At 45.5% G+C, this 60,948-nt stretch overlaps 5 protein-coding genes and 1 long non-coding RNA gene across 7 annotated transcripts; 1 reads left to right on the top strand and 5 right to left on the bottom strand.

Annotated features, from left to right (window-relative positions):
- Window positions 1-233: 233 nt before the first annotated feature.
- LOC144326877 (uncharacterized) lies at window positions 234-4,363 on the bottom strand. Its single transcript, XM_077923894.1, has 2 exons — window positions 3,659-4,363; window positions 234-1,674 (listed from the first exon to the last, which is right to left on the bottom strand). The coding sequence occupies exon 2, from the start codon at window positions 1,671-1,673 to the stop codon at window positions 417-419; it is 1,257 nt and encodes a 418-aa protein (XP_077780020.1). The 5' UTR covers window position 1,674; window positions 3,659-4,363; the 3' UTR covers window positions 234-416.
- Window positions 4,364-13,765: 9,402 nt separating this feature from the next.
- Window positions 13,766-22,114, bottom strand: LOC114590513 (uncharacterized). 2 transcript variants are annotated; one of them, XM_077923892.1, is made up of 3 exons: window positions 20,898-22,114; window positions 19,940-20,120; window positions 13,766-15,149 (listed from the first exon to the last, which is right to left on the bottom strand). In XM_077923892.1, the coding sequence occupies exon 3, from the start codon at window positions 15,146-15,148 to the stop codon at window positions 13,949-13,951; it is 1,200 nt and encodes a 399-aa protein (XP_077780018.1). In that variant the 5' UTR covers window position 15,149; window positions 19,940-20,120; window positions 20,898-22,114; the 3' UTR covers window positions 13,766-13,948. The 2 variants fall into 2 exon arrangements, with proteins under 2 accessions (XP_077780018.1, XP_077780019.1); XM_077923893.1 differs by lacking the exon at window positions 19,940-20,120.
- Window positions 22,115-26,148: 4,034 nt separating this feature from the next.
- LOC114586475 (uncharacterized) lies at window positions 26,149-28,916 on the bottom strand. Its single transcript, XR_013391760.1, has 2 exons — window positions 27,942-28,916; window positions 26,149-26,857 (listed from the first exon to the last, which is right to left on the bottom strand). It is a non-coding gene; the product is annotated as an uncharacterized LOC114586475 (long non-coding RNA).
- A 5,875-nt stretch (window positions 28,917-34,791) lies between these two features.
- On the bottom strand, window positions 34,792-39,023 carry LOC144326710 (uncharacterized). Its single transcript, XM_077923469.1, has 2 exons — window positions 38,237-39,023; window positions 34,792-36,232 (listed from the first exon to the last, which is right to left on the bottom strand). The coding sequence occupies exon 2, from the start codon at window positions 36,229-36,231 to the stop codon at window positions 34,975-34,977; it is 1,257 nt and encodes a 418-aa protein (XP_077779595.1). The 5' UTR covers window position 36,232; window positions 38,237-39,023; the 3' UTR covers window positions 34,792-34,974.
- A 3,879-nt stretch (window positions 39,024-42,902) lies between these two features.
- LOC114592812 (uncharacterized) lies at window positions 42,903-47,727 on the bottom strand. Its single transcript, XM_077923890.1, has 2 exons — window positions 46,614-47,727; window positions 42,903-44,295 (listed from the first exon to the last, which is right to left on the bottom strand). Exon 2 carries the CDS (start codon window positions 44,292-44,294, stop codon window positions 43,044-43,046), a length of 1,251 nt encoding a protein of 416 aa, XP_077780016.1. The 5' UTR covers window position 44,295; window positions 46,614-47,727; the 3' UTR covers window positions 42,903-43,043.
- A 3,123-nt stretch (window positions 47,728-50,850) lies between these two features.
- On the top strand, window positions 50,851-58,903 carry LOC114589848 (solute carrier family 2, facilitated glucose transporter member 5-like). The gene is made up of 5 exons (XM_028716272.2): window positions 50,851-51,263; window positions 52,938-53,039; window positions 55,419-55,494; window positions 56,754-56,881; window positions 58,092-58,903. The coding sequence occupies exons 1-5, from the start codon at window positions 51,165-51,167 to the stop codon at window positions 58,263-58,265; spliced, it is 579 nt and encodes a 192-aa protein (XP_028572105.2). The 5' UTR covers window positions 50,851-51,164; the 3' UTR covers window positions 58,266-58,903.
- The last annotated feature ends 2,045 nt before the right edge of the window (window positions 58,904-60,948 follow it).

Here is a 60,948-nt window from a genome sequence, read left to right as displayed (position 1 = left end):
AGCCGACTACAAAGGAATAACCACACCCTAGGCCACCCGACCCCACCCATCTTTCCCCCCCTCCACCTCTTTCCCCTTTCCTTCCTAATGTCTCAACAAAGTAAAATGATTTGTAAAAATGTTACATGGGGGGAAAAACATGAGAGAGAGACATTGCACACTTTTGTAAATCAACAAAATCTTTAATAAATAAATAAATAAATACTAAAAAAAAATCATAAGAAAGAGGCCTCCTCACCTGAAGGACATCAAAGCCCACCAGAAGTCCCAAAATCCCTGAAGTCCTGATCCACGCAGATCTAAGCGTGTATGGAGAGATCTGCGTGGATCTGCATCTGATAGTTTACGACTCCCTGTTGTAGGGAATCACATGTATAATCGTATGTTTGGGGACATCAGGTGGCCTTTTATGTCCTTCAGGTAACCTTTGGGTTATGGCTTTCCTCCATCTCCACTGCGCAGGATTCCTCTGGAATGACAAGATCACTCGAACAGCTTTCCTCCATTTCAACTGTGCAGGATTCCACTGGAATGACAAGACCACTTGCATAGCTTTCCTCCATCTCAACTATGCAGGATTCCACTGGAATGACAAGATCACTTGCATAGCTTTCCTCCATCTCAACTGTGCAGGATTCCACTGGAATGACAAGATCACTTGCATAGCTTTCCTCCATCTCAACTGTGCAGGATTCCACTGGAATGACAAGATCACTTGCACAGCTTTCCTCCATCTCAACTATGCAGGATTCCTCTGGAATGACAAGATCACTTGCACAGCCTTCCTCCATCTCAACTGCGCAGGATTTGACAAGATCTTCCGCATGGGTTTCCTCCATCTCCACTGCGGAGGATTTCTCTTGAATTACCAGGTCCAGCAGAGAACCACACTTTGAACAAGTAGTAAGACTCTCGCTTTTCACTGCACTTCCTGGCGTAACCACCACTACAGTTTCTATTTGAGATGTATCTGTTGCGGTGGTGCTGATGCAACATCTCTCCATCCCAACAAATGCTGCACTCAGCAGCTGGAAACCTGCAGCGATATAGCCTAGATAAATAGAAGGTCCAATATGCTGCTCGCTGGGAATTTGAGGCAATTCAAATGTTTCAGGGAAGTCAATTCCCCCATTTTGTAAGACAGCAGACATGTTCCATATCACGGAAATCAGGATGAGTATCCCTGCTGGTAAGTTCAGCAGAGCTCCAAGCCCAAAAAAGGTTGAGAGAAAATCCTTATGTTTTCTGGCCTCCAACACATTGCAGAGGGCAAATGACTGTATTCCAAGGGCCGCTGAATTCATAATGGCAGCTAAGGCCATTAGGTCCTGAGCAATAAAAATTTCCCTCGGGAGGTTTGGATGTTGTTCATGGAGCTCTTCACAATGGTAATAATAGTTTCCGTCGTTCGAAGGGTCTTTCAAAAAACAGACCTTCCAGATTCCGATCCAGATGTTTCCAGATCCAATTCCCTTTATGTTTTCTACACGCCACACTCGCCAGTTGACAATGGCTATTGAGGCAATGCACATCATCCAGGCCATAATATCCATCAGGAATGCACCCAACTGGAGACCGGACACTAATCTCAGCCACCTGACTACCAGGGAGCCTTCTTTCACCCGCAGGGGGGGTTTGGAGAGGAGGGGAGCAGGGGAGACCTTGGAAGACATCCTGGAAACAAAAGAGAAGACAAGATGCAGTGAGAGAGGGAATAACAAGCAGGTCTAGTCATTGAAGGACATCCTTCCATGCACAGAAAGAAGCAGCAAAAGAAAGAGTTCCCCTGCTCTCCCCTCCCCCCCCCCCCCGGTTAGGTATAGACATCTGATCCACGCATACTTTCTTCCAGCAAACTGCTACTGATTTAATATACTCTTGCACTGTTGCTGTGAAAATGGCCAGAACCTCAGCAACCTGTTGTGGATGGGAAGCTGCTCATGTTTCGCTGTCCTGCTATCTGCTACTGCAGCTATCCTGTTCCACCGAGCATAAACTCAGCTATGGCATAGTGAGGAATGTTTAATCCATAAACTTACGTGAAATGCCTTCCTCAGCTAGAGTCTAGCGTGCCAGGAACAGAGCAGGTATTTGCTAGGTGTCCCTGAGCCTCAAGAAGACTGAGCTGTTGGCCACTGAGCTGACGTTCGCCTGAGCAGCCGGCCAGCCACAGCAGCAACTGCTCTGCAGAATTCTCAGGTCAGTTACAGGCCAGTTAGAATCCTGACAACAACACAAATCATAACTCCAAGGTACTGGTCATCTGGAACATCAGGAAAGTGGAAAATGGGAGGGAACTCAGTTCCCTTCTTTCCCAATGCAGAGTGTCTATTCCAGGGCACTGTGCAGTTAAAACACGTTCTTCCTGAAGTCAGATTCAGAGCAGTTCCAGCAGTAAAAATGGTGATGTGTGTAGCTCAGTACAGATTTGTTTGATGGACCTGAATGCATTTCATAAAGGATCTCCATGTAGAAGAAAGGCTAATAGCATGAGGCCCTGAACAATAAGAATTGCCTTGGCAAAATTATTGAAGACTCCTTACAAACCTATCCTTCTTCCCCATCCCATCCTGTTTGGACATTATAGTAAGGGAGAAGATCTTAGCTCTTTTCCTTTGCACTGGGATTACATGAAATTTGTGCCATGGGACCCCATCACTCACACCAATACGGGCAACATCATTTTCAGAACCTAGGTGCCCATGATTTAAAATCGCTTTCCTAAGACACTTCAGTCAAAATATTTGTGTTGCTTCCTTCCTGTTCCTTTCTGTGTTGATGCTCCGAATGTGAGCTGCTCAGCTGCATGCAGTTTCCACTGAAGTGTGTGTGTGTGTGTGTGTGTGTGATTAACATTCGGCCAAGCAATGGGCCTAAATCCATCTGTTTCACCTGAAATAACTTTGGGAGCCAGCCTTTAAAAATCTAAAGTAGATATCAAATTCAGAGGAATTAAAAGCTGTCATCTTTTTGACTATTTGAAACATCTTAGAACATACACAAATGTTAATGTTTGAAGGAAGGCAGCAAATGGAGCATTGGAGCCATCCATTCATTTCAGGAGTTGTGACCATTGATAAGATGAAGCACTTTCACATCACATGGCAGTGTGCAGTGCTTTTAAAAAGGTAAAGGACCCCTGACAGTTAAGTCCAGTCACGGCTCTGGGGTTGCGCCACTCATTGGCTTTACTGGCCGAGGGAGCTGACGTTGGTCCACAGACAATTTTTCCGGGTCATGTGGCCAGCAAGACTAAGCCGCTTCTGGCGAAACCAGAGCAGCGCACAGAAACGCCATTTACCGTCCCGCCGGAGCGGTACCTATTTATCTACTTGCACTTTGACGTGGTTTGGAACTGCTAGGTTGGCAGGAGCAGGGACCGAGCAACGGGAGCTCACCCCGTCAAAGACGCAAGTCCAGTTCTGTATCTGCATGACATCCTCCACACCCAAATGCTCTCCCGTCTGTTTCCCCCACTTAATCCGGATACACCATCTCCATTGAAAACTCTGCTCAGTGACACCCATCCAACAGAAAAGTGCTGACCGTCTTCATGCAGATACACTTCCGCGCAGGGGTTTGGCCGACAAGTTCTTCCCGAGTGTGGGGATGTTTTCAGGGGCTCTTTGCTTTTCCCTGCCTCCCCTTTCATCCTCACCTGAGGAGATCTTGGCCATTCTCTTGACAGGGACCTCCCTTCTCAGGCCGGATTTCTGTTTTCCTTCATTCCTCCTTCTCCCCGCCTGGTTCCCTGAGCAAATAAGAGAGAGGAGGTTTCAGGCAAGTCAAGGTGTGCAATGGATCTTCAGGGCATTGGGAAGGAAGAAAAGGTTCAGGAACAAGCGACGCAGCAGCCCCCCAAGCGGAAAAACACATTTGAACATATCGCTCATGAGATTCGCCCCCCCCCCTTTTAGGATATATATGCAGAACATCCTGTGCTCCTATTAATATACAAAGTGGGGTATTTCATATGATAAGAACAGAGGAAGCTGCCTTAGACGGAGCCAGACCAATTTTGGGAAAGTGCTACATGGGCCAGTCCACCAATTGGCTACCAATGAGAACCTAGCAAAACACAAAATGGCTGCCATGGTGGATGGCAAAAAATGGCTGCCATATGGTGTGGTATGAAATAAAATTGCCTGGCTGTGGGGCGTGAAGGCCGCTCCCCACAAGGCCCTTTCCACCTGGCCTAGGAGGGCGAGGCCCACTCTCACCAGCCCTACTGAAGAGGCTCCTCATGAGGCTGGAGGAACATCACCCCACTGTGAGGCGTGAAGGCCGCTCCCTGCATGTAGGTTAATTCACAAGCAAGGGCAGTGAGCTCCTTCAAGGTGTTTTGTTTTTATGTAACAGTTCAGATTTTGCAGCACTTATTCTGATTGCTAATGCTTTTGCTTGGGAAATGTCAGTCATGAAAGAAATAAGAGTGAAGACAAGCTCCTGAAGTCATTGGCGTAAGCCAAAAGCAGGAGGGCAAAAGCGATAAGTTTTCAATCACGATTGGCAGGCCAAGTCTGAGAGGAAGGGACTGTGGTCAGTGTTTTGCAGGAGCGATTCAGTTGCATGTTTGCCCAATTAAAGCAGAATTAAAGCACTCTGGTGCAACAAATCCACTTTTTAAAGGACTTATTTGCAGTTAGGGGAGTGACAGGGCAATGCACTAAAAAGTATAGTGTAAATTACTGATGGTGGAACCCAGAAGCAAATCAGGATGAATGCTAAATAGAATTGGCATCATCTAAACTCCACATAAATTTTGTGCAAGCAAATCAGGTTGAGTGTTTAATTTATTTTATTTTTATTTTTTTAAGGATCTGCATGAGCCACTTTACTGACTTGTGAATTCTACCTTCACATACAATGGTCATTACGCTTTCACCCAGTTTCCAGTAGATGGCGCCATCTACTGGAAGATAGCAATAAAAAGCCTTTACAATGTTAACTGTATGAGCTGCTACTTAAAAGTAACTTTACAGTTCATTTCTTCGTACTTCAATTTTGTAAGTGATGATTTAAAAACACCTGGGATGTGCTTCAAAAGTCAGATCAGTTTTAGGGATGGAATGGGTTGTGCTCGTATACATGTCAGTGATAAATGACATGTTTAGAAAGGGGAATATGCTGGTTGGAAGTAATTTCTAACTCTGTCCCTATTGCTCAGGAATTGAAAAAGCTGCTAAATCCAACCTAATAACTGTATCTTGAGCGAAACTGACTTCACTGTTTTCTCCTAACGCATCTTGTTTACCTCCCCTCGATGTCCTGCTGTCACTCTTGTGCTCTGAAACGTACCATAGAGTTTGTTATGTCTCCTGGCAGTACGCAAGTTGCTGATCGCATTTTGTGTTTTGCTGTTCAATTGTGTTGACTGCACTAATAAATTGCCTTTTTCCTGACTCCTTTACAAGCTTCCTTCCGACTCAGGTGTGTTGCACCCTGCATGAAAACTTTGCAAAGCTGCTTGGTTCCTTAGTAACGTACTCAGGTACGACATGGGTGTAGAAAAATGCATGACTGCTGCCATGTCACAGCCAGCCAGCTCTTGTTTATCACCACTTCCTTCCTTCACCCACAAGGCACTGTAAGGGATGCAGAGCTATTTTAAACAGGGGTGAGAGATGGGCAGCCCGGGAGGTACCCCTTTATCACGGCAAATCCAGTTTTAACCCATGCATACTATTTTGTATGCACGGGACACGGGTGGCGCTGGGACACAGGTGGCGCTGTGGGTTAAACCACAGAGCCTAGGACTTGCCGATCAGAAGGTTGGCGGTTCGAATCCCCGCGACGGGGTGAGCTCCCATTGCTCAGTCCCTGCTCCCGCCAACCTAGCAGTTCGAAAGCACATCAAAGTGCAAGTAGATAAATAGGTATAGCTCCGGCGGGAACGTAAACGGCGTTTCCGTGTGCTGTTCTGGTTCGCCAGAAGTGGCTTTGTCATGCTGGCCACATGACCCGGAAGCTGTACGCCGGCTCCCTCAGCCAATAAAGCGAGATGAGCGCCGCAACCCCAGAGTCAGCCGCGACTGGTCTTAGTGGTCAGGGGCCCCTTTACCTTAGCATAAACTGACAGCTTGTAGCATAAGCTGACAACTTGGTTTGTGGGGAGAAATGTTACTTGGATTTTAATCGACAATCAACCCCAGGTAATTGCTGTTAAAAGCAAGGAAACCCTTATTTAAAGCAAAGGAACCTATGAAGCTGCCTTAAACTGAGGTTATTTTACCCAGTGTAGTCACCACTGACTGAAAGCATCTCTCCAGGATTGTAGAGTTGGAAGGGATCCCAAGGGTCATCTAGTCCAACCCCCTGCAATGCAGGATATCAGTAGTGTTTGCCAACCGTACCTGGAGATGCTGGAGAACCTGGGTCCTTTTGCACGAACCTTGTCCGGCCATTGAGCCACAGCCCAGAGGAATTATATGGGGAGAGAGCAAAAATAGCTAGTATAGATTTACTCTGTAAGCTAAGCAATTGTAAGAAGAAAAGTCGGGCAAGAAGCAGTCTTCACCCCGATGTTGACAAGACGACAGCTTCCATTTTGAACCCTGTGGAAGCAGAAGGAGGGGGTTGCTGGGAAAGTTGGATCCCCCAAATCGGGTATAAGGGGTTGGGAAGGATTTTTAACCCTTGCCGAGTTTTGACCATTGGGTTATATCGTGTTCACACAGGTGTGCCTGCAAACTCTGGGAAGAAGTGGACAAATGATCTTGTTTTGATATGAGCAGCTATGGGGTTTGTAGCAGGTGCTTGGAATGTGTTAGGTAGGTAGATGGAGAATGGTGAAACTAAGCCATCTGCCGAGGCTTAAAAAACTGGGAGGCCCTGGAAGAGACTTTCTTCCGCAGTAGGTTTGCCAGAACTGACCTCTACGGAAAGGGAACAACAGCTCCTGCCAAACTCAAGCCAACTTCTTCAACACAGTTTTAGTTATTAGCTGCCATGCCTGTTGACATGTTGCCCGGTTTGCGTTACTTTAGCACGTTAATGCCAAATGGATTCTAGCTAAACAAAACCATTGCTTTCTGCTATAAGGGTTTGATCTGTTTTTCTGCCACAGCTGCCTTTGGGTTCTGTCAATTAAACTGCTGACAAACACTAGCTGCGGTCAAGGTTAAAAAGAAGAAAGTGTCAGTGGGTACCTTGATCATTTGAAACAATGTGTGTGAAACAGGTTTTCTCTCTTCCCTTATGTATATATATTTCCCTTTATATCTGGTACAGCCTAAATTTGTTTTCTGCCATTTCAATGGAAAAGGTAATTTTCATTCTTTCTCTGCTTAGAAACTGGGTCTGTCTCTCCCTGGATGTGTGAAATAATAGTGGGTTAAGATGAATACATTCTTAGAAGATCCTTGCTGTAGCTCCTAACAGCTCTACTTTCCCATCTCTTAGCAAATGGATACCTTATCATGATTTCTCAAATTGAGGCCATATGCAGCCACCTGGGAGCTTAGTACAGGCATAAAAGCATGGAGACAGAATTGAGGACAGAGTAGAAAATAAGGCAGAGGTGAGGCCACAGGACCAATGGATGTAGCCACCCGGTGCCTTTTAGTTTCTCACGAGGAAGCTGGTGTGGAACTTGAGGCTTCTGAATGATGTCTTGGTAGTTCTGCCTTTTAACTTCATGCTTTTGGGTTTTCAGATGATCAGGAATTGGTATCTCGACTCCAGAAGTACATACAAATGATACCTCTCTTCTTTTGCATCCAGTACCTTCCAAGTGACGGCATGGGAATGGGGGAAGGCCCCCCCCCCAATAAAAAGGTCCTGCCTTATGACTCCTACAAATATCATTCAGTTGAAAGCTACAAGCTGATGTGCCTAAGTTTAGTGTTGCGATCAAGCACTGCAGAGAGACTGTGCCTGTTGCCTTCCTACAACTGCCATCACACTGAGCATTGGCCACGTGGGCTGGGTGGGGTTGGGAACACAGCAACATCTGCGCTGTTAGGTGCTCCCAACTATTTAAAGGGCACCCCTATAAATAAATAAATCGGTTTTTTCCCTCTTGGCCAACACATGAGAAGTGTCGTAGCAACAAGGCTGGAGATGCAGCTGTGTTTGGATTCTCTGATGCTGCTCTCAGTGCCATGGAGTTCACGAAACATTGCCTGGACCACCCAGTCCTGTCCTTGAGCCCTGCCTGATCATTGGAAGCAGCTATCCCAGAACTGGAAAAAAATCAAGTATTTCAATTGGGGGGGGGGGGGCTGATTGGAGAACACTTGTGATGTATCATGCAACTTAACACATCAGATTAGGCCTAATTCACAGTCTTTCAACCCTCCAGTAAGCATAGCATGAGGAAGGTTCATTGGTGCAATGTACGCTTTTGAAGACAAAAAAAAAAAAAAAAAAGCTTTAATAATCAGCGTTTGTGCAATGCTTTCTAAAAGGTTCCAAAATGTTTCAGGTGCGCCCTTGATAGTACCTGAGATTCACTCTAAACTCTTGTTGGCTATGAGTAAATCTTTAGTAGCATATCCATCCTTCTGAAAATGGCTCTACAGTGGTACCTCAGGTTCCATACGCTTCAGGTTACAGACTCTGCTAACCCAGAAATAATACCTCGGGTTAAGAACTTTGCTTCAGGATGAGAACAGAAATCGGCAGCAGCGGAAGGGCCCATTAGTTAAAGTGGTACCTCAGGTTAAGAATAGTTTCAGGTTAAGAACGGACCTCCGGAATGAATTAAGTACTTAACCCGAGGTACCACTGTACTTGTTTGTATATTCTTCATCATAAAAAACTTACATGAATAGGAAGGACTTATGAGGCCAGGGATGTGACAACTTCAGTTGTTATGTACTGCTGCCCTCTACTGGGAATACTGTTAAGTACACCTCAATTTTTATTTAAAACATTTCAAAGGCACTTGTTGATAAAAAGTCCCAAGGAGCAACTAACAAAACACCATATTTTTCAGTGATCAAATCTAAAGAGTGGATTACACAATAGCCTGAACCATTAGAAAGCATGAGAATCCTCCACAGGGGTGTAAGCAATAAGACATTATACATTAAACAACAACAACCAGAAAATTACACATAAAAATTCTTTTCCTTTCCATGGAAATAACACACTGTCAAACATATTCCAACATCCCTACATAAATAACACGTAATACACGACAAACTAATTAGACATCAGTTGCATATCTTGAGGCAATTGTGATCTTCTTGTCAATCCTGGAGCACAGTCTTGAGGTTCAAAAGTGACAAAAATGCCCTTACAATTCAACTCCTCCCCCCTTCGTTAGCCCCACTCCATCTCAGTCATTATCCTTTGAAAGGAAAGAGTTGTGGCCAGGCTCCTGTGTCTTTGTTGTTGCTGCTGCTGCTGCTGTAGGTAATAAATAGTCTCGTAGTCAGGAGGAGTTGGGCTTAGGGTTCTCCATCATTGCGTCTGCAACAACATCTATAGAAGTGTTATGCTGTAGGGGGCAGGGCCTTTTAGGGACTTAAAAGACAGAATTAGAAAAGAAGGAAGGGGTAAAAAGCCCCTCCCTAAAAAATCTCCTGGAGTTATCTTGGTTAGCTGCAAATAATAAAATTGTGGCATGTTAAGCATGCTATTCATTTTAACATTATTATCACATTTCCACATACCGTATTTTTCACCCTATAGGACGCACCTTTTCCCCCTCCAAAAATGAAGGGGAAATGTGTGTGCGTCCTATGGGGCGAATGCAGGCTTTCGCTGAAGCCTGGAGAGCGAGAGGCGTCGGTGCGCACCGACCCCTCTCACTCTCCAGGCTTCAGGAGAGCAGCAGCGCCAGCCCCACAATGTCGGGGGGCAGCGGGGAGGCGGAATGCCGCCATCCCGCTGTCCCCGGACCTGGTCTGCAGGCGGGCGGCGGGGAGGAGAGCGCTTCTCCCCGCTGCCGGCCCCACAAGCGCCTGGGGGGGAAATAATTTTTTTTTCTTTATTTCCCCCCCAAAAAACTTGGTGCGTCCTATGGGCCGGTGCGTCCTATGGCGCGAAAAATACTGTAATTACTGTAATTATCTTCTAATTTTGTTTGATTTCCTTCAGTTAGTTACTCCACATGTACAGGAAGACCAGGGTTATAATATAAACAACAAAAATAAAGAAATTAGATTTCCAGTTAAAAATTACATTTTCAGATGAAAACGGACTTGACACAAAGACATCATATTTTGAAAAGAATTATTATTAAAGAATACAAAAATATTATCAAAGCCACACATATTCCCAAAATGAAAGGAACTTGATCTATGAGGAACCAAACATAAATAAATGTTTAAAAACACAGTCTTTAAGTAACCTGAAGCTTCTCTGTTTTGGCATTCTAACAATAAACATCCTAAATGAAAATCAAAGAATGTTTCTTGATGTAATAGCAAAATATGGAAAAACGAATTCATACCAAGAAAAAAATGAATGACAATTCAAAGTTGTGGTGCAGGTACCTTGAACTAGGCACAATAACAAAATTAATAAGAAGTAAAGTAAAAAAGGTAAACAAATACCACTCCCCAAACAATGTTGGTTGTGCCGCAATCCATTTCATAAACAACATGGAAAAACTGATTAGTAAATGAAAACAGAATATTTATAACTTAGGATAAGTGTAAAAAAAACACACAAAAAACCCACCTGTGAAAAGAACTTGGTATGTTAGAAAAGAACTTGGCAATGAGCAAAGGATACATAAAGCTGATCTCCCTCAATGGTTTCGAATTGTACACAATCCCTGCAGTCCACTCTCTCCAAACCTCCTTTCTCCCCCCTTTTCTCTTTTTGTTTTTAAGCTGACATAGCCTCTGTGCATGTGCAGAGTTCACGTTTCTGCAGACATTTTATACCATTGAAAGTGATGCATATTTTGGCTAAGTTACCATTAGTGAAAGGAAGGGTAAGGAGTAGATTTGAAAAATAAGGTTAGATTCAAAACACAAAGAGAAACTCAGCAATTCAAATTCTCACCAACGCCAGTACACCCCTAATCCGCTGCCTTTCATCCTGGGAACTGTGTCTTCCAATCTCCCCGCCTTCCCCTTCCAAGCTATCCTCCCCTACTCCCAGCCAGCTTTGCCCTCGCTGGTGTGCTTCTGCCTGAAGTTCCCACCTACGGCATTTCCCCACTTCTCCCTTAGCCTCTCCACTCTGCCATCCTGCCAGTCTGGCTCCACAATATCATCCAGACACTTCCCCCTCAGTCTTTGATCCTCATGGTCTTGGAAATCCTCCTTCGTCATCCTGACATTCCAGCCTCGTGCTCTCCATAGCTGCCTCTGCTCATCTTGTGTAACCCTCCCCTTTTGTGACATGTTAGTAATGTGGCAATGATGTATTGATGATGCTGTGCAAACTATATTCTGACATATGGTGGGAAAGTTTTCAAAGTCAATGTGGCCCCATGCTCTGGGTTCACTGGCTGCTGTTGAACCTGTTGAACAATAAAGGCTCTGAGGCTACTGACTGCTGTTTTGCTCCAAATTGCTTGCTTGCTGGAATTTCCTTCTTTTACTGACCACATGGACCTATGGGGGGGGGGGACCTGTACCCCGACAAGCTGGGCTGTTGAGTAGTCTCTCAACCTCGAATTTTCCTTACCAGTGTGGAACCTCTAATGGAGCTACCTCCCCACTCCCCCCCCCCCAAATATTGTTCCTTTTAGACTGTCCCTGTGGCTGGCTTTTTGGTTTTTTAAGAAAAGCACATTTTACATCAAATGTAAGCTGCAGATTAAGCTGGAGGAAGGGAGGGGTCACTCTTTCTCTCCTAAACCTCTCCTGTCCACCACCACCCTTTTCTGGGCACAATTATTTTAGACAGCCCACCCCTGTTTCCTTCCTATGCAGAGTTAAGGTCCAATACGCTGTTATGACTGTTATTATTGTGAGCTTTGCAATGGTCATGGGGGATAATTTCCAGGAAATGTGTGGCTTACTGTGTTTCTTTTTTAAAAAAGATCTGTTTGCAAAAGGTATGTATAGAAAATCAATCAATTACTAATAGGTCCTCAAAACACCTGGGGAGGTACTGCTGCTAGAAACTATTCCCCCTCCCTGCCCATCCCACTTCTAATGCAAACCCCCTTCCTCAATTAGGATGGGATTTCAGCTAAAAGAGAGTTGGACAACTTGGGGGTTTCAGCAGGAAATTCAAGGCAGCCCCCTGCCTGAATGAGACTGGATTCCCCTGCTAAAACAAAAAAGGGGGACTGTTTAGGAGATAGATCCAGACAAACCCGCTTCTGAATCAGGAAGGGGTTTGCTTGGAATCCCGCCCAACTGAGCAGAATTTAAGCCTTGCTCATCGGCTGACGTTGAAAACCAGACATCGCCCGGCCCTGGGCAGGATGGTACACCGAGCCTCCTCACATCTGTTCAAAGGAGGCTGCAAAGCGGGGGTGTCTGTGTGTGCTTGTATCATTTCGTGGTCTTGTTTATTTCCACGCTCTTTTAGATGTGGCTTCATAGCCGAGTGGTTGATTTGAGCCCCGGTCCTAGTTTGGCAGCCTAACCACTAGGCCGCACTGCCTCTCTACCTTCCTGCTTGAAGCAGCCCTTAATTGGGGACCTATATTCCTGCTTAAACCAGCTTTCTTTTTAGGACTGTGAACTTTTAAGGCGCCCCCACCAAGAATCATGGGAACTGTAGTTTGTTAAAGGTGCTGGGAACTGCAGCTTTCTCAGGGTTCTGGAAACCATATTGAGCTCTTTGGAATTTTCAGAGATTGGGGGGGGGGGGGCTGTTAACAGATGCTGCGGAAATGAATTCTTCTTGTGGTTTTCCGTGTACGAGATCCATCCCAGTATATAAGCACTACGGTTTGGGAGGAGGCCAGTTGTTTGGAAAGCACAAGGTCGACAGAAAAAGACACCCAGAATTTTGTGGACTGTGGCAGATGAGGTCAGAGGGAGACTGCGATTTGGGGAGAATGTATCTTATTCTAAGGAAAGCTTAATTCCAAAGAAACAGAAAAGATGTTTGACTTTCTAGGATATGGCACTGCTGTTCAGATCGCAAGTTACCCAACCTCACAATTACTTAGGGTCATGCAAACAGGCCGATAGCCCATTCTAGTCCAATGCACTGATGTCCCCAAAAACCGGACGGATGATTCAAGGAAGCTTCCAGGCAGGGCATGAAGGCACTTAGCTCTTCCCCCCTCCCAGAACTGATATTCCAGGACAAACCTTTTTTATATCAGAACTTTAATGCGCTATTAGAATTAAAAGAGGGGAAAACCCAGCTGGATGGGCGGGGTCTAACTAAATTACTATTACGGTGTTTTTCACTCTATAGGGCGCACCTGACCATAGGGCGCACCTAGTTTTCAGAGGGGGAAATCAAGGGGAAAAATATGACCCCCCCCCCATCTCTGGGAGCAGCCAAGTTACGGGGAACCAGGCAGAGGCCTTCTCAGTGGTGGCGCCTTCTTCATGGTGATCCACTACTGCTTTAAGGGAGGTCTTGGAATAAGTAGATTTGTTGCTGATCCAAAACACCCACCCACCCCACTCACACATGAAAACAAAGACCACCACAGCCGACTACAAAGGAATAACCACACCCTAGGCCACCCGACCCCACCCATCTTTCCCCCCCTCCACCTCTTTCCCCTTTCCTTCCTAATGTCTCAACAAAGGAAAATGATTTGTAAAAATGTTACATGGGGGGAAAAACATGAGAGAGAGACATTGCACACTTTTGTAAATCAACAAAATCTTTAATAAATAAATAAATAAATACTAAAAAAAAATCATAAGAAAGAGGCCTCCTCATCTGAAGGACATCAAAGCCCACCAGAAGTCCCAAAATCCCTGAAGTCCTGATCCACGCAGATCTAAGCGTGTATGGAGAGATCTGCGTGGATCTGCATCTGATAGTTTACGACTCCCTGTTGTAGGGAATCACATGTATAATCGTATGTTTGGGGACATCAGGTGGCCTTTTATGTCCTTCAGGTAACCTTTGGGTTATGGCTTTCCTCCATCTCCACTGCGCAGGATTCCTCTGGAATGACAAGATCACTTGCACAGCTTTCCTCCATTTCAACTGTGCAGGATTCCACTGGAATGACAAGACCACTTGCATAGCTTTCCTCCATCTCAACTATGCAGGATTCCACTGGAATGACAAGATCACTTGCATAGCTTTCCTCCATCTCAACTGTGCAGGATTCCACTGGAATGACAAGATCACTTGCACAGCTTTCCTCCATCTCAACTATGCAGGATTCCTCTGGAATGACAAGATCACTTGCACAGCCTTCCTCCATCTCAACTGCGCAGGATTTGACAAGATCTTCCGCATGGGTTTCCTCCATCTCCACTGCGGAGGATTTCTCTTCAATTACCAGGTCCAGCAGAGAACCACACTTTGAACAAGTACTAAGACTCTTGCTTTTCACCGCACTTCCTGGCGTAACCACCACTACAGTTTCTATTTGAGATGTATCTGTTGCGGTGGTGCTGATGCAACATCTCTCCATCCCAACAAATGCTGCACTCAGCAGCTGGAAACCTGCAGCGATATAGCCTAGATAAATAGAAGGTCCAATATGCTGCTCGCTGGGAATTTGAGGCAATTCAAATGTTTCAGGGAAGTCAATTCCCCCATTTTGTAAGACAGCAGACATGTTCCATATCACGGAAATCAGGATGAGTATCCCTGCTGGTAAGTTCAGCAGAGCTCCAAGCCCAAAAAAGGTTGAGAGAAAATCCTTATGTTTTCTGGCCTCCAACACATTGCAGAGGGCAAATGACTGTATTCCAAGGGCCGCTGAATTCATAATGGCAGCTAAGGCCATTAGGTCCTGAGCAATAAAAATTTCCCTTGGGAGGTTTGGATGTTGTTCATGGAGCTCTTCACAATGGTAATAATAGTTTCCGTCGTTCGAAGGGTCTTTCAAAAAACAGACCTTCCAGATTCCGATCCAGATGTTTCCAGATCCAATTCCCTTTATGTTTTCTACACGCCACACTCGCCAGTTGACAATGGCTATTGAGGCAATGCACATCATCCAGGCCATAATATCCATCAGGAATGCACCCAACTGGAGACCGGACACTAATCTCAGCCATCTGACTACCAGGGAGCCTTCTTTCACCCGCAGGGGGGGTTTGGAGAGGAGGGGAGCAGGGGAGACCTTGGAAGACATCCTGGAAACAAAAGAGAAGACAAGATGCAGTGAGAGAGGGAATAACAAGCAGGTCTAGTCATTGAAGGACATCCTTCCATGCACAGAAAGAAGCAGCAAAAGAAAGAGTTCCCCTGCTCTCCCCCCCCCCCCGGTTAGGTATAGACATCTGATCCACACATACTTTCTTCCAGCAAACTGCTACTGATTTAATATACTCTTGCACTGTTGCTGTGAAAATGGTCAGAACCTCAGCAACCTGCTGTGGATGGGAAGCTGCTCATGTTTCGCTGTCCTGCTATCTGCTACTGCAGCTATCCTGCTCCACCGAGCATAAACTCAGCTATGGCATAGTGAGGAATGTTTAATCCATAAACTTACGTGAAATGCCTTCCTCAGCTAGAGTCTAGCGTGCCAGGAACAGAGCAGGTATTTGCTAGGTGTCCCTGAGCCTCAAAAAGACTGAGCTGTTGGCCACTGAGCTGACGTTCGCCTGAGCAGCCGGCCAGCCACAGCAGCAACTGCTCTGCAGAATTCTTAAGTCAGTTACAGGCCAGTTAGAATCCTGACAACACCACAAATCATAACTCCAAGGTACTGGTCATTTGGAACATCAGGAAAGTGGAAAATGGGAGGGAACTCAGTTCCCTTCTTTCCCAATGCAGAGTGTCTATTCCAGGACACTGTGCAGTTAAAACACGTTCTTCCTGAAGTCAGATTCAGAGCAGTTCCAGCAGTAAAAATGGTGATGTGTGTATCTCAGTACAGATTTGTTTGATGGTCCTGAATGCATTTCATAAAGGATCTCCATGTACAAGAAAGGCTAATAGCATGAGGCCCTGAACAATAAAAATCTCCTTGGCAAAATTATTGAAGACTCCTTACAAACCTATCCTTCTTCCCCATCCCATCCTGTTTGGACATTATAGTAAGGGAGAAGATCTTAGCTCTTTTCCTTTGCACTGGGATTACATGAAATTTGTGCCATGGGACCCCATCACTCACACCAATACGGGCAACATCATTTTCAGAACCTAGGTGCCCATGATTTAAAATCGCTTTCCTAAGACACTTCAGTCAAAATATTTGTGTTGCTTCCTTCCTGTTCCTTTCTGTGTTGATGCTCCGAATGTGAGCTGCTCAGCTGCATGCAGTTTCCACTGAAGTGTGTGTGTGTGTGTGATTAACATTCGGCCAAGCAATGGGCCTAAATCCATCTATTTCACCTGAAATAACTTTGGGAGCCAGCCTTTAAAAATCTAAAGTAGATATCAAATTCAGAGGAATTAAAAGCTGTCATCTTTTTGACTATTTGAAACATCTTAGAACATACACAAATGTTAATGTTTGAAGGAAGGCAGCAAATGGAGCATTGGAGCCATCCATTCATTTCAGGAGTTGTGACCATTGATAAGATGAAGCACTTTCACATCGCATGGCAGTGTGCAGTGCTTTTAAAAAGGTAAAGGACCCCTGACAGTTAAGTCCAGTCACGGCTCTGGGGTTGCGCCACTCATTGGCTTTACTGGCCGAGGGAGCTGACGTTGGTCCACAGACAATTTTTCCGGGTCAATCAATCAAACCTTTATTGCATTAGCATACAGCCATAGCAGGATAAGACAAAAATGCTAGAGACAAGCAACCAAACAAAATTCAAAGCGATAATACTGGCGTGATGACATTGAAAATTACCCTAAGACAATAATGTAAAAATTTAGTTGCCAACGCCAGGAGTCTAAAATGGAGCTGTATAAAAGCATATATTGGCCCAAAATAGGCTCGGCACATTAGGTTAAAAGGTTATAAAAGAATTAAAACAGGTCCAGGTCTAGAACACACTACCCAGTCAGAGAAGCCCTGAGTTTCCAAGCCTGCACTATAAAGATTGCCACCCCACGTGTAATTTGGGGATTTGCGTCCACAAGAAGCGATTTCAAACAGTCTTCCTTAGATGTGATGGTGGACGGGATCAAGAGGAGGAGCTTAGTTCTTATTAGCTCATATATAGGGCAGTAGAAAAAGAAATGTATGAAGTCCTCTACTTCATTCATTGTGCATGGGCATAGACGCTGAGTAATAGGGGTCTTAGTGTAAATCCCCTGCAAGAAGGCTGTGGGTATAGAATGGAAACGGGCCATGGTAAACGCTCTTCTCAAATTGGGCTCCGTCAGGTCTATCAAGTAGTTGGCAAGTGAGCATATCCGTCAGGTCGTGGCGGATATGCTCCTGGAGACACCTAGCTTGGTTGTCCTGGGGGATTTTAACATCCATGCCGACACGACCTTACAAGGGGCCGCTCGGGACTTCGTGGAAAGCATGGCCTCCATGGGGCTGTCCCTGAATAAGTTTGGCCCAACTCATAGCCATGGACATGCCTTAGACTTGGTGTTCACCTCTATGGATGTTGGTGATCTGACACTAACTAAAAGCGAAACAAAAGAAGTGCCATGGTCAGATCACTTCCTGGTGCAACTGGACTTCTCCGCAACCCTTCCCCTCTGTAGGGAGGTGGGACCGATTCGGATGGTCCGCCCCCGCCACTTAATGGATCCAATTGGCTTCCAGAGAGTGGTAGGGGATGCTTTATCCCAAGTTGATGGCCTTTCAGCTGATTCCCTGGTGGCACGCTGGAATGCGGAGTTAACCAGGGCTATTGACTGTCTGGCTCCGAAGCGCCCTCTCCGATTGCATGGAGCCCGGACAGCCCTGTGGTTTTCCCCGGAGCTGAGGGTGATGAAACAATCGTTGAGACGGCTAGAGCGCCGGTGGCGGAAAACTCATTCTGAATCAGACCGGACACGGGTTAGAGCTCAATGTCGAGCCTACCAAGTGGCAATGACGACGGCGAAGAGGGCCTTCTTCGCCGCCTCCATTGCATCTGCAGAAAACAGCAGCAGGAGACTTTTTCAGGTGGTTCGCAATCTATCGGAACCACCTGTACCACCGGGGCCTGGTAGGGACCCCAAGATCTCCTGCAATGCTTTTGCAAAGTTTTTTGCAGATAAAATCGCTCAGATTCAGAAGGAGGTAGACTCCACCATGGGAGCAGGGCCAGGGCGGGAGAGTGCTAGAGTTCTGTCTGGTCCTGTTACATGGGATCAATTCCAGTCTGTTACCTCCGAGGATGTGGACAGGCTGCTTGGAAAAGTGAAACCGACCACCTGTCTCCTTGATCCTTGCCCATCCTGGCTGATAAAAGCGAGCCGGGAAGGGCTGGGCGATGGGCTCTGCGGGGTGGTGAATGCTTCCCTCTGTGAGGGAGCCTTCCCAGACCCGCTGAAAGAGGCGGTCATTAAACCGCTTCTTAAAAAAACATCTTTAGACCCGGCCAATTTGGCCACCTATCGCCCAGTCTCAAATCTGCCATTCTTGGGCAAGGTGATTGAGCGGGTGGTTGCTGAACAACTCCAAGCACGCCTGGAGGAAACGGACCATTTTGATCCCTTCCAATCGGGATTCAGGTCTCACCATGGGATTGAAACTGCCTTGGTCGCGCTGGTTGATGATCTCCGGCGGGCTAGGGACAAAGGTGAGAGCTGTTTCCTAGTTCTGCTGGATCTCTCAGCGGCCTTTGACACCATCGACCATAACATCCTTCTGGACCGTCTAGAGGGGCTGGGAGCTGGGGGCACTGTCATACAGTGGTTCCGCTCCTTCCTCCTGGGCCGTGTCCAGAAAGTGGTGGTGGGGGGTGAGTGTTCAGACCCCTGGGCTCTCACTTGTGGGGTGCCTCAGGGTTCTGTCCTCTCCCCCATGCTTTTTAATATCTATATGAAGCCGCTGGGAGAGATCATCAGGGGGTTTGGACTGGGTGTTCATCAGTATGCAGATGACACCCAGCTCTACCTCTCCTTTAAATCAGAACCAGTGAAGGCGGTGAAGGTCCTGTGTGAGTGCCTGGAGGCGGTTGGAGGATGGATGGCGGCTAACAGACTGAGGTTGAATCCTGACAAGACAGAAGTACTGTTTTTGGGGGACAGTGAGCTGGTTGGTGTGGGGGATTCCCTGGTCTTGAATGGGGTAACTGTGCCCCTAAAGGACCAGGTGCGTAGCCTGGGAGTCATTTTGGACTCACAGCTGTCCATGGAGGCGCAGGTTAACTCTGTGTCCAGGGCAGCTGTCTACCAGCTCCACCTGGTACGCAGGCTAAGACCCTACCTGCCCGCGAACTGTCTCGCCAGAGTGGTGCATGCTCTAGTTATCTCACGCTTGGACTACTGCAACGCGCTCTACGTGGGGCTACCTTTGAAGGTGACCCGGAAACTGCAATTAATCCAGAATGCGGCAGCTAGACTGGTGACTGGGAGTGGCCGCCGGGACCATATAACACCAGTTCTGAGAGACCTGCATAGGCTCCCAGTACGTTTCCGAGCACGATTCAAAGTGTTGGTGCTGACCTTTAAAGCCCTAAACGGCCTCGGTCCTGTATACCTGAAGGAGCGTCTCCACCCCCATCATTCAGCCCGGACACTGAGATCCAGCGCCGAGGGCCTTCTGGCGGTTCCCTCATTGCGAGAAGTGAGGCTACAGGGAACCAGGCAGAGGGCCTTCTCGGTAGTGGCGCCCGCCCTGTGGAACGCCCTCCCATTAGATGTCAAAGAGATAAATAATTACCTGATATTCAGAAGACATCTTAAGGCAGCCCTGTTCAGGGAAGTTTTTAATATGTAACGCTGTACTGTTTTTAACACTGATTGGGAGCCGCCCAGAGTGGCTGGGGAAACTCAGCCAGATGGGCGGGGTATAAATAATAAATTATTATTATTATTATTATTATTATTATTATTATTATTATTATTATTATTATCTTACCACTTTCACTTTAGGGAGCCACGTGGAGAGGCGAGCTGAGGTGGACTGTGCCCGGTCCATGGCCTCGTCTCTTGTAAGAATCCAGGCCCGGATTTTATGTTGGTCCCAAGATGACAGCGTGTCAAGATCTGGGAGGAAGTAGCGTGCAGTAATAGTCTCCATGGCCTTGGACCATTTGTTGCTATAAGAACAAGTTAAAAAGGCTTGTCTGGCTAGTAGGGAACCTGGGGCTTTAATTAATTTACAATAAAAACTAATAATTCTAATGTGGGCTCTCGCAACAATGGAGGGGAGGCCCAGTTCTGTTCTTAACTGTGCAGCAACCGAGCCCTTGGGGAGACCCAGTGACTTTCGTGCAAAAAGTTTTGTAGGATCTCGAGCCGTTGTAGTGTTTTTAAATTCCACCCCCAGATTTCAACCCCATACAGTAACATCGGGAGGACTTTACTGATAAATGCTTTTCTGATTGGTGGAACCAACTGGCTGCCTTTTGCATAGAAGAATTTCTCCAGGGCAGCCAGGATTTTTTCCAGGTCTTGTGGCCAGCAAGACTAAGCCGCTTCTGGCGAAACCAGAGCAGCGCACAGAAACGCCATTTACCGTCCCGCTGGAGCGGTACCTATTTATCTACTTGCACTTTGATGTGGTTTGGAACTGCTAGGTTGGCAGGAGCAGGGACCGAGCAACCCGAGCTCACCCTGTCAAAGACGCAAGTCCAGTTCTGTATCTGCATGACATCCTCCACACCCAAATGCTCTCCCGCTCTGTTTCCCCCACTTAATCCGGATACACCATCTCCATTGAAAACTCTGCTCAGTGACACCCATCCAAGAGAAAAGTACTGACCGTCTTCCTGCAGATAGACTTCCGCGCAGGGGTTTGGCCGACAAGTTCTTCCCGAGTGGGGGGATGTTTTCAGGGGCTCTTTGCTTTTCCCTGCCTCCCCTTTCATCCTCACCTGAGGAGATCTTGGCCATTCTCTTGACAGGGACCTCCGTTCTCAGGCCGGATTTCTGTTTTCCTTCATTCCTCCTTCTCCCAGTCTGGTTCCCTGAGAAAATAAGAGAGAGGAGGTTTCATGCAAGTCAAGGTGTGCAATGGATCTTCAGGGCATTTGGAAGGAAGAAAAGGTTCAGGAACAAGCGACGCAGCCGCCCCCCAAGCGGAAAAACACATTTGAACATATCGCTCATGAGATTCGCCCCCCCCCCTTTTAGGATATATATGCAGAACATCCTGTGCTCCTATTAATATACAAAGTGGGGTATTTCATAGGATAAGAACAGAGGAAGCTGCCTTAGACGGAGCCAGACCAATTTTGGGAAAGTGCTACATGGGCCAGTCCACCAATTGGCTACCAATGAGAACCTAGCAAAACACAAAATGGCTGCCATGGTGGATGGCAAAAAATGGCTGCCATATGGTGTGGTATGAAATAAAATTGCCTGGCTGTGGGGCGTGAAGGCCGCTCCCCACAAGGCCCTTTCCACCTGGCCTAGGAGGGCGAGGCCCACTCTCACCAGCCCTACTGAAGAGGCTCCTCATGAGGCTGGAGGAACATCACCCCACTGTGAGGCGTGAAGGCCGCTCCCTGCATGTAGGTTACTTCACAAGCAAGGGCAGTGAGCTCCTTCAAGGTGTTTTGTTTTTATGTAACAGTTCAGATTTTGCAGCACTTATTCTGATTGCTAATGCTTTTGCTTGGGAAATCTCAGTCATGAAAGAAATAAGAGTGAAGACAAGCTCCTGAAGTCATTGGCGTAAGCCAAAAGCAGGAGGGCAAAAGCGATAAGTTTTCAATCACGATTGGCAGGCCAATTCTGAGAGGAAGGGACTGTGGTCAGTGTTTTGCAGGAGCGATTCAGTTGCATGCTGACCATGTCAGTTTGCCCAATTAAAGCAGAATTAAAGCACTCTGGTGCAACAAATCCACTTTTTAAAGGACTTATTTGCAGTTAGGGGAGTGACAGGGCAATGCACTAAAAAGTATAGTGTAAATTACTGATGGTGGAACCCAGAAGCAAATCAGGATGAATGCTAAATAGAATTGGCACCATCTAAACTCCACATAAATTTTGTGCAAGCAAATCAGGTTGAGTGTTTAATTTATTTTATTTTAATTTTTTTAAGGTTCTGCACGAGCCCCTTTACTGACTTGTGAATTCTACCTTCACATACAATGGTCATTACGCTTTCACCCAGTTTCCAGTAGATGGCGCCATCTACTGGAAGATAGCAATAAAAAGCCTTTACAATGTTAACTGTATGAGCTGCTACTTAAAAGTAACTTTACAGTTCATTTCTTCGTACTTCAATTTTGTAAGTGATGATTTAAAAACACCTGGAATGTGCTTCAAAAGTCAGATCAGTTTTAGGGATGGAATGGGTTGTGCTCGTATACATGTCAGTGATAAATGACATGTTTAGAAAGGGGAATATGCTGGTTGGAAGTAATTTCTAACTCTGTCCCTGTTGCTCAGGAATTGAAAAAGGTGCTAAATCCAACCTAATAACTGTATCTTGAGCGAAACTGACTTCACTGTTTTCTCCTAACACATCTTGTTTACCTCCCCTCGATGTCCTGCTGTCACTCTTGTGCTCTGAAACGTACCATAGAGTTTGTTATGTCTCCTGGCAGTACGCAAGTTGCTGATCGCATTTTGTGTTTTGCTGTTCAATTGTGTTGACTGCACTAATAAATTGCCTTTTTCCTGACTCCTTTACAAGCTTCCTTCCGACTCAGGTGTGTTGCACCCTGCATGAAAACTTTGCAAAGCTGCTTGGTTCCTTTTTTGCATTAACCTCTCAGAAAGCTGCTTGGTTCCTTAGTAACATACTCAGGTACGACATGGGCGTAGAAAAATGCATGACTGCTGCCATGTCACAGCCAGCCAGCTCTTGTTTATCACCACTTCCTTCCTTAACCCACAAGACACTGTAAGGGATTCAGGGCTATTTTAAACGGGGGTGAGAGGTGGGCAGGCCGGGAGGTACCCCTTTATCACGGCAAATCCAGTTTTAACCCATGCATACTATTTTGTATGCACGGGACACGGGTGGCGCTGGGACACAGGTGGCGCTGTGGGTTAAACCACAGAGCCTAGGACTTGCCGATCAGAAGGTTGGCGGTTCAAATCCCCGCAACGGGGTGAGCTGCCATTGCTCAGTCCCTGCTCCCGCCAACCTAGCTGTTCGAAAGCACATCAAAGTGCAAGTAGATAAATAGGTATACCTCCGGCGGGAAGGTAAACGCGTTTCCGTGCGCTGCTCTGGTTCGCCAGAAGCAGCTTAGTCATGCTGGCCACATAACCTGGAAGCTGTACGCTGGCTCCCTCGGTCAATAAAGTGAGATGAGCGCCGCAACCCCAGAGTCGGTCACAACTGGACCTAATGGTCAGGGGCCCCTTTACCTTTACCTTAGCATAAACTGACAGCTTGTAGCATAAGCTGACAACTTGGTTTGTGGGGAGAAATGTTACTTGGACTTTAATCGACAATCAACCCCAGGTAATTGCTGTTAAAAGCAAGGAAGCCCTATTTAAAGCAAAGGAACCTATGAAGCTGCCTTAAACTGAGTAAGACAGTACTGGGTTATTTTACCCAGTGTAGTCACCACTGACTGAAAGCATCTCTCCAGGATCATAGAATTGTAGAGTTGGAAGGGACCCCAAGGGTCACCTAGTCCAACGCCCTGCAATGCAGGATATCAGTAGTGTTTGCCAACCCTACCTGGAGATGCTGGAGAACCTGGGTCCTTTTGCACGAACCTTGTCCGGCCATTGAGCCACAGCCCAGAGGAATTAGATGGGGAGAGAGCAAAAATAGCTAGTATAGATTTACTCTGTAAGCTAAGCAATTGTAAGAAGAAAAGTCGGGCGAGAAGCAGTGGTCACCCCTGATGTTGACAAGGCGACAGCTTCCATTTTGAACCCTGTGGATGCAGAAGGAGGGGGTTGCTGGGAAAGTTGGATCCCCCAAATCTGGTATAAGGGGTTGGGAAGGATTTTTAACCCTTGCCGAGTTTTGACCATTGGGTTATATCGTGTTCACACAGGTGTGCCTGCAAACTCTGGGAAGAAGTGGACAAATGATCTTGTTTTGATATGAGCAGCTATGGGGTTTGTAGCAGGTGCTTGGAATGTGTTAGGTAGGTAGATGGAGAATGGTGAAACTAAGCCATCTGCCGAGGCTTAAAAAACTGGGAGGCCCTGGAAGAGACTTTCTTCCCCAGTAGGTTTGCCAGAACTGACCTCTACGGAAAGGGAACAACAGCTCCTGCCAAACTCAAGCCAACTTCTTCAACACAGTTTTAGTTATTAGCTGCCATGCCTGTTGACATGTTGCCCGGTTTGCGTTACTTTAGCACGTTAATGCCAAATGGATTCTAGCTAAACAAAACCATTGCTTTCTGCTATAAGGGTTTGATCTGTTTTTCTGCCACAGCTGCCTTTGGGTTCTGTCAATTAAACTGCTGACAAACACTAGCTGGGGTGAAGGTTAAAAAGAAGAAAGTGTCAGTGGGTACCTTGATCATTTGAAACAATGTGTGTGAAACAGGTTTTCTCTCTTCCCTTATGTAAATATATTTCCCTTTATATCTGGTACAGCCTAAATTTGTTTTCTGCCATTTCAATGGAAAAGGTAATTTTCATTCTTTCTCTGCTTAGAAACTGGGTCTGTCTCTCCCTGGATGTGTGAAATAATAGTGGGTTAAGATGAATACATTCTTAGAAGATCCTTGCTGTAGCTCCTAACAGCTCTACTTTCCCATCTCTTAGCAAATGGATACCTTATCATGATTTCTCAAATTGAGGCCATATGCAGCCACCTGGGAGCTTAGTACAGGCATAAAAGCATGGAGACAGAATTGAGGACAGAGTAGAAAATAAGGCAGAGGTGAGGCCACAGGACCAATGGATGTAGCCACCCGGTGCCTTTTAGTTTCTCACGAGGAAGCTGGTGTGGAACTTGAGGCTTCTGAACGATGTCTTGGCAGTTCTGCCTTTTAACTTCATGCTTTTGGGTTTTCAGATGATCAGGAATTGGTATCTCGACTCCAGAAGTACATACAAATGATACCTCTCTTCTTTTGCATCCAGTACCTTCCAAGTGACAGCATGGGAATGGGGGAAGGCCTCCCCCAAATAAAAAAGTCCTGCCTTATGACTCCTACAAATATTCAGTTGAAAGCTACAAGCTGCTGTGCCTGAGTTTAGTGTTGCGATCAAGCACTGCAGAGAGACTGTGCCTGTTGCCTTCCTACAACTGCCATCACCCTGACCATTGGCCACGTGGGCTGGGTGGGGTTGGGAACACAGCAACATCTGCGCTGTTAGGTGCTCCCAACTATTTAAAGGGCACCCCTATAAATAAATAAATCGGTTTTTTCCCTCTTGGCCAACACATGAGAAGTGTCGTAGCAACAAGGCTGGAGATGCGGCTGTGTTTGGATTCTCTGATGCTGCTCTCAGTGCCATGGAGTTCACGAAACATTGCCTGGACCACCCAGTCCTGTCCTTGAGCCCTGCCTGATCATTGGAAGCAGCTATCCCAGAACTGGAAAAAAATCAAGTATTTCAATGGGGGGGGGGGCTGATTGGAGAACACGTGTGATGTATCATGCAACTTAACACATCAGATTAGGCCTAATTCACAGTCTTTCAACCCTCCAGTAAGCATAGCATGAGGAAGGTTCATTGGTGCAATGTACGCTTTTGAAGACAAAAAAAAAAAAAAAAAGCTTTAATAATCAGCGTTTGTGCAATGCTTTCTAAAAGGTTCCAAAATGTTTCAGGTGCGCCCTTGATAGTACCTGAGATTCACTCTTAACTCTTGTTGGCTATGAGTAAATCTTTAGTAGCATATCCATCCTTCTGAAAATGGCTCTACAGTGGTACCTCGGGTTCCATACGCTTCAGGTTACAGACTCTGCTAACCCAGAAATAATACCTCGGGTTAAGAACTTTGCTTCAGGATGAGAACAGAAATCGGCAGCAGCGGAAGGCCCCATTAGTTAAAGTGGTACCTCAGGTTAAGAATAGTTTCAGGTTAAGAACGGACCTCCGGAATGAATTAAGTACTTAACCCGAGGTACCACTGTACTTGTTTGTATATTCTTCATCATAAAAAACTTACATGAATAGGAAGGACTCATGAGGCCAGGGATGTGACAACTTCAGTTGTTATGTACTGCTGCCCTCTACTGGGAATACTGTTAAGTACACCTCAATTTTTATTTAAAACATTTCAAAGGCACTTGTTGATAAAAAGTCCCAAGGAGCAACTAACAAAATACCATATTTTTCAGTGATCAAATCTAAAGAGTGGATTACACAATAGCCTGAACCATTAGAAAGCATGAGAATCCTCCACAGGGGTGTAAGCAATAAGACATTATACATTAAACAACAACAACCGGAAAATTACACATAAAAATTCTTTTCCTTTCCGTGGAAATAACACACTGTCAAACATATTCCAACATTCCTACATAAATAACACGTAATACACGACAAACTAATTAGACATCAGTTGCATATCTTGAGGCAATTGTGATCTTCTTGTCAATCCTGGAGCACAGTCTTGAGGTTCAAAAGTGACAAAAATGCCCTTACAATTCAACTCCTCCCCCCTTCGTTAGCCCCACTCCATCTCAGTCATTATCCTTTGAAAGGAAAGAGTTGTGGCCAGGCTCCTGTGTCTTTGTTGTTGTTGTTGCTGCTGCTGCAGGTAATAAATAGTCTTGTAGTCAGGAGGAGTTGGGCTTAGGGTTCCCCATCATTGCGTCTGCAACAACATCTATAGAAGTGATATGCTGTAGGGGGCAGGGCCTTTTAGGGACTTAAAAGACAGAATTAGAAAAGAAGGAAGGGGTAAAAAGCCCCTCCCTAAAAAATCTCCTGGAGTTATCTTGGTTAGCTGCAAATAATAAAATTGTAGCCTGTTAAGCATGCTAATCATTTTAACATTATTATCACATTTCCACATACCATATTTTTCACCCTATAGGACGCACCTTTTCCCCCTCCAAAAATGAAGGGGAAATGTGTGTGCGTCCTATGGGGCGAATGCAGGCTTTCGCTGAAGCCTGGAGAGCGAGAGGCGTCGGTGCGCACCGACCCCTCTCACTCTCCAGGCTTCAGGAGAGCAGCAGCGCCAGCCCCACAATGTCGGGGGGCAGCGGGGAGGCGGAACGGCGCCATCCCGCTGTCCCCGGACCTGGTCTGCAGGCCGGGCGGCGGGGAGGAGAGCGCTTCTCCCCGCTGCCGGCCCCACAAGCGCCTGGGGGGGAAATAATTTTTTTTTCTTTATTTCCCCCCCAAAAAACTTGGTGCGTCCTATGGGCCGGTGCGTCCTATGGGGCGAAAAATACTGTAATTATTGTAATTATCTTCTAATTTTGTTTGATTTCCTTCAGTTAGTTACTCCACATGTACAGGAAGACCAGGGTTATAATATAAACAACAAAAATAAAGAAATTAGATTTCCAGTTAAAAATTACATTTTCAGATGAAAGCGGACTTGACACAAAGACATCATATTTTGAAAAGAATTATTATTAAAGAATACAAAAATATTATCAAAGCCACACATATTCCCAAAATGAACGGAACTTGATCTATGAGGAACCAAACATAAATAAATGTTTAAAAACACAGTCTTTAAGTAACCTGAAGCTTCTCTGTTTTGGCATTCTAACAATAAACATCCTAAATGAAAATCAAAGAATGTTTCTTGATGTAATAGCAAAATATGGAAAAACGAATTCATACCAAGAAAAAAATGAATGACAATTCAAAGTTGTGGTGCAGGTACCTTGAACTAGGCACAATAACAAAATTAATAAGAAGTAAAGTAAAAAAGGTAAACAAATACCACTCCCCAAACAATGTTGGTTGTGCCGCGATCCATTTCATAAACATCATGGAAAAACTGATTAGTAAATGAAAACAGAATATTTATAACTTAGGATAAGTGTAAAAAAACCCCACAAAAAAACCACCTGTGAAAAGCACTTGGTATGTTAGAAAAGAACTTGGCAATGAGCAAAGGATACATAAAGGTGATCTCCCTCAATGGTTTCGAATTGTACACAATCCCTGCAGTCCACTCTCTCCAAACCTCCTTTCTCCCCCCTTTTCTCTTTTTGTTTTTAAGCTGACATAGCCTCTGTGCATGTGCAGAGTTCACGTTTCAGCACACATTTTATACCATTGAAAGTGCTGCATATTTTGGCTAAGTTACCGTTAGTGAAAGGAAGGGTAAGGAGTAGATTTGAAAAATAGGGTTAGATTCAAAACACAAAGAGAAACTCAGCAATTCAAATTCTCACCAACGCCAGTACACCCCCTAATCCGCTGCCTTTCATCCTGGGAACTCTGTCTTCCAATCTCCCCGCCTTCCCCTTCCAAGCTATCCTCCCCTACTCCCAGCCAGCTTTGCCCTCGCTGGTGTGCTTCTGCCTGAAGTTCCCACCTACGGCATTTCCCCATGTCTCCCTTAGCCTGTCCACTCTGTCATCCTGCCAGTCTGGCTCCACAATATCATCCAGACACTTCCCCCTCAGTCTTTGATCCTCATGGTCTTGGAAATCCTCCTTCGTCATCCTGACATTCCAGCCTCGTGCTCTCCATAGCTGCCTCTGCTCATCTTGTGTAACCCTCCCCTTTTGTGACATGTTAGTGATGTAGCAATGATGTATTGATGATGCTGTGCAAACTGTATTCTGACATATGGTGGGAAAGTTTTCAAAGTCAATGTGGCCCCATGCTCTGGGTTCACTGGCTGCTGTTGAACCTGTTGCGCAACAATAAAGGCTCTGAGGCTATTGACTGCTGTTTTGCTCCAAATTGCTTGCTTGCTGGAATTTCCTTCTTTTACTGACCACATGGACCTGCGGGGGACGGACGGACCTGTACCCCGACAAGCTGGGCTGTTGAGTAGTCTCTCAACCCGGAAATTTCCTTACCAGTGTGGAACCTCTAATGGAGCTATCTCCCCACTCCCCCCCCAAATATTGTTCCTTAGACTGTCCTTGTGGCTGGCTTTTTGGTTTTTTTAAGAAAAGCACATTTCACATCAAATTTTTTTTTTTTCATATAATTTTTATTGATATAGAAAGAAAGAAAAGAAAAAAGAAGAAAAATAGAATTTTTCCATAGGTTTTCCATTCATCTTTTTCAAATCACGTATTCAATTTATCGAACTCCCCTCAACTCGTCTGAAGTCTTCCATAATTGTTTTCTTAGCTACACATTTCTTAATTTCTCTATCACCCTCCGATATCAATTAAGTCCTCATTTATCTTCTTGTGATATTCATTTTTTTTCACAAAGCCCCTTTGAAACATACTAGCGTTATATTCTCCTCACATACAGTTTTCAAATACTCTCTAAATTTTCCCCAATCCTCCAAAAACTTATGATCTTTTTGAAATCTAATTTTTCCAGTTAGTTTGTCTAGTTCCGAATATTCCGTTAATTTTGTTCTCCAGTCTTCCAAAGTCGGTATTTGTTCTTGTTTCCACCGTTGAGCTATCAACATCCTCGCTGCTGTTATAGCGTATTGAAAGAGCTTAAAGTCCTTTCTGTTTATCTCCTTTTTAGTTATACCTAGTAAAAAGGTCTCTGGTCTCTTTACAAAACTATACCTTAGCATTTTTTTTAACTCATTGTATATTTTTTCCCAAAAACCCTTCACTATTTTGCATTCCCACCACATGTGCATAAACGTACCCTCTCTCTCTCTGCATCTCCAGCATTTATTACAGATCTTATACATCTTTGCCAGTTTGACCGGCGTTAGGTACCATCTATATACCATTTTCATGGTATTTTCTTTCAGTGTAATACATGCTGTGTACCTCAAATTTTCATTCCATATCTTATACCACTCTTCCAACTCTATGTTGTATCCTAGGTCTCTAGCCCAATGGATCATTACCTCCTTCACTTCCTCATCCATCGTATGCCATTCTAATAACATTTTATACATCTTGGATATGATTTTGCAATCGTTGTTAACCACCTCTGTTTGAAACTTCGACTCTCTTTCATTATATCCATTTTCCTTCAGCTCTTTTTTAAACATATTCGATATCTGATGGTAATGCAGCCAATCATACACGTGTTCTTTTACCTGCTCATATGGCTTTACTTTCCAATTCTCCCCTTCCTTCATCACCAACTCTCCGTAAGTAATCCAATTACTTCTCATATTGATTTTCTTTACTCCTATAGCCTCTAATGGAGATAACCAATGTGGTACACCCCTTTCCAATATATTCTTATATCTGTCCCATACCTCAATTAACGATTTTCGAAATATATGATTTTCAAATGATTTGTGCCCTTTCTTCTTCTCTTGCCATAAGTAAGCGTGCCACCCGAATCCTAAATCAAATCCTTCTAGATCCAGTAATTTCGTATTTTTGAGTTTCACCCAATCTCTTATCCAACAGAGACATGATGCCTCATAGTATATTTTCATATCTGGCAGGGCAAATCCCCCTCTTTCTTTTGTGTCTATTAACAACTTATGTTTAATCCTCGGTTTTTTGCCCTGCCAGATATATCTCGAAATCGCTCTTTGCCATTCTTTAAAGTTTTTAACACCTCTTAATACTGGAATCATCTGAAATAAGAATAACATCCGCGGTAGTACGCACATCTTAATCATTGCTATTCTGCCCCAGAAGGATAATTTTAACCTACTCCATCCTTCTAAATCTTTTTTAATTCTATTCCATACCGGGACATAATTATTCTGGAACAGATCAATATTCTTTGATGTTAGCCACACTCCCAAATATTTAACCTTTTTGACGATTTCTATTCCTAAATCCTGTTGCAACACCTCCATCATTCTTTGATCCATGTTTTTGGTTAGAATCTTAGTTTTCTTCTTATTTAGAACCAAACCCGCCACCTCGCCAAATGCTTCAATTTCTTTTAGCACTTCCGCTGCATTACTCAACGGATCTTCCACCGTTATAACCACATCGTCGGCAAAGGCTTTGATCTTATATTCATTTCTACCCACTTTCACTCCTTTTATTCTTTCATTATTCCTAATTGAATTCAAAAGGGTCTCTAAGACCGTTATAAACAACAGGGGTGAGAGGGGACAGCCCTGTCTTGTGCCTTTTGATATTTTAATCTCCTCCGTTATTACATTATTTATTATCAACTTTGCTCTTTGATCTTTATATATCGCCTTTATACCATTGAGGAAGTCATTCCCCATTTCCATATGTTCCAGATTTTTCAACATGAAGTCCCATATTATGTTGTCAAATGCCTTTTCGGCATCCACAAACATTAGCATTGCTCGCTTCTCATTCCTAGCTGACAGAAGTTCCAAAATATTTATTATTTTTCTCATATTATCTCTCATCTGCCTGCCAGGAAGGAAGCCTGCTTGGTCCTCATGTATGATTTCCTGTAAGACCTTTTTTAATCTCCTAGCCATTACCCCTGTAAAAATTTTGTAGTCTACATTCAATAAAGAAATTGGTCTATAATTCTTCACCTGTGTTGGGTCTGCCTCCTCTTTTGTTATAAAGGTTATAAATGCTTCCTTCCAGGTCTCTGGTAGCTCTTTCTCTTTTAATATCTTATTCATTACTTCTTTTAACGGAAGTGTCAGCGTTTGTCTCAGCTCTTTATAATACCTTGCTGTGAAACCATCTGGACCCGGCGCTTTCCCATTCTTCAAATCGTTTATCACCACCTTAATCCCTTCACTTTCAATCGGATCATTCAAGCTCCCCCTTGCTTCCACCGAAATCTTTTGTACCTCTTTCTCCTTCAGATACCTCTCTATTTTCCTCAGATTATTCTTTTCCTTGTTTCTATATAGTTGACTATAAAAGTCCAGAAATCCTTTTCTTATACCTTTTGGGCTAAATATTTCTTCTTCTTTTACTTTAATTTTATATATCGTCCTTTGTTCTTTCCTCTTCTTAATTTGCCACGCAAGCCATTTTCCCGATTTATTTGCAAATTCAAAACTCTTCTGTTTTAGATTTTTAATGTGCCATTCTATCTCCTTGTTAATTATCATTGCAAATTGTGTTTGCAGGGCCTTTATACTCTGTCTGATTTTTAAGTTGTTTGGTTTCTTGATTAGTTTCTGTTCGTATTCCATAATTTGTTTTAAAATTTCGTTCTTAGTTTTCTCCCTATTCTTTTTTTTTATTGAGTTTTGTTGAATACAAAACCCTCTCATTACCGCCTTCCCTGCATCCCACACTGTACTTATTCTCGTCCCCTTATTGCAGTTATCCATAAAGTATTCACTCAGTTTTTTCTGGGCTTCCTGTGTAAATTTTTGATCATCAAATAGATAATCATTTAATCTCCATTTAAATGATTTCACATCAAATTTAGCTGCAGATTAAGCTGGAGGAAGGGAGGGGTCACTCTTTCTCTCCTAAACCTCTCCTGTCCACCACCACCCTTTTCTGGGCACAATTATTTTAGACAGCCCGCCCCTGTTTCCTTCCTATGCAGAGTTAAGGTCCAATACGCTGCTATTGGGGGACTCGGGTGGCGCTGTGGGTAAAAGCCTCAGCGCTTAGGGCTTGCCGATCAAAAGGTCGGCGGTTCGAATCCCCGCAGCGGGGTGCGCTCCCGTTGCTCGGTCCCAGCGCCTGCCAACCTAGCAGTTCGAAAGCACCCCCGGGTGCAAGTAGATAAATAGGGACCGCTTACTAGTGGGAAGGTAAACAGCGTTTCCGTGTGCGGCTCTGGCTCGCCAGAGCAGCGATGTCATGCTGGCCACGTGACCCAGAAGTGTCTGCGGACAGCGCTGGCCCCCGGCCTATAGAGTGAGATGGGCGCACAACCCTAGAGTCTGTCAAGACTGGCCCGTACGGGCAGGGGTACCTTTACCTTTTACCTTTACGCTGCTATTACTGTTATTATTGTGAGCTTTGCAATGGTCATGGGGGATAATTTGCAGGAAATGTGTGGCTTACTGTGTTTCTTTTTAAAAAAAAGATCTGTTTGCAAAAGGTATGTATAGAAAATCAATCAATCAATTACTAATAGGTCCTCAAAACACCTGGGGAGGTACTGCTGCTAGAGACTATTTCCCCTCCCCTCCCGTCCCACTTCTAATGCAAACCCCCTTCCTCAATTAGGATGGGATTTCAGCTAAAAGAGAGTTGGACAACTTGGGGGTTTCAGCAGGAAATTCAAGGCAGCCCCCTGCCTGAATGAGACTGGATTCCCCTGCTAAAACAAAAAAGGGGGACTGTTTAGGAGATAGAGCCAGACAAACCCGCTTCTGAATCAGGAAGGGGTTTGCTTGGAATCCCGCCCAACTGAGCAGAATTTAAGCCCCGCTCATCGGCTGACGTTGAAAACCAGATATCGCCCGGCCCTGGGCAGGATGGTACACCGAGCCTCCTCACATCTGTTCAAAGGAGGCTGCAAAGCGGGGGTCATGTTTGTATCATTTCACGGTCTTCTTTATTTCTATGCTATTTTAGATGTGGCTTCATAGCCGAGTGGGGGGTTTGAGTCCCGGTGCCTCCCAGGTCCTAGTTTGGCAGTCTAACCACTAGGCCGCACTGCCTCTCCACCTTCCTGCTTGAAGCAGCCCTTAATTGGGGACCTATATTCCTGCTTAAACCAGCTTTCTTTTTAGGACTGTGAACTTTGCTTTGCAACACTGGTAGCTGCACTGTACATTTAAGGCGCCCCCACCAAGAATCTGGGAACTGTAGTTTGTTAAAGGTGCTGGGAAATGCAGCTTTCTCAGGGTTCTGGAAACCATATTGAGCTCTTTGGAATTTTCAGAGATTTGGGGGGTGGGCTGTTAACAGATGCTGCGGAAATGAATTCTTCTTGTGGTTTTCCGTGTACGAGATCCATCCCAGTATATAAGCACTACGGTTTGGGAGGAGGCCAGTTGTTTGGAAAGCACAAGGACAACAGGAAAAGACACCCAGACTTTTGTGGACTGTGGCAGATGAGGTCAGAGGGAGACTGCGATTTGGGGAGAATGTATCTTATTCTAAGGAAAGCTTCATTCCCCAGAAACAGAAAAGATGTTTGACTTTCTAGGAAATGGCACTGCTGTTCAGATCGCAAGTTACCCAACCTCACAATTACTTAGGGTCATGCAAACAGACCGATAGCCCATTCTAGTCCAATGCACTGATGTCCCCGAAAACCGGACGGATGATTCAAGGAAGCTTCCAGGCAGGGCATGAAGGCACTTAGCTCTTCCCCCCTCCCAGAACTGATATTCCAGGACAAACCTTTTTTATATCAGAACTTTAATGCGCTATTATAATTAAAAGAGGGGAAAACCCAGCTGGATGGGCGGGGTCTAACTAAATTACTATTACGGTGTTTTTCACTCTATAGGGCGCACCTGACCATAGGGCGCACCTAGTTTTCAGAGGGGGAAATCAAGGGAAAAAATATGACCCCCCCCCATCTCTGGGAGCAGCCAAGTTACGGGGAACCAGGCAGAGGCCTTCTCAGTGGTGGCGCCTTCTTCATGGTGATCCACTACTGCTTTAAGGGAGGTCTTGGAATAAGTAGATTTGTTGCTGATCCAAAACACCCACCCACCCCACTCACACATGAAAACAAAGACCACCACAGCCGACTACAAAGGAATAACCACACCCTAGGCCACCCGACCCCACCCATCTTTCCCCCCCTCCACCTCTTTCCCCTTTCCTTCCTAATGTCTCAACAAAGGAAAATGATTTGTAAAAATGTTACATGGGGGGAAAAACATGAGAGAGAGACATTGCACACTTTTGTAAATCAACAAAATCTTCAATAAATAAATAAATAAATACTAAAAAAAAATAATAAGAAAGAGGCCTCCTCACCTGAAGGACATCAAAGCCCACCAGAAGTCCCAAAATCCCTGAAGTCCTGATCCACGCAGATCTAAGCGTGTATGGAGAGATCTGCGTGGATCTGCATCTGATAGTTTACGACTCCCTGTTGTAGGGAATCACATGTATAATCGTATGTTTGGGGACATCAGGTGGCCTTTTATGTCCTTCAGGTAACCTTTGGGTTATGGCTTTCCTCCATCTCCACTGCGCAGGATTCCTCTGGAATGACAAGATCACTTGCACAGCTTTCCTCCATTTCAACTGTGCAGGATTCCACTGGAATGACAAGACCACTTGCATAGCTTTCCTCCATCTCAACTATGCAGGATTCCACTGGACTGACAAGATCACTTGCATAGCTTTCCTCCATCTCAACTGTGCAGGATTCCACTGGAATGACAAGATCACTTGCATAGTTTTCCTCCATCTCAACTGTGCAGGATTCCACTGGAATGACAAGATCACTTGCACAGCTTTCCTCCATCTCAACTATGCAGGATTCCTCTGGAATGACAAGATCACTTGCACAGCCTTCCTCCATCTCAACTGCGCAGGATTTGACAAGATCTTCCGCATGGGTTTCCTCCATCTCCACTGCGGAGGATTTCTCTTCAATTACCAGGTCCAGCAGAGAACCACACTTTGAACAAGTAGTAAGACTCTCGCTTTTCACTGCACTTCCTGGCGTAACCACCACTACAGTTTCTATTTGAGATGTATCTGTTGCGGTGGTGCTGATGCAACATCTCTCCATCCCAACAAATGCTGCACTCAGCAGCTGGAAACCTGCAGCGATATAGCCTAGATAAATAGAAGGTCCAATATGCTGCTCGCTGGGAATTTGAGGCAATTCAAATGTTTCAGGGAAGTCAATTCCCCCATTTTGTAAGACAGCAGACATGTTCCATATCACGGAAATCAGGATGAGTATCCCTGCTGGTAAGTTCAGCAGAGCTCCAAGCCCAAAAAAGGTTGAGAGAAAATCCTTATGTTTTCTGGCCTCCAAAACATTGCAGAGGGCAAATGACTGTATTCCAAGGGCTGCTGAATTCATAATGGCAGCTAAGGCCATTAGGTCCTGAGCAATAAAAATTTCCCTCGGGAGGTTTGGATGTTGTTCATGGAGCTCTTCACAATGGTAATAATAGTTTCCGTCGTTCGAAGGGTCTTTCAAAAAACAGACCTGCCAGATTCCGATCCAGATGTTTCCAGATCCAATTCCCTTTATGTTTTCTACACGCCACACTCGCCAGTTGACAATGGCTATTGAGGCAATGCACATCATCCAGGCCATAATATCCATCAGGAATGCACCCAACTGGAGACCGGACACTAATCTCAGCCATCTGACTACCAGGGAGCCTTCTTTCACCCGCAGGGGGGGTTTGGAGAGGAGGGGAGCAGGGGAGACCTTGGAAGACATCCTGGAAACAAAAGAGAAGACAAGATGCAGTGAGAGAGGGAATAACAAGCAGGTCTAGTCATTGAAGGACATCCTTCCATGCACAGAAAGAAGCAGCAAAAGAAAGAGTTCCCCTGCTCTCCCCCCCCCCCCCCGGTTAGGTATAGACATCTGATCCACGCATACTTTCTTCCAGCAAACTGCTACTGATTTAATATACTCTTGCACTGTTGCTGTGAAAATGGTCAGAACCTCAGCAACCTGTTGTGAATGATGGGAGCCGCTCATGTTTCGCTGTCCTGCTATCTGCTACTGCAGCTATACTGTTCCACCGAGCATAAACTCAGCTATGGCAGAGTGAGGAATGTTTAATCCATAAACTTACGTGAAATGCCTTCCTCAGCTAGAGTCTAGCGTGCCAGGAACAGAGCAGATATTTGCTAGGTGTTCCTGAGCCTCAAGAAGACTGAGCTGTTGGCCACTGAGCTGACGTTCGCCTGAGCAGCCGGCCAGCCACAGCAGCAACTGCTCTGCAGAATTCTCAGGTCAGTTACAGGCCAGTTAGAATCCTGACAACACCACAAATCATAACTCCAAGGTACTGGTCATTTGGAACATCAGGAAAGTGGAAAATGGGAGGGAACTCAGTTCCCTTCTTTCCCAATGCAGAGTGTCTATTCCAGGACACTGTGCAGTTAAAACACGTTCTTCCTGAAGTCAGATTCAGAGCAGTTCCAGCAGTAAAAATGGTGATGTGTGTATCTCAGTACAGATTTGTTTGATGGTCCTGAATGCATTTCATAAAGGATCTCCATGTACAAGAAAGGCTAATAGCATGAGGCCCTGAACAATAAGAATTGCCTTGGCAAAATTATTGAAGACTCCTTACAAACCTATCCTTCTTCCCCATCCCATCCTGTTTGGACATTATAGTAAGGGAGAAGATCTTAGTTCTTTTCCTTTGCACTGGGATTACATGAAATTTGTGGCATGGGACCCCATCACTCACACCAATACGGGCAACATCATTTTCAGAACCTAGGTGCCCATGATTTAAAATCGCTTTCCTAAGACACTTCAGTCAAAATATTTGTGTTGCTTCCTTCCTGTTCCTTTCTGTGTTGATGCTCCGAATGTGAGCTGCTCAGCTGCATGCAGTTTCCACTGAAGTGTGTGTGTGTGTGTGTGTGTGTGTGTGTGTGTGTGTGTGAATAACATTCGGCCATGCAATGGGCCTAAATCCATCTGTTTCACCTGAAATAACTTTGGGAGCCAGCCTTTAAAAATCTAAAGTAGATATCAAATTCAGAGGAATTAAAAGCTGTCATCTTTTTGACTATTTGAAACATCTTAGAACATACACAAATGTTAATGTTTGAAGGAAGGCAGCAAATGGAGCATTGGAGCCATCCATTCATTTCAGGAGTTGTGACCATTGATAAGATGAAGCACTTTCACATCGCATGGCAGTGTGCAGTGCTTTTAAAAAGGTAAAGGACCCCTGACAGTTAAGTCCAGTCACGGCTCTGGGGTTGCGCCACTCATTGGCTTTACTGGCCGAGGGAGCTGACGTTGGTCCACAGACAATTTTTCCGGGTCATGTGGCCAGCAAGACTAAGCCGCTTCTGGCGAAACCAGAGCAGCGCATAGAAACGCCGTTTACCGTCCCGCCGGAGCGGTACCTATTTATCTACTTGCACTTTGACGTGGTTTGGAACTGCTAGGTTGGCAGGAGCAGGGACCGACCAACCCGAGCTCACCCTGTCAAAGACGCAAGTCCAGTTCTGTATCTGCATGACATCCTCCACACCCAAATGCTCTCCCGTTCTGTTTCCCCCACTTAATCCGGATACACCATCTCCACTGAAAACTCTGCTCAGTGACACCCATCCAATAGAAAAGTGCTGACCGTCTTCATGCAGATACACTTCCGCGCAGGGGTTTGGCCGACATGTTCTTCCCGAGTGGGGGGGGGGGGTGTTTTCAGGGGCTCTTTGATTTTCCCTGCCTCCCCTTTCATCCTCACCTGAGGAGATCTTGGCCATTCTCTTGACAGGGACCTCCGTTCTCAGGCCGGATTTCTGTTTTCCTTCATTCCTCCTTCTCCCAGTCTGGTTCCCTGAGAAAATAAGAGAGAGGAGGTTTCATGCAAGTCAAGGTGTGCAATGGATCTTCAGGGCATTGGGAAGGAAGAAAAGGTTCAGGAACAAGCGACGCAGCAGCCCCCCCAAGCGTAAAAACACATTTGAACATATCGCTCATGAGATTCGCCCCCCCCCTTTTAGGATATATATGCAGAACATCCTGTGCTCCTATTAATATACAAAGTGGGGTATTTCATATGATAAGAACAGAGGAAGCTGCCTTAGACGGAGCCAGACCAATTTTGGGAAAGTGCTACATGGGCCAGTCCACCAATTGGCTACCAATGAGAACCTAGCAAAACACAAAATGGCTGCCGTATGGTGTGGTATGAAATAAATTTGCCTGACTGTGGGCGTGAAGGCCGCACCCTGCTAGACCCTTTCCACGTGGCCTAGGCCCCGACTCGCTAGCCCCAGAAAAGAGGCTCCTCCTGAGGCCAGAGGAACATGGCCTGGCTGTGGGGCATGATTCGAAACCTCCAGTCCCAGTCCAGTGCTCTAACCACTAAACCACACTGCCCCCCATTGCAGTCTATAACAGCCTGGAGGGCCACAGATGCCCCATATTCTCTGGCTCTGAGATTGGCCAAAGTTTCCTTTCTCTCCCTTGTTGTGCAAAAAGAAAAATGCCCATGAGAAAATGTGACCATTTTGGTTCTTTGGAGACAGTTCTGCTTCTCTCTCTCTCTCTCTCTCTCTCCCCATTCAAAGGAGCCTCATCCCTTTTCCCACCCAACTTCCTCCTGCACACAGCTTCAAGATTTCCATGAAGAACTAACTAACCAATCACCCATAATTGGAATTTACGAGATTAAGCAGATAATTTATTTTTATATAATGAAAATAGATGGGAGGATAAGTTAATTGCGCAAGTCAAGAATATATAGGATGGCAAAAATCAAAAGAAACAAAGATTATGAGTTGGGTTCTTAAAATAACAACAACACGTGCCTCCTCAGTGGATTTCAGAACAAATATCTCTCTCTTTTTAAAAAAAGTTTTTCCGCAACTTCAGACGTCGAGGGCTAATTCTGTTTCCGAGGAGAGAAACCCTTCAGCTTCCGCCGAAAAACCTTTCAGGGGAGCATTTGCAACAGTTTGACACCATTTTTTAGTGAATTGCAGAATGTAAGATTTTTCCTGAAATTGTGACCGCGCGGCTTAGGGATTTTTTTTAAAAAATTGTTTTTCCGCAGGTTCAGACGTCGACGGCTAATTCTGTTTCCGATGATAAAAACCCACCTGTTTCCACCGAAAAAGGTTTCAGGGGAGCAGTTGCAACATTTTGGCACCATTTTTGACTGAATTGCAGAAAGTCATATTTTTGCTGAAACTGTGACCACGCGGCTTAGGGATTTTTTCAAAAAAAAGTTGTTCAGACGTCGAGGCTAATTCTGTTTCAATGATAAAAACCCATCTGTTTCCACCAAAAAACCTTTCAGGGGATCCTTTGCAAGAGTTTGGCACCATTTTTGAGTGAATTGCAGAACGTCAGATTTTTGCTGAATTTATGACTGCGCGGCTTAGGAAAATTTTCAAAAAAAAGTTTTTCCGCAAGTTCAGACGTCGACGGCTAATTCTTTTCCTGATGATAGAAACGCTTCTGTTTCCACCGAAAAAGCTTTCAGGGGAGCATTTGCAACATTTTGGCACCATTTTTGAGTGAATTGCAGAACGTCAGATTTTTGCTGAAATTGTGACTGCGCGGCTTAGGGATTTTTTCAAAAAAAAGGTTGTTCAGACCTTGCGGGCTAATTCTGTTTCAATGATAAAAACCCATCTGTTTCCACCGAAAAACCTGTCAAGGGATCGTTTGCAACAGTTTGGCACCATTTTTGAGTGAATTGCAGAAACTCAGATTTTTGCTGAAATTGTGACCGCGCGGCTTAGGGATTTTTTTCCAAAAAAAGTTGTTCAGACCTCAAGGGCTAATTCTGTTTCAATGATAAAAACCCATCTGTTTCCACCGAAAAACCTGTCAGGGCATCGTTTGCAACAGTTTGGCACCATTTTTGAGTGAATTGCAGAACGTCAGATTTTTGCTGAAATTGTGACCGAGCAGCTTAGGGATTTTTACAAAAAAAAGTTGTTCAGACCTCAAGGGCTAATTCTTTTTCAATGATAAAAACCCATCTGTTTCCACCGAAAAACCTGTCAGGGGATCGTTTGCAACAGTTTGGCACCATTTTTGAGTGAATTGCAGAACGTCAGATTTTTGCTGAAATTGTGACCGCGCGTCTTAGGGATTTTTTTTAAAAAAAAGTTGTTCAGACCTTGCGGGCTAATTCTGTTTCAATGATAAAAACCCATCTGTTTCCACCGAGAAACCTGTCAGGGGATCGTTTGCAACAGTTTGGCACCATTTTTGAATGAATTGCAGAAACTCAGATTTTTGCTGAAATTGTGACCGCGCGGCTTAGGGATTTTTTCAAAAAAAAAGTTGTTCAGACCTCAAGGGCTATTTCTGTTTCAATGATAAAAACCCATCTGTTTCCACCGAAAAACCTGTCAGGGGATCGTTTGCAACAGTTTGGCACCATTTTTGAGTGAATTGCAGAACGTCAGATTTTTTTCACCATTTCACCCCACTCTCTCCCTCCTGTCCACCACCACCGTTTTCTGGGCACAATTATTTTAGACAGCCCACCCCTGTTTCCTTCCTATGCAGAGTTAAGGTCCAATACGCTGCTATTACTGTTATTATTGTGAGCTTTGCAATGGTCATGGGGGATAATTTGCAGGAAATGTGTGGCTTACTATCTGTTTGCAAAAGGATTATATAGAAAATCAATCAATCAATTACTAATAGGTCCTCAAAACACCTGGGGAGGTACTGCTGCTAGAAACTATTCCCCCTCCCCGCCCGTCCCACTTCTAATGCAAACCCCCTTCCTCAATTAGGATGGGATTTCTGCTAAAAGAGAGTTGGACAACTTGGGGGTTTCAGCAGGAAATTCAAGGCAGCCCCCTGCCTGAATGAGACTGGATTCCCCTGCTAAAACAAAAAAGGGGGACTGTTTAGGAGATAGATCCAGACAAACCCGCTTCTGAATCAGGAAGGGGTTTGCTTGGAATCCTGCCCAACTGAGCAGAATTTAAGCCCTGCTCATCGGCTGACGTTGAAAACCAGATATCGCCCGGCCCTGGGCAGGATGGCACACCGAGCCTCCTCACATCTGTTCAAAGGAGGCTGCAAAGTGGGGATCATGTTTGTATCATTTCACGGTCTTCTTTATTTCTATGCTCTTTTAGATGTGGCTTCATAGCCGAGTGGCCTCCCAGGTCCTAGTTTGGCAGTCTAACCACTAGGCCACACTGCCTCTCCACCTTCCTGCTTGAAGCAGCCCTTAATTGGGGACCTATATTCCTGCTTAAACCAGCTTTCTTTTTAGGACTGTGAACTTTTAAGGCGCCCCCACCAAGAATCCTGGGAACTGTAGTTTGTTAAAGGTGCTGGGAACTGCAGCTTTCTCAGGGTTCTGGAAACCATATTGAGCTCTTTAGAATTATCAGAGATTGGGGGGGGGGCTGTTAACAGATGCTGCGGAAATGAATTCTTCTTGTGGTTTTCCGTGTACGAGATCCATCCCAGTATATAAGCACTACGGATTGGGAGGAGGCCAGTTGTTTGGAAAGCACAAGACTGACAGAAAAAGACACCCAGACTTTTGTGGACTGTGGCAGATGAGGTCAGAGGGAGACTGCGATTTGGGGAGAATGTATCTTATTCTAAGGAAAGCTTAATTCCACAGAAACAGAAAAGATGTTTGACTTTCTAGGATATGGCACTGCTGTTCAGATCGCAAGTTACCCAACCTCACAATTACTTAGGGTCATGCAAACAGACCGATAGCCCATTCTAGTCCAATGCACTGATGTCCCCAAAAACCGGACGGATGATTCAAGGAAGCTTCCAGGCAGGGCATGAAGGCACTTAGCTCTTCCCCCCTCCCAGAACTGATATTCCAGGACAAACCTTTTTTATATCAGAACTTTAATGCGCTATTAGAATTAAAAGAGGGGGAAACCCAGCTGGATGGGCGGGGTCTAACTAAATTACTATTACGGTGTTTTTCGCTCTATAGGGCGCACCTGACCATAGGGCGCACCTAGTTTTCAGAGGGGGAAATCAAGGGAAAAAATATGACCCCCCCCCATCTCTGGGAGTAGCCAAGTTACAGGGAACCAGGCAGAGGCCTTCTCAGTGGTGGCGTCTTCTTCATGGTGATCCACTACTGCTTTAAGGGAAGTCTTGGAATAAGTAGATTTGTTGCTGATCCAAAACACCCACCCACCCCACTCACACATGAAAACAAAGACCACCACAGCCAACTACAAATGAATAACCACACCCTAGGCCACCCGACCCCACCCATCTTTCCCCCCTCCACCTCTTTCCCCTTTCCTTCCCAATGTCTCAACAAATGAAAGTGATTTGTAAAAAATGTTACATGGGGGGAAAACATGAGAGAGAGACATTGCACACTTTTGTAAATCAACAAAATCTTTAATGAATAAATAAATACTAAAAAAAAAGATCATAAAAAAGAGGCCTCCTCACCTGAAGTACATCAAAGCCCACCTGAAGTCCCAAAATCCCTGAAGTACTGATCCACGCAGATCTATGTGTGTATGGAGAGATCTGCGTGGATCTGCATCTGATAGTTTACGACTCCCTGTTCTAGGGAATCACATGTATAATCGTATGTTTGGGGACATCAGGTGGCCTTTGATGTCCTTCAGGTAACCTTTGGGTGTAGGGCTTTCCTCCATCTCCACTGCGCAGGATTCCTCTGGAATGACAAGATCACTCGAACAGCTTTCCTCCATCTCAACTATGCAGGATTCCTCGGGAATGACAAGATCACTTGCACAGCTTTCCTCCATCTCAACTGTGCAGGATTCCTCTGGAATGACAAGATCACTTGCACAGCTTTCCTCCATCTCAACTGTGCAGGATTCCTCTGGAATGACAAGATCACTTGCACAGCTTTCCTCCATCTCAACTGTGCAGGATTCCTCTGGAATGACAAGATCACTTGCACAGCCTTCCTCCACCTCAACTGCGCAGGATTTGACAAGATCTTCCGCATGGGTTTCCTCCATCTCCACTGCGGAGGATTTCTCTTGAATTACCAGGTCCAGCAGAGAACCACACTTTGAACAAGTAGTAAGGCTCTCGCTTTTCACCGCACTTCCTGGGGTAACCACCACCACCGTTTCTATTTGAGATGTATCTGTTGCGGTGGTCCTGATGCAACATCTCTCCATCCCAACAAATGCTGCACTCAGCAGCTGGAAACCTGCAGCGATATAGCCTAGATAAATAGAAGGTCCAATATGCTGCTCGCTGGGAATTTGAGGCAATTCAAAAGTTTCAGGGAAGTCAATTCCCCCATTTTGTAAGACAGCAGACATGTTCCATATCACGGAAATCAGGATGAGTATCCCTGCTGGTAAGTTCAGCAGAGCTCCAAGCCCAAAAAAGGTTGAGAGAAAATCCTTATGTTTTCTGGCCTCCAACACATTGCAGAGGGCAAATGACTGTATTCCAAGGGCCGCTGAATTCATAATGGCAGCTAAGGCCATTAGGTCCTGAGCAATAAAAATTTCCCTCGGGAGGTTTGGATGTTGTTCATGGAGCTCTTCACAATGGTAATAATAGTTTCCGTCGTTCGAAGGGTCTTTCAAAAAACAGACCTTCCAGATTCCGATCCAGATGTTTCCAGATCCAATTCCCTTTATGTTTTCTACACGCCACACTCGCCAGTTGACAATGGCTATTGAGGCAATGCACATCATCCAGGCCATAATATCCATCAGGAATGCACACAATTGGAGACCGGACACTAATCTCAGCCACCTGACTACCAGGGAGCCTTCTTTCACCCGCAGGGGGGGTTTGGAGAGGAGGGGAGCAGGGGAGACCTTGGAAGACATCCTGGAAACAAAAGAGAAGACAAGATGCAGTGAGAGAGGGAATAACAAGCAGGTCTAGTCATTGAAGGACATCCTTCCATGCACAGAAAGAAGCAGCAAAAGAAAGAGTTCCCCTGCTCTCCCCCCCCCCCCCCCGGTTAGGTATAGACATCTGAGCCACACATACTTTCTTCCAGCAAACTGCTACTGATTTAATATACTCTTGGACTGTTGCTGTGAAAATGGCCAGAACCTCAGCAACCTGTTGTGGATGGGAGCTGCTCAAGTTTCGCTCTTCTGCTATTTTGCTACTGCAGCTATCCTGCTCCACCGAGCATAAACTCAGCTATGGCAGAGTGAGGAATGTTTAATCCATAAACTTACATGAAATGCCTTCCTCAGCTAGAGTCTAGCGTGCCAGGAACAGAGCAGGTATTTGCTAGGTGCTCCTGAGCCTCAAGAAGACTGAGCTGTTGGCCACTGAGCTGACGTTCGCCTGAGCAGCCGGCCAGCCACAGCAGCAACTGCTCTGCAGAATTCTCAGGTCAGTTACAGGCCAGTTAGAATCCTGACAACAACACAAATCATAACTCCAAGGTACTGGTCATTTGGAACATCAGGAAAGTGGAAAATGGGAGGGAACTCAGTTCCCTTCTTTCCCAATGCAGAGTGTCTATTCCAGGACACTGTGCAGTTAAAACACATTCTTCCTGAAGTCAGATTCAGAGCAGTTCCAGCAGTAAAAATGGTGATGTGTGTATCTCAGTACAGATTTGTTTGATGGTCCTGAATGCATTTCATAAAGGATCTCCATGTACAAGAAAGGCTAATAGCATGAGGCCCTGAAACATAAGAATTGTCTTGGCAAAATTATTGAAGACTCCTTACAAACCTATCCTTCTTCCCCATCCCATCTTGTTTGGACATTATAGTAAGGGAGAAGATCTTAGCTCTTTTCCTTTGCACTGGGATTACATGAAATTTGTGCCATGGGACCCCATCACTCACACCAATACGGGAAACACCATTTTCAGAACCTAGGTGCCCATGATTTAAAATCGCTTTCCTAAGACACTTCAGTCAAAATATTTGTGTTGCTTCCTTCCTGTTCCTTTCTGTGTTGATGCTCTGAATGTGAGCTGCTCAGCTGCATGCAGTTTCCACTGAAGTGTGTGTGTGATTAACATTCGGCCAAGCAATGGGCCTAAATCCATCTATTTCACCTGAAATAACTTTGGGAGCCAGCCTTTAAAAATCTAAAGTAGATATCAAATTCAGAGGAATTAAAAGCTGTCATCTTTTTGACTATTTGAAACATCTTAGAACATAAAGGTAAAGGTAAAGGTACCCCTGCCCGTACGGGCCAGTCTTGACAGACTCTAGGGTTGTGCGCCCATCTCACTCAAGAGGCCAGGGGCCAGCGCTGTCCGGAGACACTTCCGGGTCACGTGGCCAGCGTGACATCACTGCTCTGGCGAGCCAGAGCCGCACACGGAAACGCCGTTTACCTTCCCGCTAGTAAGCGGTCCCTATTTATCTACTTCCACTCGAAGGTGCTTTCGAACTGCTAGGTTGGCAGGCGCTGGGACCGAGCAACGGGAGCGCACCCCGCCGCGGGGATTCGCACCACCGACCTTTCGATCGGCAAGCCCCAGGCGCTGAGGCTTTTACCCACAGCGCCTCCCGCGTCCCAGCATCTTAGAACATACACAAATATAAATGTTTGAAGGAAGGCAGCAAGTGGAGCATTGGAGCCATCCATTCATTTCAGGAGTTGTGACCATTGATAAGATGAAGCACTTTCACATCGCATGGCAGTGTGCAGTGCTTTTAAAAAGGTAAAGGTAAAGGACCCCTGACAGTTAAGGCCAGTCACAAACACCTCTGGGGTTGCGGCACTTATCTGGCCGAGGGAGCCGACGTTGGTCCGCAGACAGTTTTTCCGGGTCATGTGGCCAGCAGTGCACAGAAACGCCGTTTACCTTCCCGCTGGAGCGGTACCTAGTTATCTACTTGCACTTTGACGTGGTTTGGAACTGCTAGGTTGGCAGGAGCAGGGACCGAGCAACGGGAGCTCACCCCGTCAAAGACGCAAGTCCAGTTCTGTATCTGCATGACATCATCCACACCCAAATGCTCTCCCGTTCTGTTTCCCCCACTTAATCCGGATACACCATCTCCATTGAAAACTCTGCTCAGTGACACCCATCCAATAGAAAAGTGCTGACCGTCTTCATGCAGATACACTTCCATGCAGGGGTTTGGCCGACAAGTTCTTCCCGAGTGGGGGGATGTTTTCAGGGGCTCTTTGCTTTTCCCTGCCTCCCCTTTCATCCTCACCTGAGGAGATCTTGGCCATTCTCTTGACAGGGACCTCCCTTCTCAGGCCGGATTTCTGTTTTCCTTCATTCCTCCTTCTCCCCGCCTGGATCACTGAGCAAATAAGAGAGAGGAGGTTTCATGCAAGTCAAGGTGTGCAATGGATCTTCAGGGCATTTGGAAGGAAGAAAAGGTTCAGGAACAAGCGACGCAGCAGCCCCCCAAGCGTAAAAACACATTTGGACACATCGCTCATGAGATTCGCCCCCCCCTTTAGGATATATATGCAGAACATCCTGTGCTCCTATTAATATACAAAGTGGGGTATTTCATATGATAAGAACAGAGGAAGCTGCCTTATATGGAGCCAGACCAATTTTGGGAAAGTGCTACATGGGCCAGTCCACCAACTGGCTACCAATGAGAACATAGCAAAACAGAAGATGGCTGCCATGGTGGATGGCAAAAAATGGCTGCCGTATGGTGTGGTATGAAATAAATTTGCCTGGCTGTGGGCGTGAAGGCCGCACCCTGCAAGACGCTTTCCACGTGGCCTAGGCCCCGACTCGCTAGCCCCACAAAAGAGGCTCCTCCTGAGGCCAGAGGAACATGGCCTGGCTGTGGGGCATGATTCGAAACATCCAGTCCCAGTCCAGTGCTCTAACCACTAAACCACACTGCCCCCCATTGCAGTCTATAACATGCCCCATATTCTCTGGCTCTGAGATTGGCCAAAGTTTCCTTTCTCTCCCTTGTTGTGCAAAAAGAAAAATGCCCATGAGAAAATGTGACCTTTTTGGTTCTTTGGAGACAGTTCTGCTTCTCTCTCTCTCTCTCTCTCTCTCTCTCTCTCTCTCTCTCTCTCCATTTAAAGGAGCCTCATCCCTTTTCCCACCCAACTTCCTCCTGCACACAGCTTCAAGATTTCCATGAAGAACTAACTAACTAACCAACCAACCAACCCATGATTGGAATTTACGAGATTAAGCAGATAATTTATTTTTATATAATGAAAATAGATGGGAGGATAAGTTAATTGCGCAAGTCAAGAATATATAGGATGGCAAAAATCAAAAGAAACAAAGATTATGAGTTGGGTTCTTAAAATAACAACAACACGTGTCTCCTCAGTGGATTTCAGAACAAATATGTCTCTGTCTTTTTTTAAAAAAAGTTTTTCTGCAACTTCAGACGTCAAGGGCTAATTCTTTTTCCGAGGAGAGAAACCCTTCTGCTTTCGCCGAAAAACCTTACAGGGGAGCATTTGCAACAGTTTGACACCATTTTTTAGTAAATTGCAGAATGTCAGATTTTTCCTGAAATTGTGACCGCGCGGCTTAGGGATTTTTTAAAAAAAATGTTTTTCCGCAGGTTCAGACATCGACAGCTAATTCTGTTTCCGATGATAAAAACCCACCTGTTTCCACCGAAAAAGCTTTCAGGGGAGCAATTGCAACATTTTGGCACCATTTTTGAGTGAATTGCAAAAAGTCAGATTTTTGCTGAAATTGTGACCGCGCGGCTTAGGGATTTCTTTTTAAAAAAGTTGTTCAGACCTCGAAGGCTAATTCTGTTTTAATGATAAAAATCCATCTGTTTCCACCGAAACACCTGTCAGGGGATCGTTTGCAACACTTTGGCACCATTTTTGAGTGAATTGCAGAACGTCAGATTTTTGCTGAAATTGTGACCGCGCGGCTTAGGGATTTTTTCCAAAAAAAGTTGTTCAGACGTCGAGGGCTAATTCTGTTTCAATGATAAAAACCAATCTGTTTCCACCGAAAAACCTTTCAGGGGATCGTTTGCAACAGTTTGGCACCATTTTTGAGTGAATTGCAGAACGTCAGATTTTTGCTGGAATTCTGACCGCGCGTGTAATGCGTATGGGGTTGCTCGTGCGTAAGCTGCCGCCTCTCCAGGCTAAATTGCCTTGTTAAACCTTTCTGACTGGACAGCCCTTCTCACCGTGGCTGCCTCAGTCGCTAGCAGAGCATTTGCAACCGTTTGGAACCATTTTTGAGTGAATTGCTGAAAGTCAATTTTTTTCTGAAATTGTGACCCCGGGGCTTAGGGGTTTTTTCAAAAAAATATTTTTCCGCCGGTTAAGGTGTCGAGGTCTGATTTCTCGTCCTGTGATAAAAAGCCTTCTGTTTCGGCCGCCAAACCTTTCAGGGGAGCATTTGCAACCGATGGGCACCATTTTTGAGTGAATTTTTGAAAGTCATATTTTTTCTGAAATTGTGACCCCGGGACTTAGGGATTTTTCCAAAAAAATATTTTTCCGCCGGTTAAGTTGTCGAGGGCTGATTTCTTGTCCTGTGATAAAAAGCCTTCTGTTTCGACCGCCAAACCTTTCAGGGGAGCATTTGGATCCGTTGGCCACCATTTTTGAGTGAATTGCCGAAAGTCAGATTTTTTCGAAATTGTTACCCCTTTCAATCCTTAAAAATGTTCAAACGTCCTGTGATAAAAATTCGTCTGTTTCGACCGCCAAACCTTTCAGGGGAGCATTTGCAACCGTTGGGAACCATTTTTGAGTGAACTGCCGAAAGTCACATTTTTTCTGAAATTGTGACCCCGGGGCTTAGGGATTTTTTCAAAAAAATATTTTTCCGCCGGTTAAGTTGTCGAGGGCTGATTTCTTTGTCCTGTGATTAAAAGCTTTCTGTTTCGACCGCCAAGCCTTTCAGGGGAGCATTTGCAACCGTTGGGCACCATTTTTGAGTGAAATGCCGAAAGTCAGATTTTTTTGAAATTGTTACCCCTTTCAATCCTTAAAAATGTTCAAACGTACCTACACTCAATCCCACAGATAATTCCCATCACCACCCACCACCCCTCATCCCACCCTTGTGTTAGACTTCCAGTCTACTCAATTGCAATTTCTTTCCACTTCTATTACTTTCTTTCACACACCTTTAACCTAATTTCATGCTCCTTTTTCTATTATACATTGTTATCCATCTTATTTAGTATTTCAGTATTTAAAACAGAACTTGTTTATTCTAATAGGAGTTCTGATTTTTCAATATGGTCTCAAAAGAGAAGATAGAAAGGCACTGGAAGGTGTTGAAAGGATACTTGCAAAACCATATCAATTTCAGTTTCCATTCTGGACCTGAGCATGTGCCCCTTCCCCTCCTGTGGTTTCCAGCAACTGAGATTCAGAAGCATTCCTGCCGCCTCCAACCGTGGAGGCAGAACGCAACCATCAAAACTAGTAGCAGTTGAGACTATAGCCTTCCTCTCCATCAATTTGCCCAAGTCTCTTTGAAAGCCATCCAAGTTGGTGGCCGTCGCTGCCTCCTGCAGGAGAGACTTTGGTAGTGCACTGAAGTCGTTTCTTTTGTCTGTTCTGAATCTTTCAACATTCAGGTTCCTAGGATGTCGGTGAATTCTAGAGAGAGGGGGGGAGAAGCTTCTCTCCATCCACTTTCTCCAGGCCACGCGTAGTTGTAGCACAAGGGAATTTGCAGGGTGCCTTCCGGACTCCTGCTACTTTGCAAGAGGGATTTCTGTGCATCCTTGAAAAGTTTTGCACATTGAAAGTGATTTTAAAATGCTATTTTGCCCTAGGACCACAAATCTCCTCCTCCTTTTTTTAAAAAGAAAAAAATTGACTTTTGGTAGTTTGGAAAGTGATGGAGGAAAGCATGGAATGAATGAATGAATGGTTAAAGGGAAATTGTAAAAACAACCCAAAAGCAAACCAGAGAATGCTCCTTGTCATATAGCAAAAGTAAAGGGACCCCTGACCATTACTTCCAGTCGTGACCGACTCTGGGGTTGCGGCACTCATCTCGCTTTATTGGCCGAGGGAGCCGGCGTACAGCTTCTGGGTCATGTGGCCAGCATGACTAAGCCGCTTCTGGTAAACCAGAGCAGCACACGGAAACGCTGTTTACCTTCCTGCCGGAGTGGTACCTATTTATCTACTTGCAGTTTGATGTGCTTTTGAACTGCTAGGTTGGTAGGAGCAGGGACCAAGCAACGGGAGCTCACCCCGTTGAGGGGATTCGAACCGCCAACCTTCTGATCGGCAAGTCCTAGGCTCTGTGGTTTAACCCACAGCGCCACCCACGTCCCCCTTATCATATAACCACCCCGTAAAGATATCTGAAAGAATGTTAAATATAGACTGATTGTATGCTGTAGTCTAATCTCTGCATAAACTGGCTATGTTCTCTTTAGGCTCAGTGTTGAACTCAGCAGGGGGGGGGGGGGGAGGAAAATGGGGACAAAGCTAGAACTCATTGGTTTTACTCACCATTGGCTCTAGCGCCTCCAGCCGTTCGCTCTGGCGCCCCCTACTGTTGGCCTCCCTGACCTCTGCCATATCAGTTCCAGCGGGCACCAGCCTCCACTGCTGGAAGAGGCAGTGTGTACAGACTGGGGGTGGGGGGCGCTAAGAACCTTCCAAATGCTGCTGAGCCGACATGGGTGGTCTGTGGCACTGGTAAGCCAGTCGTCTCCTTCCACACAGCCTTGGTGAAGCTAAGGGGCTGGGACAACGTGGAGGATGAAATCGAAGAGCTCCACGAGGAGGACCTCTCTGAGGAATTGGGAAAGGATATGGACATCTTTACGATGTATCACTTCGATGACATATGGAACCACCTCGTCTCTGCCGTCGTCTTGATGGGCGGGCAGCAGCTCACGGGCATTAACGCGGTAGGGCAATCTCCCCGAGGAGAACGGGCCTTTTCGGTGGTGGCTCCTGCGTGTGGGATGCTTTCCGCAGGGAAGCCTGCCTGGTGCCCTCGCTGGCTGATTTGAGGTGCCAGGCAAAACTGTTTTCAGCCAGGCGTTTGGCCTTTAGCCTGGAGAACTGTAGATATTGTGGCCTCCTCTAGTGGGTGGGATATTGAGCAGTGAAAAATCCCCCTCCTCACTGGCTCTCTGTGGAGAACCGAAATTTAGACTGAAAAAACGACAGAAACTGAAATGGACAGATTTGTCTGTATCCTGATAGGGGGTCATCATTCAGCTAAGAATGTCTGTTTCTCCTTTCAGGCCAGCTATTATATGGAGATACTCTACATGGCTATGGGGTTAGAAAATAAAATTGTCGGGTATATCAGCATAACGATATAGATTTTGCTTATGTTCATAACTCTCCTGGTGGTAAGATTCTCTCCCATTTCTACATCAACGCCGACGTGATGAGCTCCAGATGTTGTGGCCTACAACTCCATAATCCCTAATCATTGGTCACACAGGCTGGGGCTGATGGGAATCGTAGTCCAAAAATGTCTAGAAGGCATCACGTTCGCCTCCCCTGATATGAATGTTTAGCTCCTCCTTGTAATGCTTCTACCCTTGGCCTACTCCAAAGGCCAGCACTTTTATAGTGTGTGTCTGTGTTAAGCTGGCTGAGTTGTTCCAGTTTCCTACAGACAAACTACAAGTCCGGGTTCAGATGGCATGCAAAGACAAACCATGGCTTAGCTCACAGAGGAGGGGCAAAATGGCTGCCATCGCCTCTCCAGAGATCTGGGTGGAATCTAGACACATCAAAAACGCTGTGGAAATGCTTTTGAACAAAGTTTCGAAAAATTTATTGGATTTGCCATAGCTCACCATCGCCATCTCGTGTCACATTTGTATAATGCACTTTGCAACCCAGTTTAAACGTTTTATTTGCAGCTGTATAGCTGAGTGCCTGGTTTGGCTTAGGGTTAAGTAAAAACAGAGCTTTCACCTCTGGGCCCATCCAGGCTGTTGCTAATTTCGGGTGGGATTCAGATGGGCTCAATCCCCAGTTGCATCTCCAGGTAGGGATGGGAATGTACTCTGCCAGAAACTCTGGAGAGCTGCTGCCAGCCAGTGTAGTCAATACTGAGTTCGATTGGCTAATGGGCTTCACTCAATATAAGGTAGTTTTTTATATTCCTACGTCTGTAGGGCTATAGTTCAATGGTAGAGCATCTGCTTTGCAGGCAGAAGGTCCTAGGTTCAATCCTCAGTATCTCAAGGCTAGGGAAGACACCCTGGCTGAAACCCTGCAAAACTACTGCCAGTCAGTGCAGACATTGCTGAGCTAGAGGGATGCAATGGTCTGACTTGGCACAAGGGAGCTTCTTAGGTTCCTAATCACATACTAGCCAATGAGCGGCGAGAGATGATTGGGAGGTTTAGCGCAACAAACCCTCTTCCCAAAAATGCAGGAAGCAACAAGGAAATGCACTGGAATTATCTAATCTCCCTGTAAGGTAATGAATATGGTCACCCATTAAATAGCTGACATCTCCCTGCAAATAAATCAGAACGTATGCTCAATAGGCAGGCCATCTTGAAGCACCCTTCCTCTCTCTTTCTAACTTCCCTGTTTTTTGTATCCGTTAGATCCGTTTTGCTGATTCTTCGGGGCACAGAAATCTCCTACTCAGTGGCTTGGGGGTCTGTAGCATCACCTGCGTCCTCTTAGCCATGGCGATTGAATTACAGGTCTGTATTGCAAGTCCGCAAACTCTTGATGTCTGACGCTAAGCACCCACCAATGCTGCGCCCTCAGTTCTTGGGATAATGATAAATAATAATTTATCTGTTGCATTTGTTAGTCTTTTTTGTTTGCAGAAAGTAAAGTCCCCAAGGGACTTGCAATGTAAGACAAGAATGAAAACCAAAACTGAAATAAAATAAAAGCTAAAAGCATTCTTATGCATGACGCAAAGGAGGCCACAATATCCCAAACTCCCCGAGCCTGGCTGAAAAGAAACATGTTTGCCTGGTGCCCCCAAGTAGTTAGTGATGGTGAACCTCCCTGGGAAGAGAGCATTTCATAAGCAGGTGCCACCACTGAAAAGACCGTTCTCCTGTTGCCACTCTATGGAGATGGCACATGGAGAAGAGCATCACATGATGAATGATGCTGATTTTGTGTAGTGGGTGCTGCTTTAATGGAAATTATGGGTTGCAGTCAACTGAATTCTACTCAGAGGGAACCCATCATAATTATGTGGTGTGGTGGTCAGCTGGTGTGGTGCAGCGATTAGATCAGGGGTCAGCAAACTTTTTCAGCAGGGGGCTGGTCCACTGTTCCTCAGACCTTGTGGGGGACCGGACTATATTTTTTTTGGGGGGGGGGGAATGAACAAATTCCTATGCCCCACAAATAACCCAGAGATGCATTTAAAATAAAAGGACACATTCTACTCATGTAAAAACACGCTGATTCCTGGACCATCCGCGGGCTGGATTTAGAAGGTGATTGGGCCGGATCTGGCCCCTGGGCCTTAGTTTGCCTACCCATGGATTAGATTGTTGGATTGGGGTGTGAGGAGAACTGGGTTCGAATCCCCACTTGGGTCACAAAGCTCACTGGGCGTGACTTTGAGGCCAGCCCCTGCCTCTCCGCCTAACCTACCTCACAGGGTTATTGTGGGAGAGGGAGAATCACGTGTGTGCCACCTGGACATTCTCAGAGGAAAAGGTGGGATAGAAATGCAATAGATAATTAAATAATAAATGAAGAACAGTGGTGACGAAATTAATTCGTTCCGCAAGTTTTTTCTTCTTGCGAGTTTTTCGTCTTGCGAAGCACGGTTTCCCATAGGAATGCATTGAAAATCAATCCATGCGTTCCTATGGAGACTGTCCGGGGACAGAGGGGAAGCGCCGCACGCCTTCCCCTCTGTCCCCGGACCTGTTTTAAAGCAAGGGAAGGGGCAGCGGGGAGAATCGCTTCTCCCCGTTGCCGCCCCTTGGTTCAAAAGGGGTCTGGGGAGAGAGGGGAAGACGCGCTGCGCTTCCCCGCTATCCCCGGAGCTTGCGGGGCAAGCTTCGTTTTGCGAAGCAAGCCCATAGGGAAATGCGTCTTGCGAAGCGGCTAAGAAAACGAAAAACTCCTTCGTCTAGCGAGTTTTCCGTCTTCCGAGGCGTTCGTCTTGCGGGGCACCACTGAAATCCATTAACTTCAGTGCTGCATACCAGCCGAGATGAGCTAAAGTCCATTAACTTCAGCGAGGCTGCACTGAGTTGGACTGGCATTGGATAAAACCCTATAATTTTATTTATTTGTTCATTTATTTCTACAGTCACGGAACATGAACATTTGCACATTGACAAAATGGTAGCTCTGTGGGGGAAGCTCAGGAATTTCTGGCACCAAACGGCAGTTCCAAGAATTGCTTGCAGGAGGTGGTGACAATTGAACTGGTATAAAACTGAGAAATTTTGCAGGACAGAGCAGATAGGCTGTTAATTAAACCATGTTGTTGTTTTATTGTTGTTTTGATTTCCTTCCTCCCAAAGGAGCCCAGGGTAGCACATGCAGCAATGATAATTTTTTTTAAAAAAACAACACACAACTCAAAACAATTTTAAAACACTCTAAAACCAGTTTAAAACCTTTTTATGTATAAAAAAACCAGTTAAAAACACTCTTAGCTGGTGATCATAGGGTTGCCAGGAGCAGTGTCTTTCAGCCATTAAATGCCTAGGTTAAACAAGAGTGTTATTCAATTCCTGAAAGTAAGTAATGAAGGGAGTGGGTGAGAGATGCACCACAGCAGGGAGGACATTCCACAGGCAAGGAGCCACCACTGAAAAGGCCCTGTTATGTGTCAACGCCAGCTGGGCAGTCCCCAGTGGCACCACCACCAACAGGGTGCTGATCACCTGCTGATCGTAGGGTCTGAGATGGTTGATACTAGGGAGAAGAAAGCACCACTGAGTTCAATGGAGCTTATGCCCAAGCATAGGAACACAGTCACGGTCCTATTAAATAGGGTTTTCTGGTGATAATGATTGCAGTAGTGGAGTATCTATGTCATTTGCAACCACAGCACTGTCTCTGCCTGAACTGTGAGTCCCTTTCTCCTACAGAAGACCATCTGGTGGATGTCATATGTCAGCTCATCTTTCGTTACCCTCTTCCTCATTGGACAGTCCATCGGGCCAGGTAAGCTCTCTGATGAAGATGATTTATGAGACTTGTCCATCTCTTGTTACACTGAGCTCTCCAGTACAGTGGTACCTTGGTTTACGAACTTAATCTGTTCCGGAAGTCCATTCTTAAACCAAAGTTTCTTAAACCAAGGCGTGCTTTCCCATAGCACCAGGGGACACAATTTACACTCAACAGGAAGCGGAACATGTTCTGCTTCCAAGGCAAAGTTCACAAACCAAAACACCTACTTCCGGGTTTGCAGCATTCTTAATCCAAGTTGTTCATAAACTAAGCTGTTCTTAAACCAAGGTACCACTGTACTGACATAGTTGGACAAAGACACACTTAGTCCATAAAAATATATGCAATGCCACACAGACACACCCCAAACAGCTGTGTAAGTGTGCTGCCAAACATCATCATAAGTCTGAAGGGGAATCCAACATTCGTGCTGCTCAGAGTAGATCCATTGAAGCTAGCGAACGTGGCTAACTTCAGTTCGCTAATTTCAGTAGGTCTTTTCTGAGTAGAACTTCACTGGCTACACCCCTAAGTCTTTACCTGGGCCACATTCCCAGCCATACATTTAAAGTAGCATCATGGCACGTCAAGCAGTCATGGCTTCCCCCAAGGAATTCTGGGAGCTGTAATTTGTTATGGGTGCTGAGAGTTATTGGGAGAATCCTCTACTCCAGGCATAGGCAAACTCGGCCCTCCATATGTTTGGGGACTACAACTCCCATGATCCCTAGCTAACAGGACCAGTGGTCAGGGATGATGGGAATTGTAGTTTCAAAACATCTGGAGGGCTGGAGTTTGCCTATGCCTGCTCTACTCCCCTCACAGAGTTCTCTGAGAAGAAGAGTTGGTTGTTAAACCAGTCTAAGAATTTCAGTTCTTGACGGGGGGGGGGGGCGGCGGAATAGGGGCCTCCTAGCCACTCTCTGCACCTCTAACAAATGGCAGCTCCCATAATTCTCTGGAGGAAGCCACGGCCGTTCAAAGTGGCATCGTAGCATTTTAAATATATGGCCAGGATGTTCAGGGCTCCTTGAGGAAGCACAAGAGATGAGTAGCATAGATAAACTTCCCTGTTTAGGGAAGTTTTTAATGACTGGTGTTTTAATGTACCGGTACTTTTAATATTTTGTTAGAAGCCGACCAGAGTGGCTGGGGAAACCCAGCCAGATGGGCGGGGTATAAATAAGAAATTATTGTTATATTATTGTTAGCGAAAATGAAAATGGGGCATTCTCTCTCTCCTGGCCCAGATCCGGTTCCAGTGGTGATTGTAGCAGAGCTGTTCCTTCAGTCATCCCGGTCCACTGCCTTCATGGCTGGGGGCTGTGTTCACTGGTTCTGCAAATTTGTTATCGGAGTCGTGTTCCTTCAGATGGAGGTAAGTGGCTTTGGCTAATACATACAAGGTTCTCTTAGAGGAGTCCCAGGTCATCAAGCCTGAGATTCCACAGACTCCACCTGCCATGAGGCACCATTGGCAGCGGCAATGTTCTATGCTTATGATAACATTTTATTCTCCTTCTAATTGTGCTGTTTTAAAGGTGCATTTGATACTTGACTTCCTTTAGCAATGTTTCCTTTTGAAATGTTTAAGATAATGGTTTTTTGTGTGTTGACTTTGCTGCGTTAAATGTGCATTCTGTAGCTGGCCTCCTTTGCAATTAAGATAAAGATTTCCAAAATTTCTCAAATTAGATAATTACATAACGACTATGTTTCATAGATTGGCTTCCCTCCCTCCCACCCACCCACCCCTCCCTATGTTTTTATTCAAACCCTTTTCTGCTGCGTTATATAACAAACTCTTCTCTATTACAAAAAAAACACAAACCCTTCTAGTACAATTATTTTATTGTTTTTCGTCCACTGCTCATATCTCAAATCCTGCCTGCAATTTCATTTGGCTATAATGCTTTTTCAAATAGTCCCCAAAAGGCCTTCACTCATCTATTAAAAAGTTTGTCATTTCGATCTCTTGGTTTAGCTGTCAGCTTTGCCACTTCTGCATAGTCTGTTACTTTCAGAAGCCATTCCTCCTTCAGAGACCGGTTTTCTGAAGCACCTGCCCCCTCCATTAAACCTTGCTTTAGTTGTGTTGAACAAGGGTGTTAAGTTGTGGGTGAGCCATATGAGACGACACAGCGATTCTTCAAACAGCTCTTGTTTATTCACAGGCCAGAACAGAACTGAACTGAAGGGTTCAGCCAGCCTGCTTATATAGAGCTCCACTAGAATTCAACAGTAACCATTTTCTGTAACTATCCAATCACTGAACGTCACTTTCAATCCCTTATTTGCATATGTGGACCTGAGTGAAAACTATCTACAGTATCCCCCGGCTGGCCCAGGGTGAGAACTTTAGTACATAACAAAGGGTGCTTCAGAGAGCAGTTTGCCAAACCGCTCTGAGAAGTGCCTCCGATCTCTGCCCCGTTAAACAGCTTGCATGGGCTGCCTGCTTGCTCGCTTGCCTGCCATTATGCTGGAGTTGGTGTGGCTGCTACTATCTGTAGCTTGATGACATCCTCTTACACACACTCCATTTTGTGCTCTTTCTCTCTATCCTTTTCTCTCTTTTCTCTCTCCAGATACACATTGAGCCTTACAGCTTTCTCCTCTTTTGGCCTCTCTGCGTAGCCATCTTAATTTATGCCTTCAAGCAGATCCCGGAAACCAGCGGCCAGAACTTCCTGGATATCAGGAGGACCGAGGCAATCCGAATGACCAGGACCCTCCTGCTCATGCAAATCTCAGAGGACTAGAAACTTGGGAGACAGTCCATGCAGATATTCTGTTCGGTTGGCCCATTGGTGATCGCAGCGGTTTCCCTTCTGGTCTGACTGAACAGCCTGGACTTTATTCCTTCTTTTTCCTACACTGGACTCCGACTGCCACCACCTCTCACTATTGGCTTATGTACCTACCTGAAGGGTCATAGGCTACCCATCCGTGCTTTAATCAGCCTTAATAAAAGCTGGATCAGCCACTCATGCAGAGACACAGCAGGGAACTTCATTTCTGGATGATGCGTCCAGCTCTCAGGCACCTATAATCCACATATGGGGGACCAGATGTCTCCAGATGTTGCTGAACTGTGACTCCCATCACTACTGGCCATGGTGGCTGGGGCTTATAGGGGTTGGACTCCCACATCAGGAGTCCCCCATCCCTCCCACAACATCACGAGTTCCCCAGCCCTCATCTAGAGTTATGCCCAATGGCCATCCTACTCAGAGTAGACCCATTGAAACTAATGAACTTGGCTTCCTCAATATCTTTTTTTTAAAAGAAAAAACTGTCTAACAGGCTATTTTTCTATTGGTGCTTATTGCTCAGCCTTCATTATCATTATTACATTTTTGTTGATAATAACACCTGCTGTATAAACTGAAGTATAATAATAATAAATCCACGTGTGATGTATATCCCTGTCTCCAGGAAGTCTGTGTGTTTCTTTTCATAGAATCATAGAAATGTAGAGTTGGAAGGGAGCCTGAGGATCATCTAGTCCACCCCCCTGCAATGCAGGAATATGCAGCTGTCGCAGACAGGGATCAAACTCGCAACCTTGGTGTTATCAGCACCACACTCTAACCAAGTGAGCTATCCAGGCTCTAACAACCACAAAATTACAATCCTGCCTGTTTCTCCAAGGAGCTGAAGGCAGCATCCATGGTTCTCTCCTCCATTTTGCCCTCACGCCAACCCTGTGAAGTAGGTTAGGCTGGGAGATGGTCCCAAGGCCATCCCAATGAGCTCTCAGATACTCTTTGCTGTGAGAAGCCACACTGACGCCTTTGCCTCAAAGGCCTGAGGTAAAAGTGTCCCTAAGGTTTCTTAAACTCAGTCATCAGGCCTGTGGAGGAGATGCCATGGAGGCGACAGGTGGATTCCAACGAGATGGGGGCAGCAAAGATGGAGGTGGAGTTAGATGGCCCAGGAGAAGGCCTGTGTGAGGTGAGGGAGGCGGAATTGGGGCGTCAGGGAATGTTGGAGCTTGCGGAAGTGACCAGGGACCAAAAGGCTCAGGAGCTGGATTCTGGGGTGGGTTGTCAGTGAGCTTGCCGATCAGAAGGTTGGCGGTTCGAATCCCCGCAACAGAGTGAGCTCCTGTTGCTCTGTCCCAGCTCCCGCCAACCTAGCAGTTCGAAAGCACACCAGTGCAAGTAGATAAATAGGCATCGCTGTGGTGGGATGGTAAACGGCGTTTCCATGTGCTCTGGTCTCCGTCACGGTGTTATGTTGCGCTAGAAGCGGTTTAGTCATGCTGGCCACATGACCCGGAAAGCTGTCTGTGGACAAACGCCCGCTCCCTTGGCCTGAAAGTGAGATGAGCGCCGCAACCCCAGAGTCGCCTTTGACTGGGATTAACCGTCCAGGGGTCCTTTACCTTTTTATCTTGCTAACAGCAACCTGCTAGATCAGGCCAATGGCCCCTCTAGTTCAGCATCCTGTTCCCCCAAATTCCTTTGAGAAACCGGAAAGTAGGACCCGAGCGCAAGAGCACCCTTCTGTGGCATCACAGCCTCCAACTATGGAAGGACAGTACAACCATCTTGGCTAGTAGGCATTGATAGCCTTGTCGTCCATGAATTTGCCTAGACCTCTTATAAAGCCATCCAGTTTTGTGGCCATCACTGCCTTTAGTGGGAGGGAGTTCCACAGGTTAACTGCACACTGCATGAAGCAGTCCTTTCTTTTCTCTGTTCTGAATCTTCCAACACTCAGCTTCGCTGGGTGGACCTGGGTTCTAGTGTTATGTGAGGGGGAGGGGGAAGAAAACCTTTTCTATATCCTCTTTCTCCATAGCACAATGCGTAATTCTATACATCTCTTGTCAGGTCACCTCTTTTTTTATTCTCTAAAGTAACAAACCCACAAATGTAATGTTTCCTCCCATAGGCGCTGCACGAATGCTGAACACTTGAAAGCCCCATACTAATTATTATATTACCCTTTAAAATCCTCTGGGATTTAATGTGAACTTGGGAAATTCTAGCAAAAGAAGAGGAGGTCCAGGCAATGAAAGCAGTGCCGTTCCATCCCTACCGGGATGAACTTCTTATATCTTCAACCATCATGTAAAGTAGATCAATATATTTAATATTGTATTTAATTGTTGTGGGGCGAAGGTCATGTTGTTGTTGTATAAATATTTCAAGCTCCTGATTTGCAATTTGGAGGGGAGGAGGTGCTAAACTGAGAGTGTGTGGCTTTCCTAAGGCCATTTAGTGTGCTTGTGTTAAAGGTGGTTTTAAGTCAGGATTTGCTGATTGTCCCTTAGCCTGGTTTCTTCCAGAGAGGATACACAATCCTGTTAATACTCTGCAGGCAACCTCTGAGCAGCTATGCTACACCAGCTGTATTACTCAGATCTGATACGCTCCGACATGGACGTCCTTTATTGGGCCTTCCAACTGTCAACAGCTTCCCCTGGAATCTTCC

Source organism: Podarcis muralis, chromosome 2, assembly GCF_964188315.1.
Source record: "Podarcis muralis chromosome 2, rPodMur119.hap1.1, whole genome shotgun sequence".
Lineage (NCBI taxonomy): Eukaryota > Metazoa > Chordata > Lepidosauria > Squamata > Lacertidae > Podarcis > Podarcis muralis.
This window is presented reverse-complemented; position numbering and strand designations above follow the sequence as displayed.

Coding starts and splice junctions, on each gene's coding strand:
- LOC114589848 (XM_028716272.2), top strand. CDS start 51,165: ATGGACATCTTTACGATGTATCACTTCGATGACATATGGAACCACCTC. Junction 53,040..55,418: donor CCATGGCGATTGAATTACAG/GTCTGTATTGCA, acceptor TTTCTCCTACAG/AAGACCATCTGGTGGATGTC. Junction 56,882..58,091: donor TCGTGTTCCTTCAGATGGAG/GTAAGTGGCTTT, acceptor TTCTCTCTCCAG/ATACACATTGAGCCTTACAG.
- LOC144326710 (XM_077923469.1), bottom strand. CDS start 36,231: ATGTCTTCCAAGGTCTCCCCTGCTCCCCTCCTCTCCAAACCCCCCCTG.
- LOC114590513 (XM_077923892.1), bottom strand. CDS start 15,148: ATGTCTTCCAAGGTCTCCCCTGCTCCCCTCCTCTCCAAACCCCCCCTG.
- LOC114592812 (XM_077923890.1), bottom strand. CDS start 44,294: ATGTCTTCCAAGGTCTCCCCTGCTCCCCTCCTCTCCAAACCCCCCCTG.
- LOC144326877 (XM_077923894.1), bottom strand. CDS start 1,673: ATGTCTTCCAAGGTCTCCCCTGCTCCCCTCCTCTCCAAACCCCCCCTG.